We start from the raw sequence: 61,874 nt of genomic DNA on the forward strand, positions 1-61,874 counted from the left end.
TAATGGAAATGCCATCAAAGAGAAATACCGTTTGGCAAGATAACAAATACCAGGACGGCAATAGACGAAGACTGTAGTCGAGAAACTGGCAGTAAAGCGAAGAGAGACTGGCTGGTGGAAATATGATGAGAGACTAGCAGCAGAAAACGATGACTGAGACTGGGCGAGGCTGATACTGAAACTATACTGGGTTAACAACGATAAAACAAAACTGATACTGATCCTGAGTCTACACGGAGACTATCCTATTCTGAAACTGATGGCAAGATAACAAATACCATGACTGATGGTCCTATGCTGAAACTGTTGACCGAAATTCCATGACAGACACTGCTGGCAACAATAACGATCCTAATCTGTGTCCACATGGGGACATAACTGTACTGAGCTGAACTGGGGTGAAACAATGGCGATGTAGAAAGTGAAGACTGGTAAAACAGTGCTGGCTGGTGAAAGTGAAACAATGCTGGTGGAATAAAAGATAAAAGCGAGTTGTGGACACAAAATTCTGTGTATTGGCACAATATGAGCATACACCAATACCGTTAGAAGAAAAGCTGTGACAGAGAGTATAACTCGGAGTGACTATGCTATTATTGTCTGTCTCCTAGTGAGTACAAGCAGTGACGGTGGTCAATAATGTGTGCAATAACTAGTGTCCGGTAACTTGTGTCTGTTAACTACTACTACACTAGCTTTTATACTACAAGTCCAGAATAAAATTAGAATACTTGAAACGAGTCCTTAGTAAGTCCTTAGTACATCAATTGGTAAGAAATGATACAAAATGCATGCTCCCAGAGTTCTAAAGTAACAGCACCCACACGGTTTTACTGTGTTAGACTTAGTGATCAGAAAGAATTCTGCCGACATACGGATTCTTGGGCTGCTGTGTTGCTGCGGCAAAGTACACTGAAGGTAGTACACTGAAGTAGATGCGTGCAGCATTGTCTTGGCATTGTAACAGCCTTAGTAAAGCTGGTGGAAAGGTCATGGTATTAAGTCTTTTGCTGTGGAATAGGTATTTTGGCTGCGGCATTCTATTAAGTGATGCTTGATGCTGATGTCAGCAATGGCTGTGCTGAGCGATCAATGATGGTCCTAATTCCGTGAGATCTGCAATCAGGTGCCTGGCAGCAATAATGAAGTGGCACATATTGATGCGGAATACGAGTTGGGATGGATAGTTGGTGGTAAAAGTGGGTATTGCTGTGATTGCAATCATTGACTTAGGGAAAGTCTGCTGAGTGGACAAGGCATTTATTATAATGCTAAAATCCGTGAATTCTGAGCATACAGAGCCTTGAGGCTCATCAATGGGAACTTGGGGGCTCGAAACTTGCCTTCTACCTACTGGAACTGTCCTACTTATACTACAGGGAATTTAGAATTACAAACATCGTGCATGTAACGAGCATGCCGACGGAAACCCCACTTCCACTCAATCCAACAAACCACAGCCCGGAATCCTACGGATTCCGATTCCCAGTTTCTATTTCATATTCCATTTCATATTCCATTTTATATTTCACTTCTCCATTACAATTTATCAATAGCCCGACATCGGTAGCGAACATGTCATCGGACCCCATCGGCTACCGACCGGTAGAATACATCCTCCGACAACCCTAGAATGTAGACCACTCCGAGTAGGAACTAGATCGGACTCCTAACTAGTATATAAGCCTTAGAATTACACTGTAGATACTCAGTTCGAATATCAACTTGGTTCAGCCCAATCTCTCTCTCTCTGACTCTAAGTCTAAACTCTCGTTCTCCAGTCCGCGGAACTCCGATCCGTTGGACTTATCTTTTACCTCGTCTCTGCCACTCCGCGGACTTCCGTCCGTATCCATCTTAGGGCTTCGGCTCAGGGGTGACGTTGCTAATAGCTTCGCCTACGCCCGACGCATCCCGCGGCATTCCGCTACGTGCACTTACTGCCGCAATCCTATTGGCACGATCCTAACAGTATATTCGAACTCAAACCCTTGAGTCGAAATTTTCTTCCTAACCATGTCTTCTACTTTCACTGTGCCTCCAGAAACCAGCCGCAACTCCACGGTCAACAACCGAACCTACACCATGGACGATATCCCTGCCTCTGCTTCAAAAGAGGGTCCCCTTCTCTTCGGATCGGATTCCGCCCCTCGCCAACAATCCCGTAGGGAAACCTACCTTCACAGTGGCTTCACTGCTCGCCAATCCGACGCCAACCGATCGCCCAACCCCTTCCTAGCCCAGCGATCAGAATCCAATGGCTGGGGCGAGTATCGAAGCGACCCCCCGCGGAACCCAACTACATCTCTGTTCGATGACATCCCAGGTCGGGATGACGACGACGACCAAGGTTCGGAAGACGGGGAATTCCCCCCTCACACGCCAATGAATGGCCGCGGAAACCCATCGGGAAATCCTGGCGGTGGCCCACCCAATCCTGGTGGCCCCGGAGGTCCTGGTGGTCCTGGTGGTCCCTGGTGGTCCTGGAGGAGGACCTAACAACAATCCTGGTAACAACCCTAATCCTCCCAATAACGACGCCCAGATCCTCATTCAACTTATGAATGTCCTCCGCGGCGTCTCCGATGCTGTCAATGGCAATCGACAACGTGCTGTACGCACCAAGGTCAAGGAACCAGATACCTTCGACGGTTCGGACTCCCGAAAACTCAAAGCCTTCATTGTCTCCCTCCAGTTAAACTTCAACGACCGTCCCGACGCGTTCCGCTCGGACACGGCCAAAGTCAACTACGCCATCTCCTTCCTCTCCGGTGTCGCACTCGACTGGTTCGAACCGGATATCCTCCACCCTAATCACCACAACCCCCCTGCCTGGGCATACTCCTATGCCGCCTTCCTTTCAGAACTCCGAACCAACTTCGGCCCCTTCGATGCCGTCGGAGATGCCGAAGATGAACTCGAAAACCTTCGGATGCGCGACGGAGACCGCATCATGAAGTATATTGTCAAATTCAATCAGTATGCTGCCATTATTGGCTACGGTGACAACTCCCTTCGTCACGCCTTCTACCGTGGCCTTTGCTCTCGCATCAAGGATGATATGGCCCACCACGGGAAACCCGATAATCTCCGTGATATGCGGAATCTCGCTCAAGAGCTCGACGCTCGCTACTGGACTCGGAAAGCCGAAATCTCCCGAGAAAATCGCAGCAACCCATCTTCCTCTTCCAGCAACAGCAACAAGGCGAAGAGTTCTAACTCTTCATCTCCCAACTCCAACTCCACGAGCCAAAAGTCCTCTCATTCGGGCTCCACGGGATCATCTTCGTCTTCCCCCAACAACTCTTCCTCTTCCAACCCTAAGCCCTACGCTGACAAGCTAGGCAAAGATGGCCATCTTACTCAGGAAGAAAAGGACCGCCGTCGGAAGAATAACCTCTGCATGTTCTGCGGAGGTAAGCACAAGACCGAAGATTGCAACAAGCGCAAAGCCGCGGCCTCCGCTCGGGGTCGTGCAGCTGCAGCTACTCCTGCCCCTACTCCCGAGTCCACTGCCTCTATTGAAACGGTTCCGTCGGAATCGGAAAACTAGAGAGCAACCCTGTATCCTCCGCACTAGGACAGGGTTGCGTTGACTGTCACAGTGCACTGGAGATCGTAACCCTCAACGCTGCCGCTCTTTCCAATCATTCCCTAACTGTCTCTCTCTCCTCTGAAGTCGGCTCTGGATCGGAGTCCGACGGTTCACCCATTTCTACTATCCTTCGTTTTCTTGCACTCGTTGATTCTGGCTCTAGCCACTGCTTTGTTGATTCGAAGTATGTTGAGGATCACAATCTCCTTACCAAATCTATCCCACCTGTCCAACTTCGGCTTCTCGACGGCTCCGTCGGATCTCAGCATCTCCCAATCCATTTCCCTTCCAATCCGTTTCCCTTCCGGAGACATCCTTCCCATTGACTTCTACGTCACTCGTCTAGATTCATCCTGTAACGTCGTTCTGGGATACAACTGGCTCTCCCGCTACAATCCGTCGATTGACTGGGTAAAGCACAGTATCACTTTCCGTTCACCATTATCAGTTGTTTCTTCTTCAAGCGCTTCCGCGGCTGTCGACACACATGTGCCAGTCCGCTCGGACTCTTCCAGTCCAATCCAACCATCCCAATCATCATCTTTCACCCCAAAATCGAGATCCCGACGGGCTCCGCCGCCTTACGAACCTATCTATTCCTACCCTACCATTCCTTCCTTTAGTGCTTCGGCCGCCCCCAAGATATCTATTATTTCGGCTGCCGCTTTTGTCCGAGCCTGTGCAGAAGAAGGGGCTCAGCAGTTCACATTGCAGCCTTCTATGCCTAATGTTAGTGGCAAAGCTACCTCCGCGGCCCCCGCTGACTTATCCGATGTCCCGCCGGAGTACCATGAATTTGCTGATGTATTCAGTGATTCCCTTTCTGAAAAGCTCCCTGAGCATCGCCCTTACGACCTCAAGATCAATATTGAGGAAGGCTCCACTCCTCCGCTCGGACCCATCTATTCCCTTTCTGAATCCGAACTAAAAGCCTTACGCGAGTTTATTGACGATAACGTCCGTAATGGTTTCATCACTCCTTCCCGCTCTCCGCATGGAGCTCCGGTACTGTTTGTCAAGAAGAAAACCTGGTGAACTTAGACTCTGTGTAGATTATCGTGGCCTTAATAAAATCTCTAAAAAAGACCGTTACCCTTTGCCCCTCATTTCCGACCTCCTCGATTCTGCGCGTTCCGCTCGTCTCTACACCAAGCTAGACCTTCGTCATGCCTATCATCTCGTCCGCATAGCCGAGGGTGATGAATGGAAAACCGCTTTTCGGACCCGCTACGGCTCCTTTGAATGGCGAGTCATGCCATTTGGACTCACTAACGCTCCCGCGGCTTTCCAGCGCTTCGTCAACGACATCTTTTCCGATATGCTCGATGTATCTGTCGTCGTATACCTTGATGACATCCTTATCTACTCCGACAATCCCGAGGATCACCTGAAAACACGTACGCGAAGTCCTTCGCAGACTCAGGGCTAACAGCCTCTACTGCAAGGGTTCCAAATGTGAATTCCATCGGGACTCCGTCGAATATCTTGGTTACATTCTCTCACCCGAAGGCTTACGCATGTCTGAAGACAAGGTCAAAGCTATCACTGACTGGCCGGTTCCACGCAAGGTCAAGGATATCCAATCCTTCCTCGGCTTCGCTAATTTCTACCGCCGTTTTATTCACGAGTACAGCGAGATCGTCCTGCCCTTAACACGACTCACTCGCAAAGGAACTCCGTGGAAATTCGACGACGAATGCCTATCCGCTTTCAATGAGTTGAAGCAAGCTTTTACTCATGCTCCTATCCTTACCCACTGGCTTCCCGACCGTCAACTGGTTGTGGAAACCGACGCATCCGACTACGCTATTGCTGCCATCCTATCCATTTACCTAGAGGATGGTGAGATCCATCCAATCTCCTTCTTGTCCCGGAGTCTCCACGGTGCCGAACTCAACTACGATACGCACGATAAAGAGCTTCTAGCCATCTTCGAAGCTTTCAAATACTGGCGCCACTACCTTGAAGGCTCCGCGGAAGCCGTTGACGTCGTTACAGATCACAAGAACCTTGAGTATTTCTCTACTACCAAGGTACTTACTCGACGACAAGTGCGCTGGTCCGAATTCCTCTCTCAATTCAACCTTGTTATTCGGTTCCGACCAGGGTAAACTCGGTGGGAAACCGGATGCCCTCACTAGACGATGGGACGTCTACCCTAAAGAGGGGGATAGTCAATATGCTCAAGTCAATCCTCACAATTTCCGACCCGTTTTCACTCAAGAACAACTCTCCGCTTCACTCCGCGCTACATTCCTTGAGGGTCCTGTCTTACGCGCTAGTGCTATCATGGACATCGACAAGCTCCACTCTGATATCAAGAATGCACAGCCGTTGGATTCCGCTTCCACCGAAGGCTTCCAACTCGCATCTTCCCCTTCCAACTCCTCTCGGTGGATCCGTAGATGAATCAGGACTACTACGTCTTGACAGTCGCATTTATGTCCCGGACTCCGATGATCTCCGTCTTCGCGTTCTCCAAAACAATCACGACCACATCTTGGCAGGTCATTTTGGTCAAAATCGGACTCTCGAACTTGTCCGACGGAATTACACCTGGCCACAGATGCGTGAATACGTTCGCCACTACGTTAAATCTTGCACTACCTGTGGACGTAACAAAACACCTAGACACCACCCTTTTGGCTTACTCAAACCATTGCCGGTCCCAGAACGCCCGTGGGATTCCATCTCCATGGACTTCATCGAACAATTACCAGATTCCAATGGATTCACTGCTATCCTTGTAGTGGTCGACCGCGCAAGTAAGCAAGCAATTTTCATTCCTACCCACGACACCATCAACTCCGAAGAGCTCGCTCGGTTATTCGTTAACCATGTGTTCGCTAAACATGGCGTCCCCAATCATATAACCTCTGACCGCGGCTCCGAATTTGTCTCCCAGTTCACTCGCGCTCTTGCCAAAGCCTTGGATATGGAGCTTCACTTCACTTCCGGATATCACCCGGAGGCCGACGGACAAACTGAACGCGCTAACCAAACTCTGGAACAGTACATCCGCATCTACTGCTCCTATCAACAAGACAATTGGGATACCTTACTACCCATTGCCGAGTTTGCTTACAACAATGCTCCCAACGCTTCCACTGGAATCTCTCCATTCTTTGCTAACAAAGGCTATCATCCCAATATCACCGTACATCCTGAACGCGACATCGCCTCCTGCTCGGGCCCGTGACTTCATCGTTAACCTCGACGAACTCCACCAATTCCTTCGAGATGAAATCACTTATGCTCAGTCCCGTTACAAATTACAAGCGGACAAGCGGCGGTCCCCGGCTCCTGAATTCAAAGTAGGTGACAAAGTCTACCTCAGTTCCAAACATATCAGAACTACTCGCCCTACTGCGAAATTTGCCGAAAAATTCCTGGGACCATTCGATATCATTGCTCAGCCAGGATCCCATTCCTTCACTCTCAAACTCCCGTCGGACCTCCGCTCCATTCACCCTGTGTTCCATGTCTCCCAACTTGAAACCATGGAGACCAATACCATCCCTAACCGTACCCAACCTCCTCCACCTCCAGTTGAAGTCGACGGTGAAGAACAGTATGAGATCTCTCAAATCCTCGACTCTAAACTCGACCGTCGGTTCCGCTGTCCACTCCTATACCGAGTCCAATGGTTGGGTTATGAAGGTACCGATGAAGAGTTTGCCTGGATCCCCGCTACAGAATTCTCCGCGGACGAATATATCAAAGACTTCCACCAACGTTACCCAGACAAACCAGGTCCGCTATCCAAAGTCACCATCCGCAAAGTCTCCCTCAAACCCTCACCCATTGCTTCTTGACCCACTCATAACTTATCGGCTCCCTATGGTCTCTGCTCCTTGAATTTCAAATCAAATCCTGGAAAACTATTGCAAATTACCTTCCTAATTGGGAATGGATCCCATCGGGCACCTATTTCTTGCTTTCCTTCTCCCTCTTACTCACTCAAGCCTACAAGCCAAGATATATATATATATTTATGCCCATCGGCGCCCGCACTTCAAAATCCGTGTACAAGACAACATCCAAAAAATATATACAAGTCCAAGAAGAGCGCCTAGGATTCCGCGTGCACCAACTCTCCCATCACCACATCCTCATCCACCCTATCTTCCCCTCCACTTCCTTCCTGCTCCTCATCACTCATAACAATAAGCTCCAGCTCATCCAGTGCCGGAACGCCGATGGCACCCACGCCCGGGCACATCTCATCCCTCTTCTTCTCCTTGGGATCCAATTCCCCTTCGGAATCCTCTACCAAAAACTCATCCGCATCCTCCAAATACCTCTTCCACAACGCCCACTCAATCCGACGGCCTCCGAGCGAATAGAACTTGTCCCTTGCATCCAAGAAATGGTCGCGACGTTTGATGGCCAATCGAAGACCATCTTTCCCAAGGCAGCCGTACCAAACTTGCATGTTGGCGACCTCGAAGGGATCCGTGGCATCGAGGGTTTCGGTACCCGTCACATGGGCATTCCACAACTGGGCAACGTCCTTGTCAAGTCGCATACGCATCACGATTCGTAGGGCCTCCGAGTTCACGTTCTTGAGGTTTCCGAGCTCGACCTTAGACGCTGCCCATTCCTCCCTAAACTCCTCCTCGACGAAATCCGACGGCCATTCCGGAGCATCACCCTCATGGAAATCGTCGACCAAGTCATTGACGCGGCTTCCGAGGAAATCCACCTTTCCCTCTACCCTTTCCAAGCCTTCTTGGAAATTGTCCATCTTGTCGCAAAGCTTTTGTAGGAGGTCGATGACCTCACTGGACCCCGCGGATCCCGAACTTTCACCTTGTGGAAATACACACTTGTTCTTCTTTAATTTGCACCGTTCGCAAGTGCGCCTGCGGCGAATGAAACATCTTACGTTGTCTGTCTTACAACGTCCACAACGCTCTATACAGAGCAAATCAGCATAAGCGACGGGACCCTATGGAAGTCACTTACCGTTACCCTTATATTCTTCGTCGTCCGCCTGCATCTCAGGCTCCGTCTTCAATTTCTTCAAAGGCCTTCCCGACGGCCCCGCGACTTCCTCTTCCCCACTGACCACTACCGCATTAGACTTGATCTTACGCTTCCTCGAAACATCCACGGCCTCCGAATCGGTTGCCTTGCCCTTACCCTTCCTATCCTTCCTCTGCTTTACCAATTTTCTCAATGCCTTCTCCTTCGGGGCCTTCTCCCTTGCTTTGGCCTCCGCAACCTTCCTCTCCTGCCCCAATTTTTTCTCTCGCCGTTCCAACTCCAGAGCCCGCCTCTTTTCCTCCTTTTGTTTCTGCGCTTTCCAGGCCTCATGAGCCTCCGCGGCATCCTCCCTGGCCTTCTCCGCGGCGTCCCGCTCGTCATAAAAGACTTCCAGGTCTTCAGGCCGAATATCTTCGGGCGTCGGGGCAGGCTCATACGGTTTGGGCGTCACGGAAACACGGTACTCGATGGTTGACGACATGACGAACGACGAGGACGAAATTCAGAAAATAGAGGAGATGGTGGTGGTAGAAAGCTAAGAGGTGAAAAGCCACGTGACCAACCTGAAAAAATTCCACGCGGTCACACCCGGCCATCAGGATCTGCGTCCTTGAGGGCAAGAACGCTAAGGGGGGGATACTGTAACGAGCATGCCGACGGAAACCCCACTTCCACTCAATCCAACAAACCACAGCCCGGAATCCTACGGATTCCGATTCCCAGTTTCTATTTCATATTCCATTTCATATTCCATTTTATATTTCACTTCTCCATTACAATTTATCAATAGCCCGACATCGGTAGCGAACATCTCATCGGACCCCATCGGCTACCGACCGGTAGAATACATCCTCCGACAACCCTAGAATGTAGACCACTCCGAGTAGGAACTAGATCGGACTCCTAACTAGTATATAAGCCTTAGAATTACACTGTAGATACTCAGTTTGAATATCAACTTGGTTCAGCCCAATCTCTCTCTCTCTGACTCTAAGTCTAAACTCTCGTTCTCCAGTCTGCGGAACTCCGATCCGTTGGACTTATCTTTTACCTCGTCTCTGCCACTCCGCGGACTTCCGTCCGTATCCATCTTAGGGCTTCGGCTCAGGGGTGACGTTGCTAATAGCTTCGCCTATGCCCGACGCATCCCATGGCATTCCGCTATGTGCACTTACTGCCGCAAACCTATTGGCACGATCCTAACAGTGCAGTACCCAGACCCCTACATGCATAGCACCTCGCCACTGCCACCTTACTGAGCATCCACATTGGACTTCCCAGTTTTAGTCTCATTTCTATAGTGAGCTCACTAAACGCATGCCAAGAGGTGCTCTTCCGACACCCACAGGCTTGTTCTCTGATGACTGGCAGGTCTAGGCACATGGAACTATCAGTTCTGGCATATGTTTTAACAGACTTCCTTCTTGGATTCACAGAAGCTTCTCGTAGACATGGCAACAGGTGAGTCTTCGAACAATGAGACTCAGAACAATGGAATGTGGGTTTGCAGGCTTTGGCCGAAACCCACTGTCCAAGTTCTGCTGGTGATATCTGTCATCTCACATAAGGATTTCCCCAGATTTTCAGGTATGATGCATCATAGTTAGTGAGTGCGCTAATTATTCTCAATGTCAATGCAACCTTTAACATGTCATTTAACTCCCATGAGTGTGCTTGTAAGTTAGAGCATAATGCACTGGGTATAGGGTTCGGCCTTCTCGTTGTGCATGCCCATCAGGTACAGTGCTGTGACTAAGTCCTGTTTAGAATCCCGTTGCTTCTTATACCATAAGTTATATTCCGCATCATTGCACCACATAGCATTAGTGTCGACACGTCATTTTAGTCCACTCGCTCACTATATCTCAGGGCATGTGTAAAACATGCTAGATTGCAAAATTCCACATGTAAGTAGGCTGCAGTCGCAACACCATGACAACCTCCCATGAGATTCAACTAGATGATACAACAATGAAAGATGGTTACAATAACAGATTCTTTCTGAGCAAAGGAAGTAGAGAACCTGGCAGAACAGTAGTCATGCCAAGAAATATCGACAGCTACATGTACGACTGCATCCACACTCCAGCATTAGGTGTCACATCGTAAACAGCATCTGGATGGTTATTGAAAGTTGCATTTGGCATACTGCCATCTGGCACAAGTCCCTGGAGCTGATGCATAACAAAAACATTTTCTGCCTGAGTGGGAACTGGTTGAATGTGTAGAAGGGCACCAGTGGTGTTAGGTGACAAAATAGGGATGACAGGATTGCTTGCATTCATACTATATGAGGGTATGATGCTCTGGGAAGTGCTTACATAAGGTTCCCAGTTATTGGTGATGGCAGAGGCTATGCGGTACAAGTTCATGACAGCCTTGTGATCTATGAGGAGCATGGTGCACGTGCCTGGGTCTGGGGTGTCTGGATCGACCAGTTTGCATCAGTTTTCCTCTTGATATGATGACTGATGGGAGTACCTTTTGAATGAAGGCCACACAGCAAGTGGCAGGGCACTGGTGGACAACAGGAGAGAGGTAGTCAGCATGGGCATGAATGCCATGGCCACAAATGCAGTGGGACTGGAAGGTTATGAGCATTGCATAGAAGATATGAGGTAAGGAAGTTTATGCACCTGATCTAGAGTATGCCACTGTGATTCATCTCAATAGGGAGTAAAGCATGAACACTGACAGAAAATACTGCCAGCATGCTCAATGCATTGTTCCCTGATCAGAAGTGGGGCTGCTGAGGACATCAAAGGCAGGACTCTAGTGACTAGTGAGAATAGCAGGAGAGAAGGCAGTGGAGGTTGTCCTTCATGATTCATCTTGGCCTTCTTTATAGTTGTTTCTGGGAAACAGCTCATCGGATAGGATCTTCACCATCAGCGCTAAACAAAATTTGATGGAGCACCTATCTTTGTGTTGAATGTAGGCACAGACTATTAAGCATGGAAATGCCACCTATAGATATGTTAAGAATCAGGGTATTTTGAGCTAATACACGAAGTAATGAATACTCGAGTAAAACCTAAGTTGAGAGTGAGAATGTCTGAAAGCCGAGTTCCAACCACCAAGAGGGATCCGTAAGAGTGTTAACAAGCGCTAGGCGTAGTTAACGGGGTGTCAGCAAGTGCTAGGCATAACTAACAGGGTTTCCAAAAAGCATTAGGCATAGTCGGGAAGCAATTGATTGGCAAGCGCTTGGCATAACCGATCAGAGATGCTTAGTTCACACAGTTAAGTGGACTTTGAAGATGAGTAAAATAGCTTAAGATTCTAATACAAGGACAAGTACCATATTTATATACCAATATTAAGGGATTGAGTCATTATTATTCTAGTATTAGCAAGAAGAAGAGAGAAAGTAAGAGAAAGTAAGAGAAATTACTAGTAAGCCGAGGTCAAGACCGAGAAGGCCGAGAGCAGGCATGTGGTGACTCATGTATAGACCGAAAAAGACACAAGATCCATAACATGGCCTCCCCAGTCTACATATGCTGGAACAAGGTGCAAACCAAGTGAATGAAAAGAATTAGAACAGGTAAATATCATAGATTTGAATTGTTCTGCTGATTGTGGCCATAACTTCACGAATCCTGGAATCAAAGTGATTCTACACCCTTCACATATGGAGCACAAGGTTCATTGCCTTCGGAAATGTCATTACCGCCAGGCCTTTTGCTGTTACATGAGTCGAAGATTGGGTAAATGTCAAACTTGTTCTGCAATAACAAGCATGTATATGGGTAAATATCTAAGGGCAACATTTGCAGTGGATTAGACCTTATTTTATGCCTGGATAGGTACAAACGAAGCTTGGACGATACATGAATAGAGGAAGGCTTCATGCGATGAAGTGGGGAATCGGCAAGAGCCAGTTCCTCAGAGCAGTTTCCAAAACAGGAATGATATTGATGATGGGCCCTATCATTTCACCATCTAATCGATTCTGCCATCGTTCCATTCCCGCTTGAGATTGTGTCCATCTTTGTGCATTGCCTCAAGGTCTCAGTATCATTCACTTCGCTTCTTGATGTATGTAGGCATCGCCTATGCCCAATGACTTCTGTATCAACCTCTGGTAGTTGTGCAGTCGGTGCTAGGCCTGTTAAATGCGTTAGAAGACTGGCTTCTGTATGTCCAGAAGGGGTGATGGGAGAGAATGCGATATGCATGATAAAAGCATCACCTGATACGTCATTTGAACTAGTGATGAGCCGAACACGCTGATTTAATTGATTGTTTTCAGTTTTCTCTGTCAAATTGGGTTTCCATGATACTGTATTGAATGCGACGCTCTGTGGATGCTCTGTGAGTAGTCGCTTTAACTCTTGTTTAATCTCTGCGACTTCTGCTGTCATTGAAAAGTGGGGGTAAACTGAAAACCTAGGGAAACTGATTGATTCCGGAATAAGCGGACAAAGGAATTCCGATCGAGGCAAGCACTGAATCCTTGGGACACGCTGCTGTCAATCCCCGAGCCCAGTTGCAAGGTCCCAGTCCCATAGGACAGTAGAAATGGCTGGAAATTGAGGTTTCTGGAATTTACGCAAGTCTCGACAGTCCAGGAATTCTCCAAGTTCCTCATCTGCAAGAATGAAAGTGAAGCTGGGAAGGCAATGGAAGAAAGCCGTGATGAGTTCGCGTCTGGCGGCGATGCTGAACTCTTCGGAGGCGGCATTTGGAAACATCTGCGCCTTAATTCAGATAGCAAGTCGATGCAGATTATGCACTGTCCTAATATGCCAACTCTTTTGTGTGGTGCATGGTTGTCGTTGCATCCTTCAGCTTCTCCTACAAATGTCGTAAAACCCTTTGCCAGGAATATGAACAATACTGGTTGTATTCCAGTTTCTTATTGCTGTTAGAGAACAGCAGATGTTTTGAATACGAAAGACAGAGAGTCAGTAGATGAGGCAACAGGGTAGGTCTTCTCCTTGCTGCCAACGAGTTTCTCAGCTGACGTGTTGTTCGAGAAATAGGACACATTGCCTCATCAGGGAGTGAACATGGATCAATAATCTAGTGCTGTATCCTAGATATCGGAGCTCACCTTGTACTGGATAATGTTTCAAATATCGACGAAGCATTTGAGCCCAATGACATGTCTCTGGCTTAACATTTATACCAGATTCAAAATATTTTCTGTTGCAAGATGTGCCAGAATGTCGTTTGGGAGATGCATGGATAGAGGACGGCTCCATTGCATGATGATAGCAAGGGGAATCAGCTTTCATAGTTCCCAGTTCAGAGTTGTTTCCAAAATGGGAATAATATTGATGATGTTGATCGCCGCAGCCTTCCTTTTGCTGTGTTATCAATACCACCGTTTGTTCGTTCGCCCTCGAGATGGTGCCCGGCTTTGTGACCTTCCCCCATACATCAGAGTATCCTGTCTCATTGTCCAGGACAATGTTGACTTCAATCATGCCTTGTATGTTGATAACCGGATCCCGAATTTGATCATCAAGTTTCCCCATGGACCCGGTGCGCTGATTTCTTTCCTGATGGCATCGTTTTCTATTGGTCAGGACTTCTATAGTTATGTTTATGGCTTTGCAATTGCTTCCTGATGCATGAATGATGCGTCGTTTACATTGAGTGACACTCGTATGAACTTCCGTTCATGTCCCCATCAGCGCTATGTCCATCGAACATGTTAGAAGGTTAGTTTGGGCATTTCTGAAAGGGAGGATGTAAGAGACTGCAATACGCATGGTAAAACTGTGGCAGGGTACGCCATTTGAACAAGTGTTGAGCTGAATGCTCTGATTTAATTGATTGCCCTCAGTCTTCTCTAACAGCTTACACTTCGAAAATGCTGTGTTGAATTCACCACTCAGTGAATGTTTTGTGAATAGTCATTTTGTATCTCGCACAGTGGCCATGGCTTCCAGCGTGATAGGAATTGTGGCAGCGTTTGTCAAGGATGTAAGTGACATATCAAGAAATTGGTTATCATGGCTGGCAGTTGACTGTGATTTTGCAGGTATCACAGGCCACACTTTGGCTCTGACCGCTCCTCATACTGGCCGATGCTTTGAATACCAGCAATATTTTTGGGTCCAGTGGTACAATTGGAGTCTTATGATCTTGGTTGACTGGCTCACAGCTTCTGCTAAGGAATGAAACTCAAAGACCCGAAGCTCCTGTTCGATAGGCGATGGTACTATGGCAATTTCAACTTCAATTCCATGTCCAACAAGATATTGCCTATGTAATCGGCATTCATTTTGGCTGGTCTGCTCCTTAAAATTCATCTTCTGCTTGACGTGAGCTTTAGGCCATGAAGAAAGCATCCGAAGTGCCATTCAGGAGTTATGCATGATATACGAACCTGGGTCGAGGACCATCTGCAAGACATTGTGATCAAGGGTATTCACTCCTACTGGGACCGGTGTCGCTTTGCTTCTCATGACTATCAATCCTGACAGCTGCAGTATGCATTTTCTCATTCCCATCAGTATATGCTGACAATCACCATTAGTGGACATGACCTGGCAGGTAGAATGGAATATTTGCGATGGTCATCTCAGCACCCGGTCGATGTGATGTCTGACTTTGCATGGTAATCGGGAATTTTTGTTCTTTTCTGAGAAGTGTGTACAAGGTGTATTTGAAGCAATTCGAAAGGTACGAATCTCGCTATTGGTTGAATAGGGAGAGATTGGATTGCCAAAGCTATTATTCCAGGCTGGAGTATCAACGACTTTGTTCTTGCAACTATCCCTTGGATTTGGATTATTGTTGCAAGTAGGTATGTCAGTCGCTTTGAACGTGGTGTTATAATCAATGCTGGTATACTCTGAGCGATCGGAGTATGTGGGACTTTGTGAATAGCATGAATCGTGATGAAATGGATGTTTGTTTCCATCGGTGATGGTGTGACCTCGACCTGAGTCGAGATCGCTAGGAGAACATCCTCAGTAAATGCTTGTGTGTGAAGGATTTCTGCGGTCTAAATATTTTGGAATCTGAGCTTGGTGGGATGCCATAGGCAAACTCTCATGTCGATATGGACCGAAATTGTGAAGTTCACTGACTTTGGAATTCGCACAAAGACAAGACTGACCATGTATTTTAGTGACCTGCAGGTTGCTAGGATGCTGTTCCTCATCTCTTGAAGCATCATAGTGTACTCCCCCCCAACTCAAGTCGGAGGCCAAGGCCTGAAAAGAGGTCTTCGACTTGAAAGGATTGGAATGTGTTATAGGAGGAACAGCAGGAAGGTAATACTCCCTTTTCTCGAGACGTGCTCTGTCAGCATTGCGCTGAGCTGCCAGCAGTTTTTCATCTACATATATGTGTGTCTGAAGTTTATTCCAGTCATGGACATAATCAAGCATATGAAGAAAATGCTTGACCCGAATGCAATACTGGAAGGCATACAACTCAAAGTCATTGGCCGTCAAACCTTTTGCAGTGTCAATGGCCCATGCAGGTGGTCTGAGATCCGAATAACCAAAGCTATTGAGTGACGAGGAAGCTAATGCATAGCGAGTTGTTAATAGGGTGTGAAGATCTCGATACATTTTCTCATCCAATTTGTACACGACATCTTTCGTGAATGTAGTGCAGGCAAAAACGGATGTAAGAAGGAAATCTAGCATGCGAGTTTCTTCCGAGAATGTCTCAGTGTACTGGTTATGCTTCAATACACAATCACTGGTGGTTCATAGGTTATTCCCGAGTCTCTTGTTCTTGCTGAGCTTAAGTACTTGTATAATCCAATCCTTATGCTCCTGCAAACATGAATGTTCTGTGAAGGTAAAGAGGGGAACACAGGATGGCCACAAGCGAGTAACCTTCCGGCTATCAGTGTTGGAAATGTCAGCTGGGTCAACTGGAAACACAAGCGGTGCTGGAGGATCTGGAAAGCCGAGCGAATCACCAGGCAAATGCTGAGTTGGGGGAGAAGATTGCAAAGCCAGTAAATGGATTGTTGAAATGGGTCCCAGCATAGTAATTGAATTCAGTGTGAGTAGGCATGATAAGGTGCGGAAGCGAGCAGAAAATAATGAATAAAACGATTCCCTCTACAAGGTGGTCCCAATGTGTCCACCAATGTTAAGAATCAGGGTATTTTGAGCTAATACACGAAGTAATGAATACTCGAGTAAAACCTAAGTTGAGAGTGAGAATGTCTGAAAGCCGAGTTCCAACCACCAAGAGGGATCCGTAAGAGTGTTAACAAGCGCTAGGCATAGTTAACGGGGTGTCAGCAAGTGCTAGGCATAACTAACAGGGTTTCCAAAAAGCACTAGGCATAGTCGGGAAGCAATTGATTGGCAAGCGCTTGGCATAACCGATCAGAGATGCTTAGTTCACACAGTTAAGTGGACTTTGAAGATGAGTAAAATAGCTTAAGATTCTAATACAAGGACAAGTACCATATTTATATACCAATATTAAGGGATTGAGTCATTATTATTCTAGTATTAGCAAGAAGAAGAGAGAAAGTAAGAGAAAGTAAGAGAAATTACTAGTAAGCCGAGGTCAAGACCGAGAAGGCCGAGAGCAGGCATGTGGTGACTCATGTATAGACCGAAAAAGACACAAGATCCATAACAAGATAGATCCCATATATTAGTCCTGGATCATGCTAGTGCCTATCGTTTGCTGCCTGAGCTGTTCTCCCATGATTCCATGTGCTGTACAGTGCAGCACATCACTAAAGCTGTCTGCAAATTTGCTGTGAATAGATAATGAGCCCAAGGACAGAAAGGATTGAGGTGAAGATATGGGTAATATCTAGCTTCAGGCAACTTCTCCAGGCATGTCTGACCCTCCTAGAGAAACTGGTCTGCAGACAAAAAAAGGCCATCCAACAGCTTCTTGTGCATATAGGGAATGAATGGGATAAAATGTAGAGAATTCAACTCGAACCCATGATCTATACCGTTGTTCAGAAAAGATGCACCAGAGGCAGGTGGCAAGCTTTTAGCGATTGTCTCACTCCTAAGAGATATTAATACAATTAGCTACTGGATAGGATATGATTTCATAATTTGTGGACATCGAACAGTACTTCCATGCCCAGTCAGAGTACTTATGAATTGGCGAATACAAATATTAATTATAGAAGACCTTTCACACCCAGTCAGTAGCTAGTCAGAAGTGGAGAGTGATGAAAAGACTACTTAGAGTTGAAGGCTACAAGCTGGTATCTTTTCCTTCGACTCGAGTTGGGCCATCGAGACTATGCTCCTCTATAACTTATTTTAGCTGATCACCACTTCAGCAGCAATTGTTTGATTCTCTGCCACTGACTTTGATGTATAGGCTATGTATAGACTGTGCTGTAGCGAGAGGAAAAGGATGACTTTCTGGGCTTGAATTGTCGGAAATGGAAGGAAATGTAGATAATCAACAGATGCGTTGATATTGGGCAAAAAGGTCAGGTGCTTGAGCAGTCATCAGAAGTGCTGACATGTATAACAGAATCTCCTGATGAAATGCTGTTGTTGAAAAGATTATTCCCCGAAGCACTGGAGTTGGACACTCTAACTCATCTGTGGAAAAAGAAGAGAAGTGTCAAGCATCAACTTGACTTCTGCAAGGTCGAGCCTTAGTTTGCTCACTCGCACTTCAGTGAGATGAAACAAAGGTAGCAATGCAGATATCTTGTTGATAGTCAGGACTTAGATAGTCGTGGAGCTTGGAGTCGCTAAAGTTGGGAGTCGCTAAAGTTGGGAGTGTATAACCATAGCCGAAGCTGGGGTTTGTCCCACAGCTGAGGCCTACTTAAATACAAGTTCAGTGTGCTAATAATTACTATGCTACAATAAGTCCAGGCTGACAAAGTAGTGTTATCTGTCCAATGGTTATGCACCAATGAGTGTAGTATCCAATGGTGAGCAGTCAGCAAGACTAGCCAGGTTCTGGACATGTGGTGCCCTTGTGGACAGAACCCTGCCTAAGAGAAAAGGCCTTAGCTAGTCTGCCATGAACCAGGGATCAACTGATGGAGAAGCAACTGTCGGTGATCGGAACAAAGATGCTATGATAGAAGCATGCTGATGATGTGATAGTGTCAGCAAGCAGGTTATGAATGAACCAGGTAAGAGTGATGACAAGAGAGTGATGATGACCAAGGAAAGATGACATTATTACGATTTCGCGCTTTATCTTATCTTATCGGCTCTCTCATAATCTCGCTATGCTAATTCTCCGGACTTGATCGCATTCCACCATGAGGGTTCAGTATGTTTACCGCACCGTTGCAGACACTTGTAGTATATTTAGCACGACCCAAACTGTATTTAAGTAGCTCGACTGCAGGTCTTAAACCTCAGTCTCGAACTAAAGTTTATTCACCCGATAACTTAGTCTGAACTCACTCTCGCTCAACTAAGTGATAGCTCCCTGCACTCAAACCTGCGAGCAACATAAAGCGCCTGACCGAAGTGCAAGTCACGCTTAGTTGTTTGATCTTGTTTGTGTAATCAGTTGCTAACAATTAGTTCGAGATTTTCTTACTCTTCATCAACAACCATGTTGACGAACAGTAACGAATGAACCCTATCGAACAAACCATCACCGACCTCATCAGACTACAAGGCTTCATTGCCATAGCCTACCTTACGTTCCTCTATGGATACGAGTACCGAAGAACCCAGGAGCCAGTCTCCGAAGAAACTGTCCCCGTCGAAACCCCCAACCCGGAGGCTAGACGACCGGACACACCCCCCCCCGACTATGTCGACGACAGACCTGAACCCATCATCCACTTCATCTTTATCAACGACGATGAGTGGATCACAGAAGAAGACTCCGACTCAGATGAGTCCAACGAGTCTGACCCCGAGGTGGAAGGATGGCCCACACAAAGAGGCCCAGTCGTTGAAGAAGAAGAAGAGCGAGGAATCTACGAGCAAGGGGTGGACCAGCATGTTCTCTCTCCCATTACCGAAGAAGAAAGCGAAGGGGAAAGCAAAAGAAGTGATCCCTGGGATGCCCCTTCCCCAACCTCCACCAAAAATTCAGCCGCCAACCCTGGCTATGATTCAAATGGACAGCGCCTCTATCAAAGAGGGCTTAGACATCATCTGGGAGAAGGAAGAGAGGCTGAAGATGGAACTGGAAGCAGTTCAACTGAAGAAAGCAGCGATACAGAGGAGGATGGTGATAGCGACGAGCTCCCAGGGCCGCACAACAACTGGTCCCCTCCAAGGCTGGACTCAAGAGGAGAAACGTGGGGCAACTACTATGCCCGTAGCGACTCCTCCGACGATGAAGGAAGCTACCTTCAGCTCGTCACACGTCCCAACACCCCGATCATCCTCAACGATAGGGCCGGGGAGGCCACTACTGAGCTCGACCAATGTGAGCCCACATACGACGCCGACACCAGCTGCGATGTATGCAGACGAACACAGGACTATGCTGACACCTGGCTCATGTACGAAGGCATCGAACCCCCTTCCTCTGTCGTCCCCTATGCAATCTACCCCCTCGCACCCAAACACCCACTTGCAGCCCCCGTCCCCTACATCGCACCCTGGGTATGGGACCAACCCCGAAGACCCGACTTCAACCAAGTCATTCTCAGGGTCAATGAGTGGGCCCAAATCATTCGAAACTGGAACCGTATCGTCACAGGAAGCACGGAGCCTTTCGAGCGAGTCCGACCAATCGGACTTAGAAGAAGGCGAAATTTACGAGAACCCTGGAATAGGGCCGACTTCGATTTACAGCAGCAGCATCGAGTCGGAGAATATGGGGAGGAGGACATCATACCAGAATTTGTGGAAGGATCTAGCTCGGGAACCCACTGAGGCCGAGCTAGAAAATATGACTTATTTGGAAATGTTGCATTGGACCGAAAAGAAGTTACCACGAGAACTATCGTGGAACAGTTCACCGCAGGGAAGGTACTTCCAAAAGGAAAAGAACTCGCCGATCGGAGCCCACATGCTCTATCAAGAAACAATCTTCCACACAAATAATCTATGGAACCAGGTTCACCCAGACGACTACGTAGAACCAGGAGAACGGTACACGGTACCAGTACCATCGGAAACATCCAGTGGAGACATGGTGGACCTAAGTCACCTATCAATACTCCGAAGAACCGGGTACGTCGACCCGAGCAGACTATTCGCCGCAGCAGGAACACCAGGAAGTGCAGGAGCAGCAGCAGCACCGATTCCGCCTGCGGCCCCAGTACCGGTACCCCAAGGCCCCCTATCTCCACATCACAATCCTGCGCTACGATCACTACCATGCCCGGCAGCAATTCCCATCCCTGCTGACCCTGTACAACCACCAAACATGCCACCACCGTTCATAGTCGGAGTGGCCAACACGAACCCATGGGCACAAGTGAAACCGCAATTGGCAGAGCCACCCGAGAAGTTCAAAGGAGAGTCCAACGATGTGGACCGATTCCTAAATCAGTGCGAAGACTACTTCCAGGTCTTCCCGCAGCAGTTCACTATGAACGCGCACGGACAAAGCCCTAATCGGGTTGTGTTCTGCACATTCCGATTTATGGATAAAGCCCTACATTGGTGGAATCACGCCAGGGACGAATATTATGATGAAACATGCGGTTACCTGCAATATCCAGCATGGCAAACATTCAGGCAGATCATCGAAGACCAGTTCCGGACTGATGCGGAGATAGAACTCAAGTTACAAGAGTTCAAGCGCATCCGACAAAACACCTACAAATCGGCTAAAGAATTCTTCCGAGATTTTGAATGACTAGCAAAGGAGTCCGGAAAGCGCCATAACGAGGAGTATATGATCGAAATACTCAAACCAGCCATCCGAAAGAACGTCAAAACAGCGATACATGCCACCAGAACGGCACTACCACAAACGTACGCTGAATGGAAGTTCCGGGTGGAACAGATGGATTACAACTACCGAGTAGGATTGGCGGAAGATGCGGGCAGGAATCAAGGAGCGCAGGGCCAGCAGAACAAGGGAACGGGAAAAGCCAGTAGCTCCGGGAACTCCCAGAGTGATAAGAAGATGGGAACAGGAACCACGTACGGGGGGCAAGGGCAACCAATGGAAATAGATCGACTGCGCAAGGAAGGACGGTGCTTCCGTTGCGGTCACAAAGGACATCGGAAGCAAGACAACAAGTGCCCCAAAGACGAAAGCATGTGGCTCGTCAAGCACCAACCCAAGTTTTCCTGAGCTCAAATTCGCGCCATGTACCAACAAGTAGTCAAGGATGAAGAAGCGGAGGCCTCCATGTCGAAGATCGAGGAGGTAAAAGACGAGCCGGCGGCATAAGCGACAAACACACGTCGGCAAAGGACATAATTTCATTTAGTGGTGCATCACAGAATCCCGCAGGTCGGACTAATGTACCGCATGTAGTACCTCGAGGCAATGATCAAATTTCTCCGCGTTCACAAAATGAAATTATTCAGTCACATAAAAGGAACGGTGTACAGGGGATTACCACCGTGCTTGAAGAAGAACCCCACTCAAGATCCTTGGCCACCGGTGCGAAAGCACAAGCGGCTAACGCTGCGCAAGGTGGCGGGACACTCGGGATCAACCTCACTCCGTCAGGGGCAGATGATGGCACGGGGAACAGAGGAAGAGCGGCCGAGCCCAAGGCGAGCAGTGAAGAACCCCACTCGGGGGCGGAATGTACGTGCCAGCCACGAGTGACCGACTGCCCCCATCGTGGAACGGAGCCGCAAAAGGGAACGCGAATCCCCAGCAACAAAACCGCTGCCCCACAAAGAACAGTCAAGACGAACGGGGACCCCACCCCTTCACAGTCCTTCACAGTACGTTTACCCCCTTCATTGCTAACACATAATGGCACCGGGGGCTCGTGTTCCCCAGTGGGTGGGTCAGTGGGACCATTATGTGCATCCCCTACTTGTAATAAAAAAAACGTTATTATCGAAGAAGTGCCCGATGAGGAAGATGACTACAGCTATCAACAAAGCCTTAAAACACGAGGGGAAGACCCGGTGACCCACACCGCGGAGTACCCAGAAGACTATGAGGTAACAGAGTTGGAAGAAGAATACTATGACGACAAGTGGGACAAAGGGTGGCTCAAACCACATAGCGCAGAATGGGTGAGGCGAAAGATGAGGCAAGAGAAGACAATGGAAGGAAGACTCACTACGCTGCGAATGTGGATACATCCCAGGCACCTCATAGAAGTAGACGAAGATCTCGTCCTAGATCTTATCGGGTCATCCAAGGAAACGTACCGGCAGTGAGAGCAATGTTTACAAAACATGGAGGACTTACGCATCCCTCCACAATACATTCGAGGAGGAAAAGGAAGGAGTGTCAACATCCGCATACAGCTCGAAACCCTAGATACCAACCAGGTTCAAGCAACGAACACCCTAGTCGACAGCGGGTGTACCGGAAGCTGTATAAACCGAACCTTCGTGCAAGAGCACCGCATGAACACAGTAAAACTGCCAAAGGCCCAGGCAGTCTACAACGCCGACGGTAGCCAAAATAAGGGAGGAGACATCACAGAGGTAGTGGAACTCCGGATGACCATTGGGGACCATCATGAAAAAATCGACTTAGCCGTCGTAGACCCAGGAAACGTACCCCTATTCCTGGGGCATGACTGGCTCAAGCACCACAACCCCATTATTGACTGGAAAACAGGGGCAGTAACCCTAGCCCGATGCTCGTGCCGCAAAATACCTTTCCTCTTACCTGACGAAGATCCAGAACAATCCTGGGGAACGGAGGTAGAGGAAGGAGACACCATCCTCGTAATAGACTTCGAAGAAGCCTTCCACGTCCGTGCTATGGGAAGTAAAGCAAACGAGCTAGCTGCCAAAGCCAATCAAGCAAAGGAGGCGAAGACCTTCGAGGAAATAGTACCGGAACATTACCGGGAATTCCAAGATGTATTCGCAAAAGAAAACTTTGACAAGCTACCACCGCGGAAACCCTGGGACCACGCCATCGAGCTCATTCCCAATGCCAATGCTAGCCTGGACTGTAAAGTCTACCCGCTTAATCCAATTGAGCAGGAGGAACTGGACAAGTTCCTTGACGAAAATCTGGAATCAGGAAGGATTAGACCCTCCAAATCCCCGATGGCATCTCCCTTTTTCTTTGTCAAAAAAAAGGATGGAAAGCTGCGACCCGTCCAAGATTATCGCAAGCTAAACGAAATGACCATTAAGAACCGTTATCCTCTCCCGCTCATTGGAGAGTTAATGGACCAACTTAAGGATGCCAAATACTTCACCAAGTTAGATGTTCGATGGGGATACAATAACGTACGAATCAAGGCAGGAGACGAATGGAAAGCTGCTTTCCGAACGAACCGGGGACTTTTCGAACCCATGGTGATGTTCTTCGGACTCACCAACTCGCCAGCCACCTTCCAATGGATGATGAATGACCTGTTCAAAGAGCAGATCGCCCGAGGAGATGTCACTGTATACCTAGATGACATCCTAATCTGCACCAAGGATAAGGACAGACACTGCCAGGTCGTACAAGAAGTTCTGGCCATCTTACGAGCCAATAATCTCTTTTTAAAAGCGGAAAAGTGCGAATTCGAGGTATTGGAAACGGAATACCTCGGAGTAATCATCAGTCAAGGATCCATTCGCATGGACCCCGTCAAGGTCAAAGGGATTACGGAGTGGCCCCAACCCACAAAGAAGCGAGAACTACAATCGTTTCTGGGGTTCACCAACTTCTACCGAAGGTTCATCTGGGATTACAGCAAGCATGTGCGACCCCTCACTCAACTCATGGGGAAGACAGACTGGAAGTGGGGACCACTGCAAGAAGATGCCTTTTGGGAGATCAAGAGGAAGCTAGCCGAAGAAGTGGTATTAGCAATCCCGACCCGAACAGGGAAATACCGAGTGGAAGCAGATGCAAGTGAAGGAGCCATCGGGGCCGTACTATCCCAAGAACAGGAAGGAAAGTGGAGGCCAGTAGCATTTCTATCCAAGGCCTTAACGGTCACCGAACGAAACTATGAAATCTACGACAAAGAACTGTTGGCAATCATGTTAGCCCTCGAAGACTGGAGGCATTATCTGATGGGCGCTTATCAAGAATTCGAAATCTGGACAGATCACCAAAATCTTCAGTACTTTCGAAAACCCCAAAAGCTCAATCGCAGACAGGCACGATGGGAAACCGAGTTAGCAGAATACCATTTCACGCTACATCATAAACCCGGAACGGCCAACAAGAAGGCCGACCTATTGTCTAGAAGGGTGGATCACGATCAGGGAGGAGAAGATAATCGAGAAGTAATAATGCTAAAACCAGAAATGTTCCGAGCATTAATCATGCCAGGAGAAGAGGAGATTCACAAGCGCATTCGAGCAGCGCTGAGGGATACTACCAAGTGGGACAAAGGAATCGAAGCATCCCTTCACCACCCTAGAGGAATAACTCAAGAAGATGGGTTAATGCATTATGATGGACGGCTATATGTGCCTCGAGACGCCAAACTACGAGGAGAACTGATCACCATCCATCATGACCACATCACGGCTGGACACCCCGGAATCGAGAAAACCAAGGAGCTTGTACAACAAGAATATTGGTGGCCAAAGCTCAAAAACGATGTAGAACGATATGTAAAGGGCTGCAAAGCCTGCCAACGCACCAAGACAAGCACTCAACGTTGAAGAGCACCCCTACATCCACATGCCGTACCCTCCTGACCATGGGAGCATATCACGGTTGATATGATAGGGGAACTACCCGATTCCAATGGGTACAACGCCATCCTCATGATTGTGGATCGCTTCTCTAAAGAAGTAATCCCGATCCCATGCTCCACCGAGTTGACCTCGGCAGGGTGGGCCAAAATACTCAGAGATCACGTATGGGCCAAACACGGCATGCCCCAAAAGGTGATCTCTGACCGAGGACCTCAGTTCGTATCCAAATTCATGAAGGAACTATACGAGATGCTACAGATACAAGGAAATCCATCCACGGCTTACCACCCCCAAACTGATGGACAGACCAAATGAGCGAATCAAGAGATTGAAAAATACCTCTGAATATTTATCAATCACAGACAGAACGATTGGAGCGAATGGTTGCCCCTCACAGCCTTCCAGCACAATAACCGGAAACATTCCGCAACCGGGTATTCTCCCTTTGAAATCAATCACGGACAAAAGCCACATTTATCCCCGATAGCAATCAAAGAAGGAACAAATCCAGCTGCCAGGGAATTCGTAGCGAACATCCAAAAGATACATGAACAAATGACAAGGGCACTGGAAAAAGCAGCGGAAGTCATGAAGCGACAATATGACAAACATCAGCAAACAATGATAGAGTATCAACCAGGGGACAAAGTCTGGTTGGACTCCACAAACCTACACCTTCCTCGACCAATGAAGAAATTAGGGGACAAGCGTGTCGGACTGTTCAAAGTGATATCCAAACATGGCGCCTCCACATACAAATTGCGCCTTCCGTCCACGTGGAAAATCCACGACCGCTTCAATGAAAATATCCTCACTCCATATCATCCCCCAGAGTTCCCAATCCAAGTACAGCCCACAGCTCCACCGCCGGATCTCATAGACGGACAAGAACAGTACGAAGTAGAAGAAATAGTGGACCGAAGAGAAAGAGCCCGAGGGAGAGGAAGAAGACGAAGCACCGGAATCGAATACCTCGTAAAATGGAAAGGATATCCGAGAGAGGAAAATTCCTGGGTAGACGAGCAAGACTTGGACAACGCCAGGGATGCCATCAAAGACTTTGAACAAGTCTCGTTCATCACTCGTCCACCCGCAGACTGGTGGGAGGAAAGTGACGAATCCAACTCCTGGTCAGAAACAGAGTCGGTAACCGAATCCGAAGTCGACCACCCCTTGGTACAGGCAATACAAGAATACCTGGAAAAACCAAACGCACCCTTGCTTGTAGGAGCTCATCTCCCAAAACCAAACTATGTTGCAGTCGGGACGACTGCCTTAACAGGGGGGTAATATTACGATTTCGCGCTTTATCTTATCTTATTGGCTCTCTCGTAATCTTGCTATGCTAATTCTCCAGACTTGATCGCATTCCACCATGAGGGTTCAGTACGTTTACCGCACCGTTGCAGACACTTGTAGTATATTTAGCACAACCCAAACTGTATTTAAGTAGCTCGACTGCAGGTCTTAAACCTCAGTCTCGAACTAAAGTTTATTCACCTGATAACTTAGTCTGAACTCACTCTCGCTCAACTAAGTGATAGCTCCCTGCACTCAAACCTGCGAGCAACATAAAGCGCCTGACCGAAGTGTGAGTCACGCTTAGTTGTTTGATCTTGTTTGTGTAATCAGTCGCTAACAGACATGAAGCAAATGACTAAGGTGAAAAATAGGGGTGAATTTGTGACATTACCCCCTCCCTAAGACTCAGTCATCCCAACTGAGCCGGTGTCAGATTTGCCATCCCAAGATGAGTAGGAGTCATCTGAGAATGAACTTTCATTCTTGGCATCCATTAAGAGAGCTCCTAGACATTGCTTGTATTCCAATACGAGCTCCTTAGCGTTGGCTAGCTGACTTCAAGGTACCCATGTTGCTTCTTCGATAGGATAACCTTTCCATTTGACAAGGTATTCGGTGACATGGACTCGTCACTTGCCTCACCTGATGGCAGTTTTGGTAGTCTGAGGGGTGACTAGTCAAATTCTCCCATCTTGTCCAAAGAGGACTTTATAGGGGAGTATCCCATTGAACTATGTTCCTGATTGTTTAGAGCGTAAGCTGCTATGGGCAGCCAGTCACTCCAATCATATTGTCCAAAATTGATGAAGTTTCGCAGGTACTTTTTAAGTTCCTGGTTAACTTGTTTGGTCTGACCATCCATCTGTAGGTGGTAAGCAGTGGATGGATTCCCTTGAATATTCGTCAGGGCATATAATTCTCTGATGAATATGTCCTCTTCCTTCTGATGAGTGGATACTGCTAAAGGAAAGGATACTGTTTGCTTTAAAACAGGTTTGTATTGGGTCTGCTACCCCCCCATCTGGGTTTGGCTTCGTCTCTAGCACCCCCTGTACTGCCTGCCTCATACTTAATGTCCTGTTGGCTATTAGCAGCAACCTTGCACACAGCATGGTCTCCTTCAGAGATGGGAATATGGGGAGGAAGAGGTGGTATTTGTACGGCGCTGATCTGCGCTTCGTACTCGTTCGCCAGTTCTTCCATGTTGGCCATGTTTTCCCTGAGGACCCATGAGTTTTTCTTCATTGGAATATCCTCTCCACTTGACCAGATATTCAGTGACTTCTCAGCAGTTCTGTCCTTGCCCGATTTTGAGGGTTGTTTGGATATTGAGGGTCGAGGAGACACTGGATGTGGTTTTTTTTGCACAAAGGATGGTTCGAATATGCATCAATGCTGATGAGACCAGCCCAATATCATCATCTACTATTCTGGGCATGGCCTTGCTGCTGGGACTCATTTTAAAGGTATCTTCTGAGACATCTTCCAAAATTGTTGAGTTTTTCATTGAGAGTTGATGCCCATTTTTTCAGTGTGTCTCATCATGAAGGTCTTCTCAGATAAGTTGTCTTCCCATATTCTCCTCTTTCTTTATTGCGATGGTGATGAATACATCCCTCATGGAATAATAGGGAATTTTGATTCCTGCTTCTGGCACCACTGGTGCCTTTATTAGAGTCCACTTCCAGTTGGATCTTTCTTTCATCATTTTTGGATGGCAAGCACAATGAGTACAGAGCTTGTTTTGCTTTAATAGGTGGTCCAAATGGATCTTAACATCTCCTTCTGCGATTAAGCTTTTGGGTACGTTCTCCATTGGAAAATGGTGTTACCACAAAGTTATCAAACTTCAGGTTCCTTCTTAGGGTTATTCTTATTCAAGGCAATTATTATGATCAATAATTCCTTGTTTTTTGTTCATAACAGCCTATATCTCATTGTATCTGCTTCTGGATACTCTGTCGAGGTATAGTCATGATTTCAGGGTGTTGGTGATCTGCGAGCGCCTTGCTGATCAGTACACATGGACTGTTCTCAGTCATCAATCTTTTAATGAGGTAGTTCTCAATTGTTGCCTGTCAATCTGTCTTTTCATGAACAGACTGTCAGTTGTCTTGGGTCTGTCTGGGGTAAGGTACGTTTGGACAGTATCCCTTCCACTCAGACCCCTTTTGGAGGGTCCTTCTAGTCATAGATCACAGTGAGGGTTCCTGCAGGTGAGTTGTCTTTCCCCTAGCTTTTATAAGTGATGGGTTTAAGACCTTGTTCCTACGCTTCGACAAGTTTCTTCATCTTGGTGAAATTGATTAGAACTCTCCTCCTGTTGTTTGGTTGTGTGGCTTCCATAGCCTCGCATCTCCCAGCAAAAGGGATTGGCAGTACCTATGCATCTAGGGTCCAATAACTCTGGTTTGGTGAAAAGGTGGTAAACTTGGTTTATTCAGTAATTCACTGAATTTTTATCAAGGCTTTATCTCAGGAGGTCCCAATATAGAGTCCCTTTAAACTCTAGGATCTTTGAGATAGTGGTGTCACCCCATCAGATAGTTATTATGACAAATAACTCCTGACAGTTGATTTCAGGCATAACAATCTAGGTCTTGTGGCATCCTTGTATGCCCTGTTCAGACGTGATTGAATATTATATCAATTTTTAAAGGTTTTTCTTCCTTTCCTGTGACTTTTCAATGGCAAGAGGGATTTATTGCCTTTTTAGACTGGTATTGACATTGGGTATCTGTTCCGCAACATGATCCCAATGCTTTTGTGGGGGTGATTTGTTAAAGTTTTCCTTGGTGAACACATCTATGAAATCTTGATAGATTTCTAGCATGATTTCTTTAAAGGTTTTCTCCTTTAGGGTTGGCATGGTCTTGAGTTTTGGTAACTTGATGAGTGGATACTACTGAAGGAAAGGACACTGTTTGCTTTAAAACAGTTTTGCATTGGGTCTACTATGCCCCTTCTGCATTCGGCTTTGTCCCTAGCACTGCCTGCACTGATTGTCTCACCCTCTTGGGGCTGTTGACTTTCAGCGACCTTGCATGCAGTGTGGTTTCCTTCAGAGGTGAAAATGTTCGAGGGAGATGGTGGCACTCATATGGCATCGATCTGTGCTTGTTTACTAATTCCTTCATATGGTTTTCCCTAAGAACCTAGGAGTTTTCCTCTACTGGGTTTCCTTGCCACTTGATCAAGTATTGGACTAGTCAGATCCTTATCTGGTGACTGGAAGGGAACCTTTTTAACAATTGCTAGGGTGATGGTTTTGGTGTCTCAGTCAATTTCTCTTTTCAGATCATCCTTTGTGTGCTGCAAGTCGTGAATAGAGACATACTTTGTTATGGAAGTCCTCCTTTTCAGTCACAGATGTGGCTCAGATGATGATCTTTGAGAAATTTTGTTTGGTAAACTTATTGGTCCTTTACCCATGGTCGATTGCACTTCCGGTGCACCTGTTATCAACTGGTGCTCAGAGAGAACACTTGGCTAGAGTGTCATATGCCTCTAGCTGGATGGAAATGGTGATATTACGACCCCTTTCTTCGAATGTACTGGAGTGGTCAGGCTGGGTCAGACACCTGTTTTCTGTCAGTGTCCTGAGTATTGTGGTAAATGCCCCACCGAATTCCACAGTCTTCTAATATTGATTGATAGCTGGGAAAACCCCTTCATCGTTTATCTGCAACTTGTAATATGTCAGTGAGGGAAGCATTGGATGTTGAGCATGTGCAGCACATTCCTGATTGCTGGTCCACAGCAGCAGCATGAAAGCTTTTGTTCATGTTACCACTATGGCAGCAATCTTCAATGAATGTGATGTTTTTTGCCCCTTCATGTGGTATATCAGTTGTAGAAGAAAGTTGAGTCCTCGGTCGTTGATGTTGGGTATCCACCTTTGTAGATGGGCCTTGGCAGCCTCAGGTTGTAGGTGCATGGCCTGCCAAACCCATCTAATCATGTAAGGCTCCAGATATCAATGGTCCGAGGGATACTTCACTGATGAGTACTTGAGGTTTCCCTCATTTGGCACTGGGGTCTTCTCCCTGTCACCATTCACTGTAGGTCTTGTGGCCCTTTGTGCTTCTACAGGTACTGGGTTTCCTGCCTGTTCACCTTGGCTACTAAGGTCTTTTCCACTCAGGGATGGCCCGCACAGTCCAGATTTTTTAGAGTTCCATAAACTCTGTTCCTTAGAGGAGTGATTGTTAGTAAAGGAGAGCCTCTCTCCCCTGTTCAGCCCTCTTGATCCTTGTGGGCGATTGAGTGACTTTGGTTGCAGCTCTTGATTGAGGAGTCATTGTGTCTCAAGGCATCAGTGATTTCCACTCTAAGTGGAATAAATGCCAAAGGTGGGAGTCGTAAGGGGGTCAGTTTCTCCATCTCTCCCTGGCTCCTGTCTTGTCCATCCTTGGAGATCTCCCCTACCTTGGTCAGAGATCCTGCCATTTGGTGAAGCGGCTTTCCCGAGTCGCTCATCGGACTCATGTCCCACCGCTCGTCTTCACCCGGGGGTATATAGACCCGAAGGGAGCCCCTCTGCCCCTCTTCAGTTGTTTGAGGAGCATCTGACAAGGTTACCTCCAAACCTTTGGGCTCTATTACGCTGAGGTTCTCGTTAGATCTTGCCAACCTTTGAGTTGGCTTTCCAGGATTTTTGGATGAGCCTACTCTGATCCTGCACAGAGCATCTTGGCTCTACTGGGCTATGCCCTTGGGGTTCAGTGCTTGAAGAGCGGTGGAAATCCCCTCCTACACCATCTCTGCTGGCTTTGCACCAGCTTTCCCAAGAGTTGGGGCCTTGTTCACCCATCTTCTTGTGTTGTCAGCACCACCACCAAGCAGCATGTCCTGACTTGTGGGGTTCTGTGCTGATTTGATGGCGGGAAAATCCCTCATACCCTGTTGCTCCTGACAAATTGCCTTCAAAATTCTATGGCCATAGGTCATGATGAAGGTTCCTTCAGGTGAGTTGCCTTCTCCCTGGCCTTTTACAGATGATGGGTTCAAGACATTGCTCCTATGCTTTGATGGGTCCCTTCATCTTGGTGAACTAGGTCCTAGTTGAGTTTTGTCATGAGGGATCATCCAGTGTGCCTCGTCATGAAGATTCAATGGGTGAGTCGTCTCTTTTTGTCATTATGGTAGACGACATTGAGTTGTTGCTCCCACACTTCATTAGCTTCTTTACTTGGGCAGGCTTACCAGATTTCTTTTGTTATCTATGGGGTTCCAACTTGCATGGATGGGTTTCTTCTTCCAGGGCCCATGGTCTGTTGGTCGTGGCCCAGATAAATGATCGGTCAGTTCCATACTGTAGTAGGTTCCTAGGATCTTCTGGCCTTCTTGGCCATTCACTATTCTCGATGCACAGCGTGTTGATACTGGCATCTGGGTTCTCAAATGTTTCTGGTCGTGGGTCATGATGAAGGTTCCTATGGGTGAGTTGTCTTCCTCTGGCTTTTTATGAGCAATGGGTCCAAGACATTGCTCCTATGCTTTGATGGGTCCCTTCATCTTGGTGAATTGGGTCATAGTCATCAGGCCATTTGATCAACCAGTGTCCAGTTTAGATGTCAAGGATTCGTCCAATGCATCATCGCCTGGAGTCTCTATCCTCCATCATGAGGAGTCATCCAGTGTGCTTATGATTTCAGCACGTTGCCTGGAGTTCTTCCATCCTTGTGATGGGTTTTTAAAGGTTTTCCTTCCTTCCCCGTCTTCTTGGAACAAAAGGGATTTATTGTCCATACAAATTTCTACATAAATAATTTCAACGTGATAATTCATAAGTAGGGCTTTACCGAAAGAAGTTTAAGTCCTAGTATACAAGAGCATATCGCCTAGTCCTTTGTCAACTTTTTCTTCTTCATGATAATAGTGGATGAGGTTTCTTGTTCTACTTTTTCAAGCAGAACACCATTTGGATCTGTCAAACGGGCATCTGTTGTCCTGTCTGGCATGTCTCAGGAATCCACAGCGAAGGCATCATCCTTCTGTGAACTCCACTTGCTGTCATTGTGCCAAGGGGTTCTTCTTGGTCCTGATCCTCCATTTTCATTTGTCCTTTGGGCACTCATTGTTCTTCGCGATGTGGTTTGGTAGTCCACATCAGAAGCACCATCCCTCTTATTTGAGATGGTCAATGTCCATTGCTCTATCTGCCCCCTGGGAGCAGGACACACCTCTGTGTTTCGAGAGAGAGGGAACCCTCCTTCCCAACTTGGGATCTAGGGACGTAGTCCAAAACACCTCAGATGGTAGGTGTGGTTTGGTCCAGCCCCTCCCCAACTTTTTGGTATTGAATATGTCTTCAGTGCTGAAATTCAGCACCAAAGACATGAAGGGTCTCAGAGTCATTGTTGATGGCTTCACTGTCTCCTTCTTCCTCCAGGACTGTTTGGTATTCTTCCTCAATGAAGATAGGAGTTGAAAGCGAGTCCCATAATTCTTCGCCAACTGCCGAGGGGACAGGGGCAGTCAGCCAGGGGGAATCCCATCTGTCTCCAGCCTTCGAGTGCCAGGTGTTATCAATGGTTGAACTGGAGACCATAGGGGGTAAGTCCCAGGATCCCTCCTCAGGGGTGATCCAGTAATCCATTGGAAAGAGTGATCCTCAATCCAGTATCCTTTTTTCCTCGGCCACTCCTCTTTCTCTCCTGATCCATTTGTGGATTCAATGAGCGATTTGGAGAGTGATTTGATGTATCCAGAGACAGAGGTGAGCAGATCTTCTTGGGGAGGTTTCGGATTCAGGCCAGAGGACTTCTGTCCCATCGGTAGAGTCGGTACTCCAACTGGAGATATCTCCCTCGTGGTATGAGTTTTGCGAGGGAATGTCTGACTCAGTGTGGACTTCCCATACCTCTCTTGGAGTGGTTTTGGAAGAGTCCTCAGCGAGAGGTATAGGTCTGGTGCCTCCCAATAGGTCTCAGGATTCATCTCCTTGATGTCCTCCTGTGTCAGTTCTTCTGATTGTGGCTGGTCCACCTCCTTGATTGGATCTCCAAGTAGGGAGGAAAGGGTCGTTGGCCCCTTTGGAGGTGGTTCTTCTCCACTCTGTTCTATCAGCGGCATTTCTGTCATACTGTTCAAGAGTTCATACATTGATGAGTTGGTTGTACTCGTTAGTGTAGAACTGGTGGACATTGAAGGTGAGGAGGATATTAGGATCATCCCAGGACCCTTGGAGATCTTCCCAGTATTCGACTGTGAACTGGAGGTTTCTGGCATATTGGGTCAGGGTGTTATGTCCTAACTCATCAGATCAGGTTTGGAGGTTGTCTCTGGCATTGGGGCTGGCTGGGGTTGATCCATTTTGCGGTCGTGGATAGGATCAAGTGGTGCAGTGTAAGGGATGTCTTCCCAGGGATAGAAGGGTTTTCAGAATATGAAGGCAGCTGGTAGTAGGGTTTGTTGAGTTCATACAGTCACCATCATGTCACATGATGAAAGTATAAAATGTTTCTTGTAGGGGTGAACGTTCAAAAGTTGTTTGTATGGCCACAAAGCTTCCTTCTTGAATGTTCCAGCTACTGCAGTTGTCTGTTAATCAAAACAACAAGAGCAGAGGGGATAGGGCCCATTACTCGCCCACTGAAGAGGGTTGGTACCCTTGGAGTAGGGTGTGGGTGTGTTGCCAATGTGACAGTCAGCAAAGATGAGGGATTCATGGTTCCTACAGTCACTGTCATTCTACAATGATGAGGGTAGTAAGACAAGCTTCGGCTAAATGTCAAGCACCAACTTGACTTCTGCAAGGTCGAGCCTTAGTTCACTCACTTGCACTTCAGTGAGATGAAACAAAGGTAGCAATGCAGATATCTTGTTGATAGTTGGGACTTAGATAGTCATGGAGCTTGGAGTCACTAAAGTTGGGAGTGTATAACCTTAGCCAAAGCTGGGGTTTGTCTCACAGCTGAGGCCTACTTAAATACAAGTTCAGTGTGCTAATAATTACTATGCTACAATAAGTCCAGGCTGACAAAGTAGTGTTATCTGTCCAATGGTTATGCACCAATGAGTGTAGTATCCAATGGTGAGCAGTCAGCAAGACTAGCCAGGTTCTGGACATGCGGTGCCCTTGTGGACAGAACCCTGCCTAAGAGAAAAGGCCTTAGCTAGTCTGCCACGAACCAGGGATCAACTGATGGAGAAGCGACTGTTGGTGATCGGAACAAAGATGCTATGATGGAAGCATGATGATGATGCAATAGTGTCAGCAAGCAGGTTACGAATGAACTGGGTAAGAGTGATGATGAGAGAGTGATGACGACTGAGAAAAGATGACATGAAGCAAATGACTAAGGCAAAAAATAGAGGTGAATTCATGACAAGAAGAGACTTGGATGGAGCACCAGCAGATATGTCATCAGTATGCATCCAGGCCATCAAGAGTATGCTGTAGTATATGGTCTGCCAGTTCAGTAATCTTGGCACAGGCAGTAGAAACCAATATGGCAAAGGTGTATAAAAGAGCCGGTATTTTTTCAAGGACAAATAGGAGCTTGTTGGAATTTGCTGAGATTGGATCTGCATGACAAATTAAGTTACAAAATAAACTGGCACACTTGATGATGCTGAAACACTCTACTTCTACTGTATAAATACATGGTCCAGTTCTTGTCACAAGACTTGAGGAAAGTTGGTGTTGGGATTTGCAACTTCAAGCTCATACTAGAAGATTCCCAAAGCATCAGCTTACTCATTTTGTCATGATACTTAGATATATTTAGTACTTTAGGTAGAATATTCTAGATACTTTGTGTAGTATATAAGAAGCTCATTAGGAGCTCTGGTAGCTAACAATTAGGTATTATTCCTACTGCAAGCCTCCCACTGCAATACTGCCAACAGGTTATAGGCCCCGAGTTCCAGTAGAAGTCTCATCTTCCACACACATTCTCTTTTGGACCACCTGAGCCGGCTTTCTAGCCACACATTGTTGCGACTGCAGCCTATTTACATGTGTAATTTTGCAATCTAACGTGTTTTACATGCATACTGAGATATAGTGAGCAAGCGGACTAAAACTATGCATCGACACTAATGCTACGTGGTACAATGATATGGAATATAACTTATGGCATAAGAAGCAACGGGATTCTAAACAAGACTTAGTCACAGCACTGTACCTGATGGGCATGCATGATGAGAAGGCCAAACCCTATACCCAATGCCTTAGGCTCTAACTTACAAGCACACTTGTGGGAGCTAGATAAAACCTTGAAGATTGCAGTGACACTGAGAATACTTAGCACGCTCGCTAACTGTGATGTGTCATACCTGAAAATCCAGGGAAATCCTTAAGCGAGATGACAGATATCACCAGCACAAACTTGGGCAATGGGCTTCAGCTGAAGTCCATGAGCCCATGTCCCATTGCTCTGAGTCCCATTGTTAGAAGACTCACTTGTTGCCATGTCTATGAGAAGCCTCTGTGAATCCAAGAAAGAAGTCCTGAACGACATATGCCAGGACTGATAGTTCTGTGCACCTAGACCTGTCAGTTGCTAGAGAACAAGCCCACAGGTGTCGGGAGAGCACCTCTTGGCATGTGTTTAGTGAGCTCACTATAGAAATGAGACTAAAACTGGGAAGTCTGACCTGGATGCTCAGTAAGGTGGCAGTGGCAATGTGCTATGCATGTAGGAGTCTGGATACTGCACAACATTTGTAATTCTAATTCTCCTGTAGTATAAGTAGGCTGGTTACAGTAGGTAAAAGCCAAGTTTCAAGCCCCCAAGTTCCTGTGCACGTGTTGAAGGTGGTACTGTAACAAAGGATCAGTTTGTGACTTCGAGCTTTGCATAGAATTAGTGAGCTCACTCAGAGAAATACGAGATACCCTTTTGATAAGACTTTTGAGAACATAGTCAGAGTGAATACAAATCAGTGATGCTGTTTCTGTTTGGAGAATGTGTTGAAGTGGAAATCTGAGATCTGTTCTGTTCTATTCTGTTTCAGTCTGTTCCATGTCAGTTCTGTTTGAAGTTCCATTTCTGAATCTGTTTCCGAGCACTTCTGAAGTGTTCTTGAGTCGAGATAACCTGCTGGAGTTAGTTGGAGAACCCCTACATACAGTTGTGTAGTGAGCAGGCTAAGTCAGTGCTTGCCTGTGGTGTTCTTTTAGTGAGCTCACTATTGTTTCAATGTGTATCATTTCTGTTTCTGTCAGGATCAGTGTCTCTTGTGTATTTTAACTTGAATCTGCCTTGAAGGTTGCATCGTGCCAGTGAATGACCTTCCTGTAAAAGTTTCTAGACTTAGGAATTCCTTAGAGAAAGCTTAGCTTTGTTAAGAGCATCAAGAATAAGAGAAACTCTGCGAGATATTGGAGTATAGTTAGATTGCATTAGAAATAATCGCCCCCCCTAGAACTTATGAGGGTGATTGTAGTTTGTGTAGTTGTGTGAGTGTGTGTGTGAGTGTTTGAGGTTCGCCTTTTAGCCCACTCACTATTCCACAGGTGCCCACAGCCAGCCTCTTCAATGTCAATCACCATCAGTCCTCTTTAGGCAGGTGTAATTAAAAGTCCTCTCTAGGCCACTGTAATTCCTCTCTAGGTTGGTGCATGAAGTCCTTTCTAGGCTATCGTAATTCCTCTTTAGGTAGATGAAGTTATTAAAAGTCATTTCTACACCACTGTAAATTGTCTCTACATAGGTGAAATTGTTGTATTAGTCGCTGTAAACCCTTTCTAGGTTAGCACCCCATTCCTGAAGTCTTTTTTAGGCACCGTATACTCACCTTTTCAGGCACATTACATACTCATTACATACCACTTTGATATCTCCAGTTATGGAAGACCAGAGTAGCAACTGATTTGATCTCCTGAATGAGGAGAATTACTTCACATGGAAGTACCGCATGGAAATGCACTTGATTCAGAAGGATTTGTGGGAAATAGTTTCAGGTACAGAACCCTATCCCACAAGTGGACCATGAACACAGACTGTCTGGAACAAGTGCACGAGGCTTGCTGCTGCCAAGATCATTCTGCATGTGTCTGATTCTGTGTTACTGCTAACTCAGAAGACCATGGACCCTGCCCGAATGTGGCAAATTCTGAAGGAATATTATGAATCCTCAGGATGGGCCAATCGTATGACCATTCTTCATAGATTTGTGTCTCTCAGAATGGAAGAGAGAGCATCTATGCAGGAGCATATAAATAATTTCAATAAACTTGACCAGTCTCTCAAGGACATTGGAATCACACTGGTAGACATGCTTAGGATGACTATCCTATTGGCATCCTTACCCCCAAGCTACAAGAATATTGTTACTGCCATCAAATCATACATCGAGGCCAATACTGATCCTAGTGATCTGATATGAGGGCCAGACTTTGATTATGTCACTCACTGATTGCTAAATGAAGAGCACCACTGGAAACTCAATTCACCAGAATTTGAAATGGCATTAGCCACATGATCAATCAAGGGCTGACCTCCTGATCCAGCCAATATCATATGCTACAGCTGTGGGCAGAAAGGCCACTACAGAAACAAGTGCCCGAATATTGCTCAAGGGGGAGAAGATACAACCAGAGCAAATATAGTTGATGAAGATGATGATGAAGATTATGCATTTTAGGAACTTGAAGTTGAAGGGGAGTGTTGGGATTTGCAACTTCAAGCTCATACTAGAAGATTCCCAAAGCATCGGCTTACTCATTTTGTCACGATACTTAGATATATTTAGTACTTTAGGTAGAATATTCTAGATACTTTGTGTAGTATATAAGGAGCTCATTAGGAGCTCTGGTAGCTAACAATTAGGTATTATTCCTACTGCAAGCCTCCCACTGCAATACTGCCAACAGTTGGGCAATGATTTGATTTATAAAGAGCTCAAGACCTTTCAATCTCCTGAGCCCTGAATTTGAGGTTGATTTAAGGATCGACACTGTAAATGCACTAGAAGAAAGGGCTCATATTCTGTATGATGTCTTAGGAAACCCCGTCAATAAAAAATTAAACCCATGTTTGTCGAATGTGCCCATCAAGGGTATTATAATTAAACTCCAAAGCAATTACAAAATATTAGAGACAGACCAAGTACAGCAACCCGAAGGGACAAATATGTATTGGACACAAAGCAGAAGATTTAACAATATATTTGTATAGGAAAGGATAACCAATAGATTCCCAACAGAAGGATTGGAAAATACAACACAGAAGAGGATAAAAAGATATGACGCGTCCAAAACCAACAATCTCTATAGTACTGGCAGAATGTGAAATTTAGGACATCGGAGCTTCTATCCTGAGGATATTGCAATAGCAACTAGCGAAGAGAAGAGCCGAGTAGGAAAAGGAAAGTAAAGGTGCGTGCAATGCATAGGTAGAATGTGGATCTTGCGCCTGATAATTACAGTGTCGACATAGTCAATATAAAAATTAAAAAATAGGGAGGGGACAAGATATGAGCATGCAGAAGAGTGGGGTGATGAAAACAAGCACATACAAGGGTGTGAATACTGTCGTGGGCACAAACTAAACCTAGGCATCAGATGTCAGATGGTAAACTAGATTCGAATAATCCTGGTATTCGAAACTTGTCGCGTCTCCGCCTGGCTGACCAGCATAGGAGTTGTTCGTGAAAGAATCCGGATGTTGAGTGAAATAACCATATGGGTTATATGCTTGGGCCTCAGCGATATCAGGTTGGATGCTGGATGAAGGAGAGGAAATGTAGGTGGAAGTAAAGAGAATGTTCTCCACATTGCCGGGAGAGCTGAATGCATAGAGGAAACCAGGGGATAAAGTAGACATTGACGTGACTGGCATAAGGCTCACGTCATGAGAACGGATGGCAGTGTCAGAATCAGCAGCTGAAAAGACCAGTGTTCGGAGCGAATGAACCATTGGGGTCGTGGGAATGGAGGGTCAAGTTGGAATAAGGGATATCGCTGTCCTGGAAATAATTCAAAATGTTCCATGGCTCTACAGAACGGTACGAGTTGTTCGCAGCGACGTGGTCGAAAAGCTGAGCTTCACAGGTGCAACGTTGTGCTAGAGGTGTCTATCGTGTAGGCTGCATAAGTTCAAGCTGCGGTGCAGAGTGTCTAGCAGCATACCTTTTGTACATAGGCAACACATTGAGTTGGGGGATGATGATGGACAACCATCGAAACGTAGTCGACATGCACGTGAATACCGTGCCCACAACTAATGCAGACGGACTGGGAGAACATATGTAGGTGAATACGGGTGAAGCAGGTGTGAGCCTACCTGATCCACCAGGGTCGACGTGAACCATGGACACTGACAGTGTTGGATGTTGTCAGCGACCTGGGTGCACTGTCCTCGAGACGGTAGGAAGGCTGAAGACATTGGAGGAGCGCTGTTGTCGAGAGAGAGATGTGAGAATGGGATGGCAGTTGGAGTTCATATCGGCACATTTTAATGGTCCAGATAGCTGTGGAGGATAATTCGGAAACTATATCGCATTGATCTGATGAATCGGGCAGAAGCATACTTAGCCGAGGAAATCCATATACAGTAACAAGGCCGTCCCCGAGGCACGAGAAAATAGTGACCCCTACGGACCCATTGGACACATCAACGGCGATTCCTTCTATGGGTAGCCGGGACAGTGCTTACATTATAAAACGTTTCCCATAGTGATCATTCGCTGACTTACACGCAAGTCTAAGAAACCTCTTGGGACTCGGAGTGCTCGGTATTTTTCTCGAAAAGTATGCGGGGAAGGAACCGATGTTGGTGTCGATGTTAGCCTGCCAAGCTTCTCAAAACTGACTTCAATGTCACACGTCACATGTTATGTATCTGAGCCATGCGCAACCACTGCCAGTGCTAGTCTCGGGGCAGGCAGTGGCCGCAAGGCATACATAACTTGCTGCTCATCTGGTGATAGACTATCCCGCCTCGTGCTGTCTCACATCTATGTGTCCAAGAAGGCACCTTTTTATGAATTCTCAAGTACCCGCCACGGCCACACATGATACCCCAGAGTCTCTATCGCTTGTCATGGACCGGTAGGACACACTGAGGCACAAGCTCTGATGACGAATGATGGACAGAGATGGAGACTTGAAAATAGAGAAGGGAAATAAAGGAGGGCGGGGAGGATATTTGGAGTGGAACGGTATCTCTGCTCATGCTTACCCGCTGTTCAAGTCTCCGCTACCACCACAACATCATGCTTCATCAATCATTAATCATTCCTGAGAAGAAGTTCTCATTCCATCCTTTTCGTTGACTCGCCAGCAGACCCTGACTCTATCCCTTCCCGATTTTCAATACTGTATCATGTTACCCCGCCTACGCTTGTGCCACCACATGCCAGGACCATGCATGTCAGGACTCAGGACATCACCTGCTCCAGGAAGTTCCGCTCACTTCAACCGTGGAGGCTTAACGCTTAGCGCTTAAGTTTCAAGTATCGAATTTACTTAGAAAAGACCCTTCGTCGCTCATCTCTTCACCTGGTCAATCCTTTCTCTTCATCGATTCTTGTCGTCTGCGAAACTCCATTCTTCGGTCGACGATTCAAGAGGACTGAAGGATTTGAAAATGTGGATCGGATGCACGCAGGGAACACAGAGGCCGATGAGATAGAGGAAAAGGAGAAACGAAAGTTGGCACGACTCGGAGAACCCACAGAATAGCAAAAAGGATACAGTGAAATGTTCTGCTGGAATTATCGCACCGATCGCCCATTTGCTCGGGAAGGTTTAATCACTGCACAATACGCTCGGGCGAGACGAGGCCATGCAGTTCACTTCAAGCCGACGAGGATAGCACTTAGTATAGTACAATCCTTTTCTTTCATACTCCCGTTTTCTCATGAGCATATATCCATTAGGTTCTTCATTGGATCGAATTTCTCAGATTGAAAGACCGGAGCCCTGGTTACGGCAGATCTCTATCGCATCACAAGGCTGCACGACTGTTCATGATTAGCGAAGAAAAGATGTTCGTGACGTGCTGTCTGTCTCGCTCGTAGTACCAGCATCTCCGACAATGTTGGTCGCTTTGCATTTGGCAGCTCAACCGTGATTTGGAATATGCTTTCTTTTCTTCCGTTGCTCGACGTACTGCATCTCTACTCTCTACTTATAGTCTAAGCTCAGGTCTCTGTTCATCAGATGTACAGCTTTCTCGTAGAGTCACAATGATGATATTCAGTTCCGACACGACAATAGATTGTTACATACAACAGCATTTCAAAGCGACAGACGTACAGATATCAAAGCACAAAGAAAAGAAAAGAGAATATCTTATTTGAATACAAGGTAGACACCGGCAGGAAAACAGTAAGGAGCAATGTCGATGAAATAAAAGAAAACAAGTGGATTCTGCCATGGGGAATGATCATCGCTATCGTTGTTTTTGTGAATCGTGGTCTCGGTGGACTATCAAAGAGGTATAAGGCTTATGCGCCTGCGGATGGTGCACCATCCATTCCAAACGAATGACCTTGGTAATCATAATAACCCATGGGCGCGTGGTGGATGGGGGAGCCAGTCACCAGGGACGCGCCGTCTGACTGCTGGTCAGAGATGAAAGCATAAGCATCATTCTGGGAGAAATGGAGGACACTGTTAGACTGAAATATGACAGGAATGGGGGCAAGGAGCGTGGAATTGATGTCTCCGGGAGTGTAAGAGTTGGGATTGACGGAAGGGATGGAGGTCGAGGCAATAGCAAAAGTGGCGGTGCCGGAGGAGAGTCTGGCTACGTTGGCATTAGAAGGAGTGATGCTATCGAGACTGTTCGTGGGGGGAACCGGGCTGTGAGGCACTGAGATCGAATGATACGCGTTCACGATGGCCTCATGGTCAAAAAGTTGTACGGTGCAAGTACATGCATGTGATTTATATGCCTACAATACGAATAGTATCAGTCCTAAGGAGAAGAATGCGGAGAAATAGTGCGCACCTTTTGAGCAAATGCCGCACAATGAGTGGTGGGGTTATGGTAGACCACCTTTGACTCGTAGTCGACATGTGCATGGACACCATGTCCACAGTCAACACAGCTGATCTGAGAGAACCCGGTGGTACGTGAGTGCATTGGTCGTAGAGAAAGAAGGCCTACCTGATCCTGGGATGGCGACGAAGGAGGATTAAACCGCGGATAGTAACAGGTCACAGCCCCATCAGTAACATGAGTGCATCGTGCCCTGGGCGCTACGATTGGTTGAGACATGAGGATGTGATTATAGTAGAAGACTTGTAAGAGTGAAGACGAGGCGTTGATGCAAAGCAAAGGACTGGACGGTAGAACTTATGTAGCCCTCAGACGCACCTAAAAGTAAAAAAATCCTACTGATTGGTCTGAGATCAGACCTTCAGGCTCGGCCCGCTGGAAATCAAGAACTTGAGAGTTCACCAAAAATAACCGCACCTAGGCAGTCGAGATCCGTCCTACCATCGGCTACATGCTTCATGCTACCCTTCGTCTTCGCAAGTGGTGACATCAGTTCCACCCTGCTACAAAGTTAATACAGGATGACGGTCCATGCATTCATAAGTTCTTATGGATTCCACGTGTCAGAACAGAACGAAACAGGTACCCGATGTTGACTTCGTTATCTAACGATCCGATACTGAAATTCTTTACCCCAAATGCTGTTTGTTTAAATTGTTTTTCGTCAATCGCCGATTTCGTTTGATCGACGGCTAATACCCAAGGGGCCAAGGGACCACCCGCAATGCTACTTGCATCACTTCGAATTTGCACTCATGATCTGTTCCGAAGGCAAGTATGGCACCTACTGTAGACAGTGTCCCGCATTCAGAAGATGATCGTTCGCTCACGCAGAGAGTCCAGAACGGCAGGGGCTTTAGAATGCAGTAAAGAAATTGAAATATACCCCGATCATCCTGCAAACATCCCAACAAGGTACTGACTGACTCCCTCTGGAGTCAAGCTGCCTACATCCGAGAACACCAAAGAGATGAGATCGGGTCTAAGTAAGAGGTCCAGTTAACAAAGGAAAAAATCGAAGACCAGGCGGCGAACCTGGTGTAGTCTACACTTGAATTATTTCGAGTGAGTTGTTCTTCACTGATCTTGATCTTTGCGGGAGTTGATGTTCATATCTTCGAGGGCTGATGACACCCAAGTTGATCCGCCGGAAGCAAAAGACGATTTCGGAGACGGATTAATGGAAGATTTGTGGAGGGGCCGCCCTATAGGTAGAGAGAAGGAAAGTAGGTTTGGAGTATGACTTGACAGATCATATTGCGACAATATGAATAGCCGACGGAACTTGTAGCTGTGTAAAGGATGTCAGAAGCATAAAAAAAAGAGGTTTATCGATCGGCACATGGTACCTTTCTGCGAGAGCGTAAAAGGGTTTATTCGCAGTTTTTGCAATGATTGCTATCTGGTTGCTGCCGACAGCATTAATGAGTCCGCCACTCTCGACCACAGCTTCGGAATCAACGAGAACAAAATCAACCATATCCATCCAGTACGCAACTGCAGAATCAAGAATCGCGGTTGTAGGAATTCTGGCAGCCGTTAGTTTTTCTGTGGTCTTAATGCTGAGGAGTATGAATGAGAAGACGTTAGCAAAAGGCCGGAGAAAGCATCAATGCAAGGCCACGGGGTCTTGCCTCTGTAATGAAGACTATGCTAAATATGAGCTGATGACGGACGGTATTTTTGATGGGCCATTTTACCTGATATTCGCTTCCGTTTGTGAGCCTATGAGAGTGTTTGCATCACGACTCTTGAATACAAATGTGTGAGTATCTTATCAAGTGAAATGTCATCACAAAAGAATGTTCCTGATAGGAAAAGGACTGACCACCGAATCATCCTTTATAAAGTCGAAGGCAAGCTCTGCAATCTTTGCGTGATAAGTAAGCACCTGAATGATGTACTGATGCCCTTGTCGTATCAGTTCGGTCTTGAGCTCTGAGAAACTCTGTATAAACGCCCGAGGTATGTGAGAACGGAACAGAAGAATCGGAAAGCGAACACTTACGGACGTGTCATGGGGGAAGAGAGTGACAGACTCAGTGAACAGCTCGCAACCCGCATTCAAGCTGATGTAATTTGACAATTGTTTCTTGAGATTCTCGGCACTGGCTTTGAGTTCTTTCACCAATTCAAACATAGTCCCCGCTGAGATATCGAAATTGAGAATGGTTATACCTTAAAGGCCCCTTGAGTACGCACCAGAAGATTTTTCCATTAATTCCACGAGAGCAAGGATCGCAGCAAGGGGGGTTGACACCTTGACATGGTAGCGTAAGTGAGCCTCGGGCTTCGACTGAAGAAGGTAAAAAAACCCGCTTGTTCATCCTGTAACAGACGATTGAAAGCACTACATATGTCAAAAGGTTGGCCTACAGGCCAGAGATGAGACGGCATCGAGTTGGACATGTAAGTGTCTTGAGAGCACTTTGAAGGAATGTTAGTCACACCGGATCACGTGATACTATGCCACTGCTATTTCCGCGACCCTCGCCTCATGCTCCAGGACTGTCCGGGCGCGCTGTTCATCTGGAAACCTTACGGGCGAATCTGGACATTTGAGAGACCGGCAACGGTATATTGTGGCGATGCAATGAATGAATTGCTCGGCGCCCGACATCCCATTTAAATCTGCATCCCTTGAGCAGAATGCCAACACATTAGCACACTTAATTGCAGAAATACAGTGCTTCCTGAGCGGCCTGACCCTTGTGCCTCGGATGGACATTCCCGGCTCAATAGGTTTCAAACAATAAAGGGTTCATTCGCAGCTTTTGCAATGATTGCTGGTTCCGGTATATGACTTGGCAGATCGTATTGCGACAGTGGGAATAGCCGGTATCGAGCTTATAGTGCGTATGATACAACTGCGGAATCAAGAATCGCGGTAGTAGAGGTTCTGGTAACCTTGAATTTCTCTGCTAATGTTGAGTAATATTCATGAGCAGAGGTTAGCAATAGGTACTATCAGCATACCCCGACATCTTGCTTCTGCGATGCAGATTATGCTATGCTATTATTTGGCGATGGACGGTATTTGATGCAAAGAACCATTTGGCATTCTGCCTGGCATTCGCTTCCGATCGTTATTACCGTTGCTGCACGTCACTGTTAACAAGTAACAAGCCTGCTGAGATACCGAAACTGTCACTAGGCTGGTAGCACGTGTGCCTCACTGCCGGAAAAGAGAAGGAGACGCACCTGCTCCTACTGCAGCTCATATTGAGAGTCCTACACATGTCAAAACGCTGGTTAACAGGTCAGAGATGAGAAATCTTCATCAAGTCGAACGTGCAGGTGTCTTGGGAGCACGGGGAGGGTGCGGCAAGCTTCATTCCTGCCTCTTTAGGCCTATCAACCAGCAAGTTCTCGGCACGCTGCCCCGGACTTCGTTCTTCAAGTTCTCCAAGACTCAAGCCCATGCGCACCTTTGTCCCCGGAATTCCTCCCCAGCCATTCTGATATTTTTTGTCTCATTAAAATAGCATCTTCCCGCCACAGCTCAGCGCTCAGCGCTCATCAAGGATTCGACCGTGTGGCTAACACAATGATTATATGGGAGTCTAGGACACCGAGGTCCATAATGGCAGTGGCGAATCGACGATGAAGGTGTTGAAGGTTCACTAGTCATTCGCAATATTGACTGACGGAGCGCAGGTCATTGGAATATGTTCAGGCGAATAACGGAATGATCTCGCCCTGTCCTTGCAAGTTCGTTGTCGCCATCTGCCGTCGTCATCACTCTCCATCCACTCTCATCCTGGACCTCATCGTATTCCGAGTACTTTCATTACCATCCATCGACATCCTTAGGTCGAGAGCTCTTCATCACTGCCCATTTCCATGAAAATCCATTCCGCTTGATATTCATGCATCATCATGACTCCTTTCTGAATACAATATCAAGCGATTTCGTCAGAAGTACTTGGCTATACAGTTAGCTTTGTTCGTCTAGTTTTCTTCTTGATCTGAATACTCATTCTCCGAAAAGAAATCCTGTATATTCGCCTGCTGACTAAGCGACTCCGATGTTACTTACAATAATTGATACCTTCCCTGAGCCATGACGATCCTGCCCCGAGGCTCTCGAGACACGCAAGATATCACAATGGAAGAAGAAGAGGAATCCGTAGCTGCGCAGCATGAAGAATCCTCGTAGAGCCAGGAGCAGGAAAGATCATGGATGGAGTGCATGCTGAGCTTGGCTGCCAGGCGTTGGTAGACTGACCGGGGTTCGGTTCGGTGCAGGTTCGGGCACTTTTGCCTGAACCTCGAACCTGAACCTCAGGTGCAGGTTCAGTTCGGTGCGATCATGTGACCGAACCCGCAGGTTCAGGTGCGGTTCAAGGTGCACCGGGTTTGCACCTCCCGATGCAGCAGCAGACAGAAAGTCGAGGCTGGATGCTGTACAGCAGGGCGGGATAGTTCTAGCAATGTCTATTATACTGTATATTTATTCAACTTATAGTATATCACCCAATAAATGTCATTTAAGGCCAGATATGAGTGAACTCATCAATGAGTATGACATCACCAACGCTAACCATGACTCAATTCCATCGCAAACGTGGCCAAAGGAGGTGCAAAGTAGAAAAGATGCACTAGAAATAGGACCTAAATGATAATAGTACAGAAAGGCATCTCAAAGATATGTATAAAAGTCCTAATAAGAGCAGTTAAAAATGTATAGTGGTTCGGGGTTCAGGTTTGGGTGCACCCATCTGGCCTTGTTCGAACCTCGAACCTGCACCCACGTAGCTACAGCGAACCTGAACCTGCACCGCACCTGAACCTGAAGGTGCAGTTCGGGTTCAAACCGGGTTCACGAGGTTCTGCACCGAACCGCGGTCAGACTAGGTGTTGGTCAGATAGGGAGATCAATTCAATGCCCATTATCGTCCGTCCACGCTGCTCCCATCCAGGGTCTTTTCTTTCTTCAAGCCATCACATATTTGGAGTGAAATGGTAGCTCTGCTCATGCCTACCCGCCGTTAGAGTCTTCGCCATCACCATATCGTTGCTGAGGAGAAGCTCCCATTCCAGCCTTTCCATTGACGTGCCAGCTGTGCCCTATTGGACTGTATCAGGCTCCCCCTGTCGTGCGTTCGTGCTATCCTACATCTACATATTCTCGAGACTTCAAAAACGGCACCCATTTTTCCCTGGACAGCCCTGTATACCGTATAATCCACTTTTCGAATCTCTATAATCCGTACACGACCCATCAGGACTGTTCATCATTTCAGGATATCGTTTGGTCCAAGGGGACCCGTTCGCATCAACCATGGAAGGTGCCTAGGAAGGATGCCTGCAGCTTGAGTGTAATCGAATTGGCTATCTCTTTGATAACTGTGTAACTCTTGTCATCTGCCAAAACTATGTTCTTCGATTGATGAAGAAGATCAAGAAGATGTGGATCGGACGCGCATACCAGGGAAGGAAAAACGAAAGTTGGTCTGCGGGAGGCCACACGGGGACCAACTAGATGGTGAAAAGGATGCAGTGGATTGGAATCCTGCTGACCGACTGGACTAGTACCACACCAATAACCATGTCGCCTTTTTGTTCGGGAAGATTTATTGGTGGCACAACAGACTCAAGTCAGGCGATTGTCGGAAAAAGTGTCAAAGCCTAATAAGGCAACTGAAATTATTAAGTAATACAGTCACATGACAATGAACATTATCAGAATGAACCCCCCTAACAATGGCCACCCTATTCTCAAAAATGGCAAGACCTTAGCTAAAAATGTCCGACAAGGTCCAGGTAGCTAACAAGCACAAAATCAATAACAAAAGTTAAGAGTATAAGATTCAAATATTCACCTTCTCAATTGCGACTATATCGGCCCATAGAATTTGGGCCAGCCTGGCCAGGACCGGGAGACCCAGGACCACTATATAAACCGGGAGAGGTGGATTGAGGCCCTCGTGCGTGTTGGACAAGATGGTTGAGCTGTCCGAGTTGCTCCTCCTGCACCTCAACGAGGCGCTGCATCAGGCCTGACAGGCCATCAATCCCACTCTTTATGCTGTGGATATCTTGCGACATTGATCGATATTCCCGTTTCGATTTGTCCATCTTAGAATTGATCTCGATCAAGTACGAGTTTAAACTGTCCGTGAGGGCTGACAGATTATGACACACTTCATTGTGTTTATCCTGTAACTCTATCAGTATGCCTCGCTAGATTAGAAAATAATAACGATCTTACTTCCATGTTGCCTATCTCTCTTTCTAGCTTTTGGACCGTAGCATCTGTGTTGGCATAATCAAGGTCTGACACGCAGATTGAAAATTTCAATTGACTTACTGATTTTCAACAGGGTCTCCCCTGGGCTCGCAGAAACGGCGCTGCTGAGCTATGAGTAATCACAACAATAAAGACAAGATAATCTGACTTGCCCATGTTGTGGAGAGCTAGGCCCTGGACTGGACATGTGCCAGTCAGGCACATTATTGGCATTGCCTGTTGATTGGTTGCTAATAGCAAGTTTTAAGCTTTAAGTACGATACAGTTATTTTGAAAAGAGACGTACTTATTTTGACCATGGGGGTAGTTTGAGCCCGACGCCATTATAGATGTAAATGTGGGAAACTAGATAGTACAACATCAGAGCCACAAAGATTCATCATGTAGCATACACACCCAACACGTACGCAGATCGCTTCTGCAACGACAACTTCTTGAAATGAGAGGAGACCAGAAGATGCTGGGAATGGGGACGATAACGTGAAAGACTGGCAATTCAGACGACATTGTGACAGGCTTTTATACCAAAGGCCAGCTTTAACCGGGCTTCAAAGATAACGAGGGTACTTTTGCTGTGCTGTCAATGTTGTCGTAATGACCGGACCGGACAAGAGTATTTGAAATAAGGAAATCAGTAGTGTTATATCATTAGACAGGGGGAAAAGCGGAAAAGTCTCATTCACTGCATGCAGTGCACATGGTACAAGCAAGCGGAGAATGGTAAAAAGGTCTATAAACTCTCAATATCCGAGTACAGTATCATGCAAAACCCGACGATTACAACAACTCAGTAGTAATATGCATATTTGTCAACAAATTTTGTCAATCTTATTGCCTTAAGCGAGGATTTTACTCAGATCTGTCAAACATTGTAAATGGGAGCATGCACCACTGACACACGGTGAACTGTGTATACTGACGTATTTCCTGAAGCCCGCTGCACGAGGCAGAAAAAAGTACTCAAACCTACTGAGATAATCAAGTCAATTTTCCGTTCGACATCCAAGAAGGAACTCTAGACCTATCGCTTAATATTCGAGGCAATTAGGCCTGACAAGCTAGACCACTCTAGATGAAAGAAATGAGGAGACAATGTGAAGTTATTGACATCATGCTCTCACCGATGCATCACAGATGCACATGTAGAAATTTTGCAACCACATGGAGTGATTCTATACTTGCGCAAGTGCTGCTCAGCTATATAAACCTTCTCTTTGTTAAGCTGTTAGAAATCATCGATACTCATGTCCTCCGAGCCAAAGATCTCATGCAGCCATTGTGGTGGCCTTTTTTCTCGCCGTGGTATCAAAAGACATGAGGTTTCCTGTCAGCGAGACTTGCACCAGCGTGTTGCCGATACACGTTTCGAGAAAGCAGTTTTACAACCGACCTACGTTACGTCAAGTGTTTCTCCATCAGGTATGTTGATCTGCCTGATGTTGCGAATAGTCTAACTATAATTTTAGTAACACTAGGAGATACGCATGAATCTTTATACATATCTGATAGTCAGGTCTCTGACAGCTTGAGTAAGTTCAGCTGGACATTTCCACAACATCAGCTAACCGATGATCTCCAGATCATGATTGGGCACATGCTTGTGAGTAAAATAATTTTCTACTGTGTGTTTTCTAATGGTGACATCTTGTTAGATTCTCATGTTGATGAAGCCAATAGTTTTGTGGACATACCCGATAGTCCTGTGACATCAGAAGCCGAGAACGGAGACCCAGAGCTTCAAGTTGATGACATCCAAACAATATTCCACCCATCCAGTGGTAAAGCGACCATAATTGACCATTTTGATCAGTACCGGTCCCGAGCAGCAGATCAACATATTGATCCTCCGATCGATCAATGTCCCTGGCATCCCTTCTCATCCCATCGGGATTTTAACATCGCAGAATTTGTCCTAGATGCTGCACTTAGTGAAAGGCAAATGGACAAGTTTTTCAAGCTGTTGAAATCCTCGGCACTAGATGAGGCACACCTTACTCCTTCAGATATCAAAACTAGAAAGGATGTGAAAACTAGCTGGGACCGTGCAGCAAACTTGGTTACTCCTGTAAGTATGATCATTGTTAACCGTTGATCTTGCTGAACATATCAATGACAGTTTGAAAAGCATACCTGTTCTATCAAGCTTCTCGACAAGGAAGTTTGCTTTGACGTTTATTGCTTGAATCTATGGAACTGGATACTAGAACTTGTCAAGGACTCTACACTGGAGCCGCATTTTGTTTGGGATGCTACCCACTTATCAAAGTGGAATGGGTCCACATTTGAAAGGTTTGTCAATGAACCTTGGACTGCCCAAGCATTTTGGGATCTCCAAGTGAGTACGAACCTTCTAACCTACCTGACATTTTATTCAATCTCTTTTTCCTCTCTAGACGGCCCTGCCAGAGGGTGGAAAGCCATTGTACATTATCCTGTATGCAGACAAAACCCGTCTATCATCATTTGGGACTGCACAAGGTTATCCAGTAGTGGCGCATTGTGGAAATCTGCCCGTTCACATTCAGAATGGAAAAGGAGTTGGCGGTGGACATGTTGTTGGTTGGTTGCCAGTGGTCTGAAATATTCCATCCTGTTAGAATGTTTTTGAATCTGAATCAATGAAATGCAGATAAAGGAGGATCCAAAACATACCGGAAAGAAATATTATGTTGATTTCAAGCGTCGTGTATGGCATACAGCGATGAAGTATGTTCTGGAAACAATGGTTGATCCCAGTAGGTTTGGGGCTTGGATTCACCTTTCCCTTGCAAAACGAGATCTCCAACTCTTTCCATGATTTCCTATTTTATCATGTGACTATGAGGAAGCGTCAGTCCTCACATTATTTCCTTGCATAGCATGTATTGATACCATCATTAGGGCAATGATGGTTCTGATACGAGGCGTTAATGGTGACGCACCATGTCCAATTTGCCTAGTTCCCAAGCTAGAACAATATAATCTGGAGATGGAATATGAACTCCGAACTTCTGAACGTACCAGAGAAATTCTTCAAAGGGCCAGAGGACTTAGGACCCAGGAATTGTGGGATGATTATCTTGGTGAGTTTGGGCTGCGAAACATTGACGTAAGTTTTTTTTTCCCATTATGAGAAGTGTAGTAACAAACCTTTGGCTTTCAGAACGTCTTTTGGACTATTGAGGCATGTGATCCATTCTGATCCCTTTCTTGGGATAGGCTACACGCCTTTCAGGATGGTCTCTTTGGGCATCATCTTCGAGGAGAACTTGTCCGTCGTATCAAAGCTCTTGGACATGCTTATGCTAGTCAAGCTGATAATCAGTAAGCTCCTTTTCATGAGTGACGCCTCATTAAACTCACAATGCTTCTAGAGTTCAAAAGTTTCCTCGTTGGAGGGATTTGAATCATTTTGAAAGTGGCTTCATGGCAGTTACCTTCACCGATGGCACTAAGTATGAGGATCTATCAAAGGTGAGCCGAGTTTGTGTTAGTTTGATATTTAAATGACAATAAACACAGCAAATTATATTTGTCACACACAACATACTCAGCGAGACACAGGACAGCCATGGATATCATTTATTGAAGTGCATCCGTAGCTACCTTGTTCTCAATGTGTATGCAGGGTTTACTCTTCATACTGAAAGTTCTATAAAGGCTCTCCGAGAGGAAAGCACCAAATTTGGAAAGCTGATCAAGGTGAAGCAGTCCTACATTAATTAAAATTAGTCCCCTGAAGCTGAATGATCATATCAGGAGTACCAAGAACTCACTCGAACAGTTAGCGAGAAACCAAAGTCTTGGAACTTTCCGAAGGTACATTCACACCGGCATCTCCCTGACGACATTCTGGCAAAAGGAGTATCCCGGAATTACGACACCAAGCCCAATGAAAATATGCATGGTCCACTCAAGGATGCATATCAGCTAAGGACGAACTTCAAAGAGGTCGCTGAGCAGATCCTCCGAATAGATTCATGGTGCAATGCCGCAGGCTTTATACAGCAGCAAATCGACGTTCAGGATGAGTTGCTAAAGGCGTGGCAGGATTCCCAGCAGGCAGATGAAGAAATAGAGGACGAGATGGAAGAACAGCTGCATGATTACTCTGGAAAAGCCACATTGCATGGAAATCGTGGTAAAGGGGGCGGAATGATGTCGATAAAGGAGTTGATGGATTCAAAGCGGGAGGATATAGCCTTCAAAAAGTTTTCGGAAAAGCTATCAAAGTATGTGAAGGATTTGTTTAAAGACCTACCCCATGTTGTTCCTGTTGTCAATGGCAACAAGTTCCAGTTCGAGCAGTTTATTGGGGACGAAAAGGTTAGGTTGGCCTCCTCTTCTTTCAAATCACCTCAACTGATGAATTGACCTCTAGATCTGGCTCTACGGAACAATCAAAGTCAACTATGAAAGCACTGTGAACTGGACATTACTTACTGACATTTTGCGGTGTAGTCCCAACTTCCACAACCATCCAAGATATGACTGCGTAATTGTTAAGGATGATGATGGTCCATATTTTGCTCAACTTGTACAGGTCTTTACCTGCAACATTGGTGGCAAAGATTTTCCGCTCGCCCTCATCCAACCATTTACGGAGGCAGTCAGCCTGACTACAGCAAAGCTCGATGAAGACCTTGGCTTTTATCGTGTCTCTGCAAAGAAAAGAGATGAATGTATTTTCATATCGATTTATTCCATTATCCGAGGTGCGCTGTTGGTCGAGGACTTTGGATTTAACAGAGGTTCCACCAACCAGTCCAACCAGTCCAAAGAGTACTTAGTCGTGGACGTTGTGGACGAGGATATGTATCTCTGCATGAAGGCATTGGCCTACATAGGCAAAAGGCATTGACATATATAGATACATACTTACTTATTGCAATCATATATTTACCTGTTTTGCAACTATAAGACACTATAGGATACAGATTTTGTGACAGAAGTACTCACAAAAAAGTGAAATCATTGTCATCCATCTTCCGAGGACCATCATCCCTCTGCCAGTGACTCCTGCATCTCGAAATTTCAGTGCATGCCGCCCCTACCCCTCCACTGCAGAGTCGTTAGTCTGGCATTAGTCGCAGCAGGGTAAATGAACTGTAATACCTCGCCAGATGTCAATGACAATGTCATCTGTAAACGAGGCATAAGTCTAAGCTCTCGCAAGCCCAAAATCGAATACTTACCTCGTGGGACAACATCACGCGTACGTTACTTCAGCCAGAACTTTGATTTTGTGAAAAGAATATCTAATCAGCTGTTAGCTCCCGGTTCATGTCAGTCAACACGAAAACTTACAGAGCAAGGAATGAATCGTTTATTTATGTAGCTAGAGTGTGTAGTTAGTATCAAAGCCAATTTTAAAGGCCAACGCACGTACTGAATACATTAGAGATGCGATGCAGCATATGTCTCTAAGCAAGACCAGTCAACCAAACGAAGAGAAAATAACATAGATAACACCTACCACGTCTGTAAGACCACCTTCACAGTCTGCGAATGCAGACATCCCCATTTGGCACATCATGGATGCTCGTGTTCCTATCACTCAGGACCTGCGTTGTCGTCGTCAGCTATGGACGGTAGCTTTGAGCAGCGAAATCCTAGCGAACGAGCATTGTGTCAGCTGAGAGAAAGAGGGAAAGGGGAGGGAAACGTACCGGGATCGTGTACCGGCCTTTTCATCTCCAACAAGACTTGCCCCGCCCGTAGTAGCATTGTACCTTCGATTCTGAGATAAACGATTTGTCAGCTCAGCCGCTAACAGAGCAAAGTGTTAGCTTACCTCGGATCTGCGCACACGGTCCGCATGTCATCAGTTATCCACGGGTAGGAGATTTGAGAAGCACAGACATATATTGCATTAGTGAACAAAAGATGGAAAGGAGGAGAAGAGAAACGCACTGATATTCGATCTCAGCCTTGACAACGGTACACCTCATGGTGCGTGTATTCTCATAACTGTTTTGGGGAGATACGTGGATCTGAAACAATTCATTCAGTTAACAGACGACCAGTAATACTCACAGGAGTCATCTGGGCAAACTGAGGTCAAGAACGAGAGTCTTGGAGGGAGGATGAATAGGCTCAGATCGGCTTGAGCTCTGTAACTTTGAATATTCATTTGCCGAGGCCTTTGGGGGGATTTACTACAAAGTTCTATTAAATTATGAAGTGCTATAAAAAGCCTAGAGTTATTACGATCAAATACAGGATGAACGTATGATGGACTAGTAAAATAACCTGCCTCGGATATCTCGAGATCAACGTCGCGCTATTTTTGGAACTTGACCTACTCCAGTGTTTCGATTCGGCTGTGCATTTGACGTTCTCCTTCCGAGGGCGTTGTTCACTGTTCAAGCCTTGAATATACTTTGTAGCCAGTGTGCGTGGTCCTGTTTGGATTCCCGAGTGACTGGAAGGAGCCAAACCCTTGTGAATCGTGAGGGAGGACGCGATATCCCTTCCAAATTTCGGATAGCAAGCGAGACAGCAAACATCGCACGTTTTGATGGTTGCATGAAGGGCTATGTACGCCATCGAGGTCCCCGTGTTTTTGAATTTCCTGAAGATGTCGAGGGATTCAGAGGTGGAGGAACCAGTATCGAGGTATTCTTTGGGCCGATGCGTGGATTCCCTTCGATGTTTGAAGGCCTAAAACATTATACGTTAGCGGAAATACTATTATGAAAGCTTACCAGTATATTCGAACCCGACGAGATGGAAAACGAACGAGTTCCAGATGTCAGAGGTGCCGCAGTGACCGGGTCATGAAAGATTCATCTGCGAAGGTTCTTCGGGGCCCTAAATTTCCTGAACAATAGGATTTATCTTGAGATGATACATCAAGTAAATAAAGGCCACCCACCTTGGAAAAATGGCATTGACTGGAACGTGGATGAATGAAATAATCACCCTCAACGCTTACCAGATCAATCTCAAGCTGCTTTCGGAAAGTCCTCGAGCTGACATCATTGCTGACAGTTCGTCTTCCTTTGTGTTCTGATTTCTTCTGATTTGCGCAGGGAAACTCTCGACGTCACTCAATTTGAACGACACTGGGACGGCTAGAAGGTAAGAGTATTTTTGTATTCATTTAGGTACTTGCCGCTGACATCAAATTTCTCATTGCACGACCCTCTCATAATGCTAAAGGAATCCTTCGCGTGAATGACTGGCGCCGCATATTCGGGTGCTTTGAAACACAATGAAGTTCTGGGTGTATATAAAAGAAGGTAAGTTCCTGCAGCTTGACGTCTTTCTGCCCCCTTACCTTCCCCCTGTCTCCCGTCTGTTACGTTCCAAGCCTCGCCCTGTCACCGTATCATGTTGGTGCGTGGGGAGCCTACGTGTCGCAGCGTATGGTATTGACAGTCTTGCGGGATAGGCGTCGATGTCCAAAAGAAGAACGCGCGAGTTGCCGCCGGCAACTCGAAGGTCGTCTCTTCCTCCCACCATGCTCCCTCTTGCTCCTGTTCTCCATTCGCCCCCCTCCACTTTAGTTGAGTCCCTCAAGATGACTTTGACGCAGTCTCAGGTTGCTGAATGAAGTTTGTGAGTTAATTTGCGATTGGTTTTCTATGTTACTTACCTTTATTTTAGCTGGCTGTTCCGATCGCTCGCAAGCTTAAGATGAAGACTAAATTGTCGAAAAAAATTGCCCTGCAGCGAGCGAACACACGCTGATGAGGAGGACCTCAATGGTGTGGGGCGCGGAGGATGCGCATCGAAGGTGTCCTACCTGCAGACTGGATGTAAGTTTATTCCTGCCCCCGGCAATACATCTTATTGACGACTTCCCCTCTACAGCACGACCTCCATCGTCTGCTCTCCGCACTTCCAACACTCCCTTGATGACTGTGTACGCGCAAATTCTCGACTACGCTAGGCCGAGACGAGCGTGCCTTCGAGCTGGAAGGACAGATTTTGGACAGAGATGACGTATCGTCAGTCTGGCGAGCAAGACCAGGCGTGTGGGAGTGGTAGAGGTAATACAAGAGAGACGGTAGAGTTGCGGATGGCGGCTGATGCACCAGAAATTGTAAGTTTTTGTTTCTTCACCAACTGTGGCACTCACATCTTTGTAGACATTTTCTATCGAGCGACTACCTCAAGCGTCGTGCCAACGACGTGTCGAACGAGACGAAGCATCGGAATCCAGGAGAATTTTGGCTCGAGACGACGTATTGTCGTCTGGCGAGCGAGCCCTGTGTGAAGGTGAAAGATATAATGGTAAGTTCCTTCCTTGAGACATGTCAATCTCTGCTCACCTGATCTGCAGTACTTCTGATGTCTACATCAAAATGTGGTCCCCTCAAGAACCCGTTTTTGGGCCGAGACGATGTATCGTCGTCCGGCGAGCAAGGTTTGGAGTAGTGCGGTACTGGGAGGAATGTATCACAGGAGGGAGGATGTGTGCACATGCATGCGTGGAGGGTAAGTCATCTCTGTTGATTGATAGAGTCTGCCACCACTGACCTTCCTGTAGCTCGATGTCATCCTCTTCCCTCCCTTGCAGTTTCCGCTCACTGTTCTGTTGTAGATATAATCCTGAGATGAAATATTCGTTAACTCGTAGTTATTAACCAAGTGAAGCATACTATGGAAAGGACTTACTATCCACACGCGCATCCCCCGCACGCCGTCTCTCACATTCACAGTGTACAGCAGGAAACTACTGTATTCAATATATGTGCAATAATTAGATGAACAAGTAGTTAAAGAAATTTGACAAATAGTAGCGTACCGCTCCTAGAGATATGATTTCCGTTTGTCGCGTACTGGGAGGAGAATAGACGCCCAGATGGACATCGTCGTTGGACGTCGGTGCCAGGATCTTCGTCCCACCCTCCTCCTTGTACCCTTCTTCCCCACAGCCCATCCCGGTGTCCTCGTCGTTGCCCTACAGCCCTGCTCCATCATATATCATGTTCCTCCATCGCTCTCGAAGTCCCAAACTCATTCCTGTCATCGGCGTCGTCGTCGTTGTTGGTGTCGTTGCTGTTGTTGGGTTTGGGCTCCGTGGGTCATTGTTCTGTGAGATGGTGGCCGATATCGAATCCCTCGATGGATTCTAGGGTTATTGAAGTCCCTGAACTGCGAATCCAGCAGCGATTAACGCCGATGCGCGTGTGGGGGTTATGGGATGGGTCGCAGCAGGGTATCACTATCAGGATCATATCGAGCCAATGGCAGGATGATCCTTATCTACGCGGTGTCCATCGTTCCTCCAAGACAGTCATGTCGTTTCCTTCGACGCTATGAACAACGATGGAGACCTTCGCACAGCTGAGAGCAGTGGGGCTACGACATCGTACTCGACTCCGCACAGCAGCCCAGTGCCTCTCCGGATCGCACTACCTTTAATGAACAGACCCTCAACTGACTCGACTCTGCCTACGCCGTCGAGCGCCATTTTTACGACAAGAAGGGCTATGGCAGTCGTTCGATAACCTTGTCGCGTTGGCAAACCACCAGGAGAGGCTACGGGAGGCAGGCAAGATGGTATGGCACGTCAGGGGAGAGCCGGTGGTCGAATTGCATGATTTGAGCAGGTAGTACCGTCGTCGGCGGGGAAGCGGCGTGTACAGTCATTGAGGGAGATGGAGAGGATGTTGTACTGCAAAAGGATGTATTCAATAAAATGAATGACAATGCGCATAACAGGACTTACTTTGCATCCACGGCCAGGAATCTTCGATGCCCTCCTCCAGGCTCCCACACATCCACGCCATGCCCAGATGCTCAAGTCCTTCTGAGCATGCATTCAGCTCACCGTGGGGCCAAATATTCTGAAAATTCGTGGTCCATCTTGAGCTTGGAAGTGGTGAAAAAGTCGGCTGCAATGAAAGGTAAATATCATACAAAATCAATGTAAAAATTTTACTCACAGAAAGGTGTTACATCATCCACTAGCCTGAGGGATTATCAATTATCGATGAGGGCCTTGGATAGCGGTGGTGAGAGGGAGGTGGGGTGAGTAGCATGATGGCAGAAGAAAAAGATGATCACGTTGACTCGCCGCCAACGAATCAAACACATGTCTCGTCTGATCACCGTATTTCGTTGTTTGGTTGAGTCTTTTGGTATGGGGGTTAGGAGTGCCAGGAGGTCGTCAGGAGGTCGTCGTCCGTTCGATAGTCATGGCTTGACGTTGACGATAAGTGGGGAGGTTGTACGTCTTGTGGTAGGAGTATTAGAGCTTGCGATGGCCGGGTGTGCATTTGTTGGGAGGGAGGATGTCTGCATAGTGAAAGACACCCAGAGCAGCCTGTCTATAGATCCAGCTCCTGTGTGCAAACGGAGGGAGACGTGACCACGTGATGTCAACCAAACCTTGCACTCACCCCTCAACACCCTGCAGCCAAATAGGACCCCACGCGTCACAGACTCGAGTCTGAACACGCTCTCAGACTCTGCCAGACCGTGGACCCAAATATCTCGTGATGTGACATGATGCGCTAACACTGCCACAATCAACATCCTCCCTCGCTCACATTGTCGAGCACAACTGTGCTGCCATTTATCTGTCTCCCTTGGGTGCACGTGTATCCGTTCCAGTCCTCCAATCTACCGACTGCGCAGCAACCTTTCGGATAGATACTCTGTGACAGGGGCTAGCTTGTTTACTATGGCCATCACAATCACCCTTTCAGAGGACACTGTCCAACACCTTGTTGAATCTGTTACCACCCTCATCAATGCAGAGGAAAGTAGGGGAAGAGACGCGAGCCATTACAGGGCCTTGCTATCAGGACTCAATGAAGGGATGAGTCTGAACAGGAATTGTGATGAAATAGGCTCGTAAAATTCCTTTGGACCTGATTTGTGCTCACAGTACTATCATAGATCCCCCTTCCATGTCTGTTGATGCAGGTCGAGAGTGACTGTGATGTTGACGCAACTGTATCTGGCGTGTCTTTGTGCCCTGTGAAGTTTTCTCTGGTCCTCAGTGCCCCACTGCCCTTTCACGCCCACGACGCCATTGCCCATGGTGATGGCACTTTCGGCGACCCTGGCCACAACTCTCAGGGTGATATGACTTTGGTATATCCATCATTGTCATCTGACGTCGTCGACTCTCCCATTGACTCTCACAACGACAACTTGGAATATACACTATCCCCTATTCAACCACCCTTGTCACCACTTGACAGCACAGACAGTGATTTTGAGGATGAGAAAAACCGTATACGGTGTGACTTCTTCTCCTCTGAAGCTGTCTCTGCCTTTTGCCACCCCCTCCTTCAATGCTGCCATCAGTGACTGGGAAGAGGTGACTGTCTTTGGCGCATCTTCCTCTCCCTCTCCTGTGATGCCACCTCAGGCCTTCAATAACTTTGGTGGTGGCGTCTCAGACTGCGAAAGCACCAACGACAAGGGCATTTTAGGTGGTACTGAGATGCTGAACCCTATCAGTCACTCACGACCTGTTGAAGAGCTTGGGGCTGCAGTTCACGATCCCGATCCTGATCCACCAGCACCTCGACGTATTCATTTACTTGATGATTCAGCAGATGCACCGCCCACAAAGAGACCTCGCGTCAGTGTTCCAGATGACGATTATGATCCTGATGATTCCGATGGAGATTTAGATGGATTTGTGGTTGAAGCACGCCTTCCTGGAGAATGTGAGAAGCGGAAGGGAGATAGGAAACAAAAGACAACGTCTCGAAGGAAGAAACAGTCATCTGGAGGATGCAAGTCCAAGGGCGCCAAAAGGGTTGTTACTTGGACTGACTCTCTCACACTACCACCGCCTTCCCCAGACTCACTCCAGCTATTGACTCGTCTCTCAACCGTCTCCTCTGAACAACGAACGGTGGAAGCTTTGGGTCGCATAACACGCCATCTTATGCAGCCACCTAAAGAGAAGTTGGAATGGAATGACACGTCCCTCGTTGCTATTGCACGTCGATGTAAGATTCTTCATGAGATGGAGGGACTCCATGATTACAAGCTCATGCTCTCGTATCTGCAGCTAGTGATTACTTGTGATGGGTAATTTTTTGTTTCCCTTTCAATTGACATTTGATCTCACCTATTTTCAGACAGTGCAAGGAAGCCCGCAGGAAGAGACTGGGTTCCCTCAGTATGGCCGATTTTGCCAACGAGGCAGAGTCATACCTTCAACTTTCCGATCCTGGTACTCCATAGGAACTAGTCTTGTATATTTGGCTGCCGCTGGTAAGCTACTTGTATCAGCTTGCATTGAACCTTTGTTAAACTGTCGTTTCAAGCAACGCCATTTGTCCTCCTGTTATTGGCTGCCAGTGCTATGTGGGTTCAAGTTAGCCGTTCAGATTATTCTTCTATGGAGGATATTCTGGCCTTGCTGTCCTTCTTCGCTCTCCAACAGGTTGTGTGTATTATTCTGGATCAATCTTTTCCTACTGAATGGTGTTGTAGTCAGGGGAACCAGCCTATAATTGATTCAAGACTTAATTATACCGCATATTCAATGTCTCACTGTCACTCACAGTGCTTGAAGCGCCCTGGTTCAAAATATCTTTCTGGAACGACTCCACTGGCCAATGGCAGCTGCACCATTTTCTGAGCGTTGAAATCAATCAAAAAAGCTTAGATGAGGTTCAAGTAAAGTGAGTCTGGTGTTTTGAGGCTTGATAACGTCTCTAACAATGAGGTAGCTTCTTCCGTTTACCACCTTGTTCCAGTCTCTGGACCGAGTTTATGACCCAGTTTATACCTCCATGCCCAGCGTGTCCAAACTTAAGCCATTGTACACCTTACCGGAAGCATCGAAAGGTATTTATGAGATGTGTCCTGTGCATACTATACAGACAAAATTCCATGTACCAACAAACCGGTGTCCTTTTAATACTGCAGAGGCACCTCACTGGACAGCAGTGGAACGAAGCAAGGCAGTTGGCGCTGTACCTGTTACGAGTTTGCTTGAACTTGAAAATACGGTCTGTAATTGTCTTTCCATTCGAACGAGTCTATTTCTCATCTCTTGACCTTCTGTAGCTCAATGATTTCTATGATTCCAACGGTGAAAAGAAGGATCCAGACTCGTATATCCTTGTTGACTCAAATATATGCAAAGGGTACGTTATATCACTCCATGTTTGTTTCATAATTGTTAATCCATATTCTAGCAC

At 46.7% G+C, this 61,874-nt stretch overlaps 11 protein-coding genes across 11 annotated transcripts; 2 read left to right on the forward strand and 9 right to left on the reverse strand.

Moving 5' to 3' along the window:
- Nucleotides 1-12,992: 12,992 nt before the first annotated feature.
- Nucleotides 12,993-15,084, reverse strand: EV420DRAFT_1682820 (uncharacterized protein; the record flags this gene model as incomplete). Its single annotated transcript, XM_060479237.1, has 6 exons — nucleotides 12,993-13,281; nucleotides 13,341-13,426; nucleotides 13,644-14,094; nucleotides 14,470-14,565; nucleotides 14,701-14,867; nucleotides 14,928-15,084. The coding sequence occupies 6 exons, from the start codon at nucleotides 15,082-15,084 to the stop codon at nucleotides 13,060-13,062; spliced, it is 1,179 nt and encodes a 392-aa protein (XP_060321746.1). The 3' UTR covers nucleotides 12,993-13,059.
- A 429-nt stretch (nucleotides 15,085-15,513) lies between these two features.
- Nucleotides 15,514-16,200, reverse strand: EV420DRAFT_1653935 (uncharacterized protein; the record flags this gene model as incomplete). Its single annotated transcript, XM_060478777.1, has 1 exon — nucleotides 15,514-16,200. One exon carries the CDS (start codon nucleotides 16,198-16,200, stop codon nucleotides 15,514-15,516), a length of 687 nt encoding a protein of 228 aa, XP_060321747.1.
- Nucleotides 16,201-30,786: 14,586 nt separating this feature from the next.
- On the reverse strand, nucleotides 30,787-31,500 carry EV420DRAFT_1653939 (uncharacterized protein; the record flags this gene model as incomplete). The annotated part of the gene is made up of 3 exons (XM_060478778.1): nucleotides 30,787-31,174; nucleotides 31,222-31,256; nucleotides 31,309-31,500. The coding sequence occupies 3 exons, from the start codon at nucleotides 31,498-31,500 to the stop codon at nucleotides 30,787-30,789; spliced, it is 615 nt and encodes a 204-aa protein (XP_060321748.1).
- A 1,530-nt stretch (nucleotides 31,501-33,030) lies between these two features.
- Nucleotides 33,031-33,783, reverse strand: EV420DRAFT_1488603 (uncharacterized protein; the record flags this gene model as incomplete). Its single annotated transcript, XM_060470630.1, has 1 exon — nucleotides 33,031-33,783. One exon carries the CDS (start codon nucleotides 33,781-33,783, stop codon nucleotides 33,031-33,033), a length of 753 nt encoding a protein of 250 aa, XP_060321749.1.
- A 5,272-nt stretch (nucleotides 33,784-39,055) lies between these two features.
- On the reverse strand, nucleotides 39,056-39,989 carry EV420DRAFT_1682824 (uncharacterized protein; the record flags this gene model as incomplete). The annotated part of the gene is made up of 4 exons (XM_060479238.1): nucleotides 39,789-39,989; nucleotides 39,635-39,739; nucleotides 39,399-39,579; nucleotides 39,056-39,337 (listed from the first exon to the last, which is right to left on the reverse strand). Exons 1-4 carry the CDS (start codon nucleotides 39,888-39,890, stop codon nucleotides 39,057-39,059), a joined length of 669 nt encoding a protein of 222 aa, XP_060321750.1. The 5' UTR covers nucleotides 39,891-39,989.
- A 1,683-nt stretch (nucleotides 39,990-41,672) lies between these two features.
- EV420DRAFT_1596718 (uncharacterized protein) lies at nucleotides 41,673-42,905 on the reverse strand. The gene is made up of 3 exons (XM_060474975.1): nucleotides 42,621-42,905; nucleotides 42,462-42,566; nucleotides 41,673-42,405 (listed from the first exon to the last, which is right to left on the reverse strand). The coding sequence occupies exons 1-3, from the start codon at nucleotides 42,729-42,731 to the stop codon at nucleotides 41,956-41,958; spliced, it is 666 nt and encodes a 221-aa protein (XP_060321751.1). The 5' UTR covers nucleotides 42,732-42,905; the 3' UTR covers nucleotides 41,673-41,955.
- A 498-nt stretch (nucleotides 42,906-43,403) lies between these two features.
- Nucleotides 43,404-44,921, reverse strand: EV420DRAFT_1623782 (uncharacterized protein; the record flags this gene model as incomplete). The annotated part of the gene is made up of 11 exons (XM_060475967.1): nucleotides 43,404-43,494; nucleotides 43,548-43,603; nucleotides 43,647-43,803; nucleotides 43,862-44,060; nucleotides 44,137-44,160; nucleotides 44,213-44,237; nucleotides 44,259-44,285; nucleotides 44,341-44,460; nucleotides 44,521-44,660; nucleotides 44,715-44,772; nucleotides 44,832-44,921. 11 exons carry the CDS (start codon nucleotides 44,919-44,921, stop codon nucleotides 43,404-43,406), a joined length of 987 nt encoding a protein of 328 aa, XP_060321752.1.
- A 3,420-nt stretch (nucleotides 44,922-48,341) lies between these two features.
- On the reverse strand, nucleotides 48,342-49,089 carry EV420DRAFT_1488606 (uncharacterized protein; the record flags this gene model as incomplete). The annotated part of the gene is made up of 5 exons (XM_060470631.1): nucleotides 48,342-48,674; nucleotides 48,727-48,770; nucleotides 48,826-48,874; nucleotides 48,914-48,995; nucleotides 49,052-49,089. 5 exons carry the CDS (start codon nucleotides 49,087-49,089, stop codon nucleotides 48,342-48,344), a joined length of 546 nt encoding a protein of 181 aa, XP_060321753.1.
- Nucleotides 49,090-50,009: 920 nt separating this feature from the next.
- Nucleotides 50,010-53,605, forward strand: EV420DRAFT_1623783 (uncharacterized protein; the record flags this gene model as incomplete). The annotated part of the gene is made up of 11 exons (XM_060475968.1): nucleotides 50,010-50,184; nucleotides 50,418-50,830; nucleotides 50,882-51,100; nucleotides 51,159-51,338; nucleotides 51,395-51,504; nucleotides 51,646-51,853; nucleotides 51,980-52,068; nucleotides 52,119-52,218; nucleotides 52,267-52,446; nucleotides 52,504-53,070; nucleotides 53,126-53,605. 11 exons carry the CDS (start codon nucleotides 50,010-50,012, stop codon nucleotides 53,603-53,605), a joined length of 2,721 nt encoding a protein of 906 aa, XP_060321754.1.
- Nucleotides 53,606-56,513: 2,908 nt separating this feature from the next.
- On the reverse strand, nucleotides 56,514-58,487 carry EV420DRAFT_1488608 (uncharacterized protein; the record flags this gene model as incomplete). The annotated part of the gene is made up of 7 exons (XM_060470632.1): nucleotides 56,514-56,777; nucleotides 57,024-57,136; nucleotides 57,232-57,303; nucleotides 57,370-57,427; nucleotides 57,500-57,655; nucleotides 58,040-58,236; nucleotides 58,427-58,487. The coding sequence occupies 7 exons, from the start codon at nucleotides 58,485-58,487 to the stop codon at nucleotides 56,514-56,516; spliced, it is 921 nt and encodes a 306-aa protein (XP_060321755.1).
- An 896-nt stretch (nucleotides 58,488-59,383) lies between these two features.
- On the forward strand, nucleotides 59,384-61,820 carry EV420DRAFT_1488609 (uncharacterized protein; the record flags this gene model as incomplete). The annotated part of the gene is made up of 8 exons (XM_060470633.1): nucleotides 59,384-59,556; nucleotides 59,706-59,948; nucleotides 60,016-60,736; nucleotides 60,804-60,939; nucleotides 61,235-61,352; nucleotides 61,428-61,518; nucleotides 61,554-61,682; nucleotides 61,741-61,820. Coding segments are annotated over 8 exons (1,691 nt in total), but the record flags the coding sequence as incomplete, so codon positions are not given.
- Between the last annotated feature and the right edge of the window lie 54 nt (nucleotides 61,821-61,874).

Source organism: Desarmillaria tabescens (genome assembly GCF_030435595.1).
Source record: "Desarmillaria tabescens strain CCBAS 213 chromosome Unknown EV420scaffold_184, whole genome shotgun sequence".
Taxonomy (NCBI): domain Eukaryota; kingdom Fungi; phylum Basidiomycota; class Agaricomycetes; order Agaricales; family Physalacriaceae; genus Desarmillaria; species Desarmillaria tabescens.

What these genes read in the sequence shown, in the direction of transcription:
- EV420DRAFT_1596718 (XM_060474975.1), bottom strand. Translation starts at nt 42,731, where the DNA reads ATGTCTCAACCAATCGTAGCGCCCAGGGCACGATGCACTCATGTTACT. An exon ending in CGTCGCCATCCCAGGATCAG is followed by an intron (nt 42,567 to 42,620) that starts GTAGGCCTTCTT and finishes GGGTTCTCTCAG; the next exon opens with ATCAGCTGTGTTGACTGTGG. An exon ending in GTGCGGCATTTGCTCAAAAG is followed by an intron (nt 42,406 to 42,461) that starts GTGCGCACTATT and finishes TTCGTATTGTAG; the next exon opens with GCATATAAATCACATGCATG.